Source organism: Argopecten irradians, chromosome 10, assembly GCF_041381155.1.
Source record: "Argopecten irradians isolate NY chromosome 10, Ai_NY, whole genome shotgun sequence".
Taxonomy (NCBI): domain Eukaryota; kingdom Metazoa; phylum Mollusca; class Bivalvia; order Pectinida; family Pectinidae; genus Argopecten; species Argopecten irradians.
The window spans coordinates 30,523,176-30,585,748 of record NC_091143.1 but is presented as its reverse complement, the minus strand read 5'-3'; the positions used below and the strand labels follow the sequence as shown (position 1 = coordinate 30,585,748).

Genomic DNA, 62,573 nt, shown 5'->3' with positions numbered 1-62,573 from the left:
ACAAGAAAAGATATACATAATATGTAAAGTTGTATTTGAGACAGAGAGAGAGGGAGACAGTGAGAGAAGAGCGAGAAAGAGAGAGGTGGGGGATGGAGAGAGCTATTTTATAACCAGTATGCTCCTCAAGGTGTTGGTTTCAACTTGTATTATACTATTATTTTAAAATCTAAAATCTACCCCTCCGATAAAGACGACAGAAGTTCTAAACCACTTTTCTTAACTTTCGACTTCTCAATGTTCATATCATCCTGTCTTCGGTTTGTCTTTCTCCTGGTCACTCTAGGCTTTCTTTGAATATTCGTTTCTCTTTTGTCGTCAGTATCGGAGGGTTATACAAATATAATTTAAGTGTAAATACAAAACCAGTAAGATGTTGGGAGTAAAGCATATATGGAAATATTTGATAATAATAGAAGGACGAAGTTAAAATCTATGAGTATCTTTGATATATTGCTGAGTGTGCATGAAGATTAATTCGTTTTCTTGTTTACTTAAGTTCATATTTCCAAAAAGTAATAAATTGACAGAGAGTGGAATAAATGAGTTTAGCTGTCAAAAAAAAAAAAAAAAAAAAAAAAAAAAGAAAGAAACATCGTTAAATTTGAAAGCTTCAATTTCGTCTGTGTATTGCTTATTTTCTATTTGTAAATATTTTGATTTATTTTTGTAACTTTTTTCCTGATAGATTTTTATCCAACAATACATTTCCTCATCCTTACTTACTCATCTCTTTATTGGTATAATTCATGAGATTGCGATAGTAAATGAAAATTAATTTACAATCCCTATATAAATATTTTTTCTCATCAGTCATTAACATCTCCATCATCATTCATCATCATTCATCATCATCATCATCATCGTCATCATCATCATCATCATCATCATCATCATCATCATCATTCATCATCATCATCATCATCATCATCATTATTCATCATCATCATCATCATCATCATCATCATCATCATCATCATCATCATCATCATCATCATCATCATCATTCATCATCAATCATCATCATCATCAATCATCATCATCATTATTCATCATCATCAATCATCATCACATCATCATCATCATCATCATCACCAATCATCATCATCATCATCATCATCATCAATCATCATCATCATCATCCTCGTGCGGTGTATATACTCAATTTTCATTCTCTTCTTCATGACTTTCCGTATTTACTTACAGTGACGTTGATCGAAATTATCAATGTCACTATAAAGAAAGTTTTTAAGACGATATTCTCATTTTGAAATATTTATTCCAAATATCGATATACCTACATAACTTCAAAGACCAAAGACCGTGATCGAAAAATATAAATATCGATATACCTACATAACTTCAAAGACCAAAGACCCTATGATCGAAAAATATAAATATCGATATACCTACATAACTTCAAAGACCAAAGACCCTATGATCGAAAAATATATATTGACGACAGGAAATGTTAGGTTATCTCACGTGAAGGTAATACCATGACGTAAACCTATTAAGTAACCAGGTTAGTTTAAAGTCAAGATTGACTGCTTTGTACCAGATGTCCCGGGCACCTAGCAGTACCGAAACCAAAAATCAATATTACAGGTATCGATTATGTTTTAATGACTTTTAAGTGCATAATGCATAGCCCCTGTGCACATAGGTTTGACTGCCAGTACATCCTATTTCAAGTCTAATCCCAGCATAGCACGGATATGCTATATTGTTGTAAAATGCCAGAGCTTGAATACAAAATCACAATTTTCTTCCAAAAAGTCTTTGAAATAACGTTTGATACTGTACTGATACAATACTGTAAACAATATTAGTTTCGTGGATAAAATATTTTCCGTCTTCGTCATTATGATTATATTGGCGAATACACAAATTCGCGATCATGGGTCCTTAATGACCATCGTGAATAATATATATACATTTAAACAATTAATCGCGAAACTTTGAATTCGCGGTCTAGCTATTTCGCGAAAACAATGAGGTTTACAGAATCTCAACAGAAAATGTGTTTCGCTTAAAGTAATGTCGGTTAGATGACATGACCAATTGTAGGACTTTTATTTAAGCATTGATGTCACTATTTTTAACTTCATCGGGATATGTTTGTAAACTGTGCGATTCCGTGTAGCGGATTCTCACAAAAGTTTGCAAACAAAAGTTATTTCATAACCCGATGAAGTTAAATGATAGTGACATCAATGCTTATATTTAATTTTTCAGACTACTTGATAACATAAGATACGCTTAAACGTACGATTCCATTGATTTTCCAATGGATTATTTTTTTCTAAATCAATACGCAACAACGACGTCTCTAATGTGACGTCATGATAACGTCGGATTTTTTCTTCATCATAGAATATGAAGAAAAATAATCTGCCAATCACAAGGTTGGATCTAGTATGAAAACAAATAAAATTAATTATTGATTAATAACCTAAGGATTTCTTATCCCACATCTGATTCAACACAACATACCAAACTATGATTATTCATTTACATGTATTCAAGATAGATCGATAGGTAGACAGACTATTGTGTTACTGGAAATTAAGACTGCATGAACTTAAAGAAGAAGTTTCCCACGACTAAAAGAGTAATTAAGTCGGGCTTTCTGATCGGGATCTCGAATTGAAGTAGATATTCATAAAACTTAGATGAGGTTTTGTCTGGTGCTTTTTCTTCGTCATGACTTATTTCACAGTTTATGGGCCTACTGGTATCATTTTACGATTCTGTTTTGTTGCTTATGACTTAAATCATCGTAAATAAAACCGATGGTTGTACGAGGTCACGGGTATTATTACCCCCCCCCCCCCCAAATCTAGACTTGTAGTATCGTGGGAATACTGCTGCGGATAGATACCTATTGGCCATCTTCTATCTATTTCTACAGCAACAATGTAGACACTTTCAAAATCTTAGGACCATTTATAATCTTTCCTGCTATTTTTACTCGGGCATCATCTGTTACCTGTATTGCCCAGGAAATACCATTTACATTATCTCACGAAAAGTCTGAAACTCGACATCCTTATAAGTTTAAAGCAATGTTTCTTTCTGTGGGATTCATTTTTGTGGCGATTCTAGAAGATCTTTTCATGTTCATTATCAATGTCGTTGTATCATAGGTATTTAGCAGGCTGGTGAGTCAAAGACTCATTATAATAGTATATTTACAGTTTGCACTGACATGGACTCAATAACCATGATTTCTAGTATTATCATTATCAGTGTATAATGATAACACAACACGCGCGGCGATTCTATTATTACGGGAATAGTACTAGTCGATGACGTAGCAACATGGGGTCATGACCCGACTGTTGGTGAGTTGGTGAGAACATTTGTTGACGATGACAGGAGAGAAAAACATATGGGTATTTCAATAAAAAACAAGAGATCCCAGAGGGATCTTGGCGCCCACCAAAGAATGATCTATGTCTGACAAACGAAAGAGGGATCTTTTCTCTGCTTTACAAACTTTCACTACATATTACTACATTTGGAAAAAGATCCTTTAAGTACTTTCTGAGATACATAACAGTAACAAACTTCAATTATCAAAATCCATGATGGCTACCTGTCGGCCATCTTTTTGACGATCAGTCCGAAAATACAATATGCACAACTAAGGTCCTAGTGGAACTTACATATAAAATTTTAAACATATCACTTCAGTACTTTCTGAGAAATAGTGGTAACAATCTTCAACTATCCAAATTCAAGATGGAAGCCTGTCGGCCATCTTGTTCATCGATCGGTACCAAAATGCAATATGCATAACCAGGGACCTAGGGGAACCTGCACATAAAATTTGAGACAACTCCCTTCAGTACTTTTTGAGAAATAGCAGTAACAAACTTCAATTGTCAAAATCCAAGATGGCGGCCTGTCGGCCATATTATTGAGCAAACAAAATGCAATATGCACAACTAGGGCCTTAGGGGAACCTACATGTGAAATTTGAGAAGAATCCCTTCAAGACTTTCTGAGAAATAGCGGTAACAATCTTTAACTATTAAAATCCAAGATGGCGGCCTGTCGGCCATCTTGTTGACCGATCGGTCTGAAAATACGATATGCACAACTAGACCCCTAGGGGAACCTGCACATGCAATTTGACACAGATCCCTTCAGTACTTTTTGAGAAATAGCGGTAACAAACTTTAATTGTCAAAATCCAATATGGCGTCCTGTCGGCCATCTTGTTCACCGATCGGTACCAAAATTCAATATGCATAACTAACTAGAGCCCTAAGGGAACCTACATGTGAAATTTGAAAAGAATCCCTTCAGCACTTTCTGAGAAATAGCGGTAACAAACTTTAACAATCAAAATCCAAGATGGCGGCCTGTCGGCCACCTTGTTCACCGATTGGTCCCAAAATGTAATATGCACAACTAGACCCCTAGGGGAACCTGCACATGCAATTTGACACAGATCCCTTCAGTACTTTTTGAGAAATAGCGGTAACAAACTTTAATTGTCAAAATCCAATATGGCGTCATGTCGTCCATCTTGTTCACCGATCGGTACCAAAATTCAATATGCATAATTAACTAGAGCCCTAAGGGAACCTACATGTGAAATTTGAAAAGAATCCCTTCAGCACTTTCTGAGAAATAGCGGTAACAAACTTTAACAATCAAAATCCAAGATGGCGGCCTGTCGGCCATCTTGTTCACCGATTGGTCCCAAAATGTAATATGCACAACTAGACCCCTAGGGGAACCTGCACATGCAATTTGACACAGATCTCTTTAGTACTTTTCGAGAAATAGCGGTAACAAACTTCAATTGTCAAAATCCAAGATGGCGGCCTTGTCGGCCATCTTGTTGACAGATTGGTCCCAAAATAAAATATGCACAACTAGACCCCTAGGGGAACCTACATGTGAAATTTGAAAAAAATCCCTTCGGCACTTTCTGAAAAATAGCGGTTACAAACTTTAACAATCAAAATCCAAGATGGCGGCCTGTCGGCCATCTTGTTGACTGATTAGTCCCAAAATACAATATGCACAACTAGACCCCTAGGGGAACCTACATGTGAAATTTTAAAAAGATCCCTTCAGTACTTTCTGAGAAATAGCGGTAACAAAAATTGTTAACGGACGGACGGAAGGATGGAAGGACGGACGGAAGGACGGAGGACGGACCACGGACAAAAAACTATTTGAATAGCCCACCATATCAGATGGTGGGCTAAAAATTGCATATGCCGCAAGAATAAATGATATTCATTTACGTGAAAAACTGTAAATATAAGGAATATATCTTTATTTTTGTTGATGTTATGAGGGTATAATGATAATGGAGCCCGTGTTAATTTTATGTAACCCAGCTTCGCCGGGGTTACATAATTTACATGTGCTCCATTATCATTATGAAATATATTCCTTAAATATTAGTCTATAGTGGGTCTTTGACTTATCAACGTGTTAAATATATATAGTTATACTTATCAAAAGGTAGCCTGGTTTATTGTGGAACTTTCCCATTCATATGAATACCGCATAAACGGTACTAATAAGCCCCTAGGATGTAGTTATCTTACGCAGGTGATGTCAAGATCCATATGCAGTACTAAACATCATTCTCAAGCAATACAATGGTTGAAAAATATTAGTTTTCAGCTAAAATAGAACAAATACTTAACTAAGTCACAGTGACTGTGAACTTCACAAACCCAATATGTACATGCAAAAACTTCAAAAAATATCATCTCTATTCTGATATTTAGTTAAACAGGACAATGAAAATGTGATCATTGAGTATTTATTGAAGAGTAACAAAAAAAAGAGGCGGTTTATTGACGGATTCAAGACTTCATAAAAAGGAAGGGGGTTTTTCAAACAGGAAACAACTTGCATTTTCAGCAACCAAAACAATGAAATACACAAACACAAGCTGAGAACTAGCTCTGTTTATTGGATGTGTATATGAGATGGAATATGAAAGCGTTACTGAACCAAGGTAGGAGGTGCTGGTCACAGACACGCCTGAGTGGACTCCTGAACGGGTTTATAGAGGGTGTGGAAGTATCCAGACCACACCCCTCCCTCACCACCTTCCGACCCAGATCGGCACTGTAGTGGCAGTAGTCGGTGAAGTATGTCGGCGTGCGGTCAGCCTGAAACAGGCAACATAGAAGCCAAATTATAAAAAATTGAAAATCCTCCACCCCTAAAATCTGAAATGGACTATTCAAGCCTTTGATCTAGAAGAACTTAAATATGTCTTCAGGGGTGAGTGGATTAAAGATGGTGCAGAAGACTTCGGCTAACTCGCTGTGTATTCTGTTGTCAGTTTTCTTTTAAATACAAGAACTGAATTAGAGTAGGACATTTTTGCATTACTAGCAATGTTCAATATCTTATTAAGGAATGACTCGCTACGCGTGCGATTGTGTACTCAGGTATACAAACAAGTATTAAAACAAGTAAAAAAGGTATGAAAATCGTAACCATCTCGGTCAATAAGAAAGGAGGCTGGCTACTTATTGACTTGCCTTCGTATCGGTACAGACACCACAACTCTTCGGAGTAATTAATTAAAAATACAGTAAACACATGAAAAAGCTCTTAAATACAACTGAACTCCAAGCACATAAAAGATAATAATGTAGAAAACATGTATATCTATTAACAAATGATCCTGTGTGTAACCTTCTATAAAAGTACCAAAAGCACCACACACTTTCAATTTACATCTTCATGCATCAATGCCGAAATAAGGTTTATGTAATGAAAGCAAAATTTCCCAGGGTAATAATAAAGGAATGGCTATAAAAATTTGGTAAAAGAACCACAGCCTCGTTTTCAAAGCACTTTAACGATAACCAGTCTCTAAATTCTGGAAAGCTATCCCAATTACCACACAGGGTGCTTGAAATTGAGAAAATTGACAAGAGGCGCTTCATGCGACTGAATTTAGACCTTTCAAATCAAAAGAAATAAAAAGAAACTACATGTATATGATATTCATATTTCCAATTTCCAAAATTGAATGGCAGCTCATGGGACCAAATTTACACATTTCAAAAAGAAACAAAAAATTGCTTTAAATTTGAATTCTAATTTTCAGTTTTGCATTTAATAAAATAAAAATTTCAATTGAAGGGAAGTGGACTTTATATCTGGAAAAGGAGATGGGAATATGTTTAGGGACTTCAGTACTTGTTTAAGTATGACAACTTTACTGAATCTAGAATGATGTTTTTATTGTAATAGGTTGTTTACTCGTTTAGGTATATGACATTTTGATGCTCACTCCCATTTACATACTAATTAACTAATAACAACTTTAAATGAGGCCTTCGGCACAGATCAAAGAATTTAATTGACATTTGGGTAACAGGCCATCATAAAATATATACATCGTGTGACTGAGGTAGGGTTCATTGAGTACAACATTAATACAATAGGTGTACCTACATAGGAATCCTCCCAGACATTACTATGTTGATACCGTGTAGGATTCTCTACATTTCAGACACTTGACGAGCCTCATGTTTGACAATGTTAAGAATCTTAATAATCTTACCCCTTGAATTGACAGTCTCATGGATATAGGATTGACAGAATTTCTGTTGTGTTACACTCTATTCACAGTCATGGTCATATACAGACAAACCAGGATCACGAAACAGACTTAAGTCTAAAACAATCTTAAATTTAGACTTAGCCAATCACAAATGACGTTACAAAACATTACGTCATATCTGATTGGCTAAGCTAAAACTTAATTCTAAGACTATTTCATGATCCTGGAGGTTTAGCCTAGAGTGCCTGGAGAGGAATCACCAATCTCTTATGGTATAAAACAGGCAACTACTCCATGTGAGCTGAGAATTCGCAACCTAAGTGGTGTAATGGTAAAACATTTACGGAACATCTTACTCTCTCAGCCACTGTAACTCTTAAAGTGAACGATTTTATTACCAGTCTCAACCTAAAGGGGTGATCGATTCTATTAGCCTCAACCCAAAGGGGGTGATCGATTCTATTAGCCTCAACCTAAAGAGGGTGATCGATTCTATTAGCCTCAACCCAAAGGGGGTGATCGATTCTATTAGCCTTAACCCAAAGGGGGTGATCGATTCTATTAGCCTCAACCCAAAGAGGGTAACGATTCTAATAGCTTCGACCTAAAACAAATTAAAAAAGTTATTAGCCTAAACTTAAAGGGGGTGAACGATTCTATAAGCTCAACCTAAAAGAGATTAAAAATGCTATTAGCATCAACCTAATAGGGATGAACGATTCTATAAGCTCAACCTAAAGGGGGTAAAAATTCGATTAGCCTCAATCTAAAGGGGATGAACGATTCTATGTCTCAACCTAAAAGAGATTAAAAATGCTATTAGCATCAACCTAATAGGGATGAACGATTCTATAAGCTCAACCTAAAGGGGGTAAAAATGCTATCAGCCTCAATCTAAAGGGGATGAAAGATTCTATTAACATCAAACTACACAGGGTGAACGACTCTATTAGCCTCAACCTAAAGTGGTTAAAATGCTATTAGCATCAACTGTACTAAAATGTGCGATTCTATTAGCCTCAACCTAAAGGGGTAAACAATTATATTTATAGATAAATGGGCATTTTTTTTATTAGTCTCAACACAAATGGTGTCTGCCCAAAGGGAGATGAAATATTCTATAGTCTCAACCCAAATGTGAGCTGAAAGATTCTATGTGTATTATTTTTGGCCCAAACGAGGTGAAAGATTCTATAAATCCCATTCAAAAAAGGATGAAAAATTTTATTAGCCATATAAGCTGAATTTTATAGTGCCTTCAATAAGAAGGGCATGCCATGTGCAATCAAGCATAATGTACAAATGTATTAGTGCTGCGTCAAAGGCAAAATTACCTTGTTGTAATCTGTTAAACTATTAATATTTCATAACGTTTCCAAACAAAGTACTCACTATATCTGCATGCTCATAAAAGACTTAAATAAATCATTCGAGTCATTGCTTTTACAAGTTTCTTTTTTACTTCAGAACAAAGCTATAAGGCATGAAACAACCAGGTTTTCTGCATGCTCATAAAAGACTTGAATAATTCATTCAAGTTATTGCATTTACAAAATTGTTTTTGACTTCAGAAGACAAAGCTATTAGACATGAAACAATAAGGTATATGTCTCAGTATAGACCCTCCCCGCCTTATACTGAAGAATTGAATGTAATATAATATGATTTATATGTACCGGTATACAGCAAAGCTTTCTAAGACGAATCTGCTTGAATTATCTTTATACAAAGTGATTTCATGATCCCATCAAGTAAATATTTGCTCTATAATAATTTTTCCAGACTTTGGCTCTGAAAGTGCTGGTTGTAGCCTTGTTTTAAGTGAAATGTGGGGCCACAAAAGAATATTTATAGTAAATCAAATAAGATCAAATAAGTATACTAAAACTGATTGTTAATAATGGGAAATCTGTCGAAGTAGACATTGTTGCTGACTTAGGAATTAGTGAGTAAGTTTAATAACTACACTGATTTGAGGTTCAATTAGCTTATGCCTTTAATCAACTTATTACTATATAATATAGTTTCACAATCTCTATAGGAAACAACCAACTAAATGCAAAAAGACCTTCGAAATGGCCCCTGTGTATACAAGATTGAGCCCAGGAAGGAAATTTAACCCGGCCGCTGATTGGCCCGCGGCTTATTATGAATTTCAAAAGTAAAAATGTTTTCTGATAGGTAATTATTCCTAGATAACCATGATATGAATTTGGAAATATAGATTGAGATTTAGGTTCAAAATATCAATTTTGATAATGAACAGGTAAAAACATTAGAATTTCAGGATTTTTTACTGCAAAATGCGCCTGATTTCAATATAGCTACCCTGGTTGGAGTTTGAGCAGAAGGACCCACACTTTTTGCTATCTAGTGTTATATGAGAACCTAGACTTTAATTATAGAACACAATAGCTAACTACATATGTAATATTCCTTTGTTTTAATAATACATCACAAAACTTTAACAAACTTTAACACTGTGGTCTATGTAAATTTAGTTCATTGTTCTCTATAGCAAATTTCTGCTATAACAAATAATTTCTCCTGGTCCCATGGGATTTGTTATAACAAAGTTTTACTGAAGAAACATATGTGCATTACACTAACAAGTACACCTTGAAAACATCACAATAAGAAGAGAAGCTCCTGCACCAGGTTCCAAATAGTATATTCTGGTTTTAACCTTAAAGGTAGCTAGGCGATCTTCAGGGCGCAGATAACATGGTGTACAAGTAGTAGAGAATGCTGAATAAAATATTGATATCTGGTTAGTGGAACCATATAAATTTTGAAACAGGTATTACTCAGATTGCATGAATTACTAAGAAACAGTCTTTGTGATCTCCAGCTACAGTAGCCTGGAGGTACAGGCACTGTATCATTTGTGAGATTAATAATAGGGGACCCATTAATGGAATATTTTATCAGGTTTTAATCAATATGTGAGCATGAACAGAAATGGTGAAATTCCCAATACCCAGAAGGATGCTCAGGATTAGGCTGCGTATATGAATCTAATTATTATTAGATACTGATAAACTCAATGAAGTTTGAATTATTAACGCTGACCAATTTTAATAAAGGATGCCCTTAGATATAATTATCCTATCGAATCTGGATTAATTTGGTCAATCATTTTAATTAAAAAAGATCAATCTTATTGCCAAATTTTATCATGATTAAAAGCTGCATCAGCTAAACTTTATCATGATTTTCATTTATCCAGTGGCAAGATTTTAAATTTTGTAACAAATAAAAAAGGGTGATAACTCTGTAATGTAGAAAGTCAGTCTAGTTTTGCAAACTTTATTAATAAAAGGTTGTGTGTACACAGAGTCTAGTTAAAAGGACTATATATGGTTTGGGCCCTTTTTGGCCCCCCAAATTCGTCAAATTTTCAAAACTGTTATTTGGTATTTAAATTGTTGTAGTTAACATATATAGTATATCTCTAATTTTGCAGCTTCAGTTGCCATGGTAACCACTCGAAATCTGCATAAATTAGGAAACTGGAAATTTTAACAATATTGGCCTTTTTTTTTTATAGGTTTTTGATATAGAAACCACAGAGTGCATCCTTGACCAAACTTTATATTTCTCCTAAAGATGTGTAGGAAGTGCAAACATATTCTCAGTAAATATTAAGTTAAAACTACATCTACAAAATTAGAAAACAGTCATAATAGTTGATGCAGGGATATACTAAATAACTAAAATACAACAAATTCATCACTAAATAACAGGTTTAAAAAATTTAATGGATTTGGGGACCAAAAAGTACCCAAACCATACAAGGTCGTTTATTTAGTTTCTATACAGGTTTCTTGTTCACAAGTTTAAAGTGGAACAAATATTTATCTAATCAAGAGCAAAAATGACATCCAAAGCAGTACTGATTTAAAACTTTGTAAAATATTTCATCAAAATGCATTAGGATTTCTCAAGTTTAATCATAGAATGTTTTTTGGTCCTGTGGCAATACTGTCTGTGAATTAAAAATCAAATCAATGTATTTTTCTGAACTCACTTAAAATCATATTCGTACGTTAAATAAAATTACCTGGCTATATTCCATACTTGGATTATTGTGTTCACAAGGTCCAATACAAATAAAGTATAAAGAGCAATAACTCTTTTAAAACATTACAATCAGTGATATTAGCCACATCTTAACCTGGTAAGCCTGGTGTAGACTCATGACTGACTCATGTAAGATCCTATGAGTAAACTTTTCCGAAGCAACTACAAGATAACTCTGTGAAGTAATGGGAAATAATCTAATGCTACGGTACCTTAAGCTTGAGAATGGTATCTTTCCATGATGGATAGGCTGCAAGTCCAGCATTAAAACCTGAAATTTGTAAAATCATATCGAATTCAACAAAGTGATTTTCTATTTGAGTCTTAAAATCAGATTAGAATTAAAAGACAAATTATATCAACTGGTACTGTCTGTAGCACATCAACACCAACAGAAATTTGGAGAAGGTTGAACATGAGAAAGTATTTTTTGTTGTTTTATCAATAGTTCCTTTTATATTGTAATTATGTCACATGTTCATTTTGATGCTCTTCTATCATACTGAAAAAAATGAAAACTAATAATTAGTTCTAAAAATAAAACAATTATCCAATTTTGATATTGTTTAGACTCCATAATTTATCACTTAGCAATAAACAAATTCTAGGGTTAATAAATCCTACTGTTAACCTAATCCTAGGTCAAAAATTGTTGATGTACCTAATTATGTTACGATAATCTCATAAAATTAAAACTTCAATGAAATAGTTTTTAAGCATTAAAATAGGTTCTAGGACCTAAAGGTTATGTCTTTATTCCAAATAATTGTGGTTTGACTTTACTTACCAACAACAAGGTCTGGTTGCCAGCGATGTGAGTAGTTGTGATACAGACGTCTGTAAACCTTGACCTTCACTCTTCCAATGACCTTCACACATCTGTCAACAACCTTACTGATATTCTTCCCAAACATGTTGATGACAAAGTCATGGCCAGGCAATAGATGGCTTAGTTCCTGAAAATCGCAAAATATTCACAGTTTTAAAAATCAGTATATACCACTATGCCCGCATGTGAAGAATATGTGTTTGTAAAAAAGACAATTTAAACTTGGCATCCACTCCTGTGTTTAGAGAACACCTGTGTTAAAGTTAAAGATGCTCCATCGCCGACAGAGCATAAACGATACCCATCATTTGAACAATAACTGATGTATGTGTACGAATGTCTAATTAGACAAAAATTCAAATAAAATGATTGATTTTGCTTGTGGCGAATGTACAATCACTACCTAATTCCACATAGGGCATAATGCCATAGAATTTTTTCGGGACACAATAAATTATTTTTAACACATATTTTTATCTTCAATTAAAATAAGTATAGCTCAAACTTTTCAATTGTGGTAATGGCGTAAAGTGAGTGACTTGTGCAATTAAAGAAAAATACTAAATCGTCTGCTTTTGGTTTTGAAAGAAAAAACACTGCCACTAGTTGACACAGCTGTTCAGACATATAAACATAGACCTCATCTGTCATGAGTCCTTATCAAGATCATCTACACTAAAAGACCATTTCTATTTTCAACAAACTGGTTTTAACAACTATTAATGCTAAATGTTTGAACACAAGTCATGTACATTGGACCCTCCATAATATGAACACATCTCCTGCCCAAACTGTCGGGATTATGAATTTTCTGGACTGCCCACATTTCTTCTATAAATAGTCAATAATTCTGTCATTTCTGTCTGGATTGGAAGTTTTCCTCCAATGAGAGTAGTTTGGTTAAACTTACCTGAAACACTGGATACAAGTCTACCTCTTGTTCCACTCCCAGAATGTCTAAAATGATAGGTCTGTCCTTAGTCATTTTACAACCATCTAAGACAGGAAAACAACACGAAAAGTTCAAAACTACAAATCTCCACTGGCATAAGATATATGAATATTCAATATATACGACACTTAGATAATAATATATAATTGATAAATATGTACACAAAACCACAAGCCTGCACTGGCATAAAGTGTAAGAATATTCAGTGAACATTTATCATTTAAATAAATCAATTCTTATCTGAAAATATAATACATTTGAAAACTATTGAAAACTCCTTTGTAGTCATTATTAACACATTATACAGATAGAAATACCATCTTTGAATATCTTAATTATTTTTTTTTTACATATATTCATGAAAAAACTTACAGAAAATATTTATAGAGTAATGCTTACAATCTTTGGAAAAGCAGTTTGTCAGAATAAAGTACAGAGTTAACGGCCACTGGAGAAGTGCTGCGACAGGAGAATCTGGACTAAGTCCTCGATATCTGTAGTAGGACACCCAATTATTGAGCGGCGCATTAGAACATGGATTTAAAAAGTTATTCTGTAGTTTGTCGATTTTGGGGCCAGAATGTTCAGTTTGATTTAACTCTGTAGCAGGATTCTGTGAACAGGTTTTATCATCGTCTCTAGACACTATATTCAATACTGTTGTTTGCTCCTCTATGAACCTCAATGGATTCTTATAATTCTTGAAGAAGCCAGAACCTAAAATGAAGTTATAGATCCATGAGCAAAATCCCCAAAAAAATATTGAAAAAGAAGAGAACAAATCTCTTTTAGAGTTTCTGCTGTTGAGAATATAATCCTAATGATATAACTTGTATATTCAATATCATGGCTATTATGAATTAAACAGAAAATCCTCAAGAACCATTTTCATGGTAACCTTGTTTCAGTGTTTAGGAATTGTACATTCTCAAATTAATAAAGTTAAGTACAATTAATTGTTTCCTCCACCAGAAAAATAAGTTACACATTGATCTAGCTAGAAATATTCTATATTTACACATTAATACAGTTATCTACTCTTGAGAGGAAGAATTGGTTGTTGCATCATTAATTTGGATGCAAAAATTATAGCATTATTGTAATAATCGATACATGTACCAAACCATGAGAGGACTTACACAGGCATTACTTGTTGTTCAATTTATTATTGAAATAAAATGTTATTAACAAGAGATCCCAGAGGGATCTTGGCGCCCACCAAAGAAAGATCTATGTCTGACAATGGAAAGAGGGATCTTTTCCCTGCTTTTCAAACTTTTTCAAACACATGACATATAAAATTTGAGACAGATCGCTATAGTACTTTCTAAGAAATAGTGGTAACAAACTTCAACAATGAAATCTAAGATGGCGGCCGGTTGGCCATCTTGTTTACCGATCAGTCCCGAAAGGCATTATGCATCAGTCCTAAAAGGTACTATGCACAACTAGGGTACAAGGGGAACCTACACATAAAATTTGAGAAAGATCCCTTCAGTACTTTCTGAGAAATAGCGGTAACAAACTTTAACAATCAAAATCCAATATGGCCGTCGGTCGGCCATCTTGTTTACCGATCGGGTCCCAATTAACAATATGCACAACTAGGGTCCTTGGGGAACCTTCATATGAAATTTGTAAACGATACCTTCAGTACTTTTTGAGAAATAGCGGTAACAAACTTTAACTATCAAAATCCAAGACATCTTGTTGACTGATCGGTTCCAAAATGCAATATGCACAACTAGGGCCCTAGGGGAACCTATATATGAAATTTGAGAAAGATCCCTTCAGTACTTTTTGAGTAATAGCGGTAACAAACTTTAACTGTCAAAATCCAAGATGGCCACCTGTCGGCCATCTTGTTCACCGATCGGTCCCAAAATGTAATATGCACAACTAGGGTCCTAGGGGAACCTGTATATGAAATTTGAGAAAGGTCCCTTCAGTACTTTTTGAGAAATAGCGGTAACAAACTTTAACTATCAAAATCCAAGATGGCCACCTGTCGGCCATCTTGTTGACCGATCGGTCCCAAAATGCAATATGCACAACAAGGGTCCTAGGGGAACCTACATATGAAATTTGAGAAAGATCCCTTCAGTACTTTCTGAGAAATAGCGGTAACAAACTTTAACTATCAAAATCCAAGATGGCCGCCTGTCGGCCATCTTGTTGACCGATCGGTCCCAAAATGCATTATGCACAACTAGGGCCCTAGGGGAATCTATATATGAAATTTGAGAAAGATCCCTGCAGTACTTTTTGAGAAATAGTGGTAACAAACTTTAACTATCAAAATCCAAGATGGCTGCCTGTCGGCCATCTTGTTGACCGATCAGTCCCAAAATGCAATATGCACAACTATGGCCCTAGGGGAACCTATATATGAAATTTGAGAAAGATCCCTGCAGTACTTTTTGAGAAATAGCGGTAACAAACTTTAACTATCAAAATCCAAGATGGCTGCCTGTCGGCCATCTTGTTGACCGATCAGTCCCAAAATGCAATATGCACAACTAGGGCCCTAGGGGAACCTATATATGAAATTTGAGAAAGATCCCTTCAGCACTTCTTGAGAAATAGCGGTAACAAACTTTAACTATCAAAATCCAAGATGGCCGCCTGTCGGCCATCTTGTTGACCGATCGGTCCCAAAATGCATTATGCACAACTAGAGTCCTAGGGAAACCTACATATGAGTTTGAGAAAGATCCCTTCAGCACTTTCTGAGAATTAGCGGTAACAAGAATTGTTAACGGACGGACGGAAGGACGGACAGACGGACCACGGACGAAAGGCGATTTGAATAGCCCACCATCTGATGATGGTGGGCTAAAAATACCAATACACAGGGGCAGATAACTCCCTAATAGTAATAGTCCTTTACCGTGTGCATTGGAGACTGACTGGCCTGAAGTAAGTGGACACACCCACTCCCACAAATCCTGTCCATATAACCCAAGATTCTGTAGGAACAATTCCAACTGTGGGACACCGAAGTCAGGATGAGTTGTCTCTAACAGAGAGAGAATTGAAAGATATAGAAGCCACAAGTTAAAACAACGTATTATACCCTGCACACAGCTGTTGCTATGACAGCAGAAACAGAATACATATCAAGGAAACAGTAATTTTGTGTTTTCGGATGTTGAGTAGAAGGGCTTTGAAGTTGAAGCCCGGAAAATAAAGGGAACAATAGTTTTGTGTGTTTTTTGACAAGATTTCCGTGGTAACAGAAAATATAGCAAAAATGAACTGATTCCTCGACAGCAAAACGCACAACTGGCACTAACCTTATATTATTATATGATGCAGATGTTTCATGCTTTTTCAGTCAACAGACGAAACTGTTTTCCCAAGGTGTTGGGACCAACCTGATGAACTGTTTTACCGCGGCCGGAGACCGAGGGAAATAGTTTATAGGGTTGGTCCAAACACCGAGAGGAAAGAGTTTTGACTGTTGACTGAAAAGGCATGAAACAACTGTTTTGTTACCTGAACCACAATCTTAAATATTACAGCTTAATTCTGGCGAGAAAGACTTTCGCAGAAAGAATACTGGTATTTTGGTTGATCTGGCACGCCAGTGTTTATGATGTCAACAATTAATTATGACGTCAACAATAAAGCACATGTAAAGGATCCGCACCAATCAACAGTCAAACTATTGACCGGTCAATAGTCAAAATTACTTTATTTATATTTATATAGAGAGTCAGGTAACAAACAGAAATATTTTTTTTGATGTGCATTGATTGACCAAACTACCATTCTTGACCTATACACAAGTTGTCACAAGAGACAGTAATTAATTATGAATGTAAAGCAGGGTTCACGCCAGCGGTCGCCAATGTCGCATTTTGCGAAAAAAATATTTCATTGGCGATAAAATTATGACTTTGGCGATTTTTTTGGCGACAGAAAAATCGCCCATTCAAAAATTGAAGCCATGTGTTCACCCATAATATCATAAGTTGTACAGGTAGAAATTGGTCTGATCCAGGTAAATTACAGTCCAGGTTGTTTATTAATTAGTGTCATGACTTGGTAGGCTAGCATGTAAGCTGTCAATTACCAGAGGCAGTGACCCATGTCGGTTTGTTTACACAACACTGTTACTCTACCGGTGATCGTCTAGCCGTTCACCTGGAAGCTTGTTACAGCTTGGTAAGCTTAGTTGACAATAAAATCATCACAAAGAACAAAACAAGGTGTGAAAATCATTGTCACATATATCAATCAAAACCATTTTACTTACTGTGCCTTTGAATGCAAAGCAGACAAGACCGACTGAGCACATGGCTCAGCCGCCATTTTGGTTTGTTTTGGGTAGAAGTCAACACTAATATCTAAACCGGAAGACAATAAATTCCGGATTTTCGTGCATATTTTTCAACATTAAACACAAAGATAATGAAAATTAACACATAGTTTTCTTTTCAAGTTCCAAACATCAACAAATTACGATTTTAAGAAATATGATTTATCCATTAAATAATACTAATAATATTAGGATTTAAAAAAAATCAACAATAATATTAGGATTTAAAAAAAAATCAACACATTTTTAATATATACAGCCAAAAAAAATCAGAATTATTTAAAATAAATCAAAATAATAAAATTTCGCTTTTAATGTTATAATTAATCACCTGTTTTACTTCTTTTGATTTCTTAGAGATATAATTATTTGGGGATTGATTTAAGAATATCTGTAATGTAGGTATGAAATTCAATAAATTAATGTTTATATTTTTTAAAGAAAAAAAAAAAGCTTAGAAAGATTTCTATTAAATGATACATCCTGAAAAATGAACCTTTCATTCATGTTTGTTTAATCAATACATTTCCATACTTATCGAAACGTAAACTAACATTTATTAGAAGGGAGATAATTATTCATTTCAACAATCAAATTTACATTTCTTTATTTGGCTCCAAAAAATCTTATTTGGCGAAAGAATTTTCACTTTGGCGAAAATTTTGGCGACAGAATTTCAAAAGCTGGTGTGAACCCTGTAAAGGGTGTAAAAAGTGTACCTTTTATAAAAGTAAATGGTAGATCTACAAGCTGCTCTTCCTCTTCCATATAAGCCTTAAGTCTGTGACACCAATTTGAGTGACTATATAAGGTTATTTCTCCTTCTCCCTTGCCCCAGTCTGTCTCACGGCAGGTCTCTGTACAATATAGCATGGCTCCACACCCAGTACTAGTTACAGACACAAGAATTTTATATTGGCTATTGGTTGACAGATTAAGTTAACAGACTCTTGTAAATGCAACAAAATAATTCAAAATATATTTTCATAAAAATTCTTGAAATTGTTCAAAAACATCTAATATCTAAGCCTTAAACTAACTTCCTATGGAATCTATGGTCTATTCAGATGGACATCAGAGATTTACGACAATTTTCATAATATGCAATAATGCGTTTGGAGATGATTGTCTGCAAAGCTCTGGCATCTATATAGATAATAGAATTCATATTAGGAAGATAGTTTAATGTTTATATTTCCATTAGTAACTGATTTTGGAGGTCTATACATTAAAATTGTCTATGTTAGACCAGAAAATTTATCAACATCAATATAGTCTCCATAAGATGGAACAGCCATTTTGACGGTGATTAGTTGATGTTGCAATGTCAACATTAGTGTCTGACGCCATAATGGCAACATTTTCGGTGTCAGTTATACCATCATAGACTCCACTTTGGCTTGGTTAGTTTATATACTTATAGAAGTTGCAAGTGACTATAAATATAACTACATATTATCAATATACTTCAAAGTAAAATAAAGTGCAAAATATGATGATTTAGAAAACAAAATTCATAGATGTTTACTATTGACTGCACCTTCAGATATCTCAAAACTGTGCACGATGCTTCATTGAACGGTGTGTTTAGAATTATCATGCTTTTACAGACATAGCTGAAGTTGTTTTCTACAGAATTAGTTAGCTAATTACTTGGTTTGATAATTTTTTTTTTTGCAATAATGACTCACCATGTGTTGAACATCTCCCTCTCAGCCCTGAATCGACAGACAGTACACTCCCTGAACCGTACAGGTTTGTTGTTACTAGCGTGAACAGAATTCTGACAGGATGTTGATGGGTTTGTAATACAGGTAATACCTAATTTATCAACATCCAACACACAGCTCCTGTCAACAGAAGGTAACTACACTATAAAACCATCACAAAATTTTCCAAATACACAATTATCACATTTAAAAGTAATAATTATTGATCAGATAAAGTATAATAGGTGAAATTTTTTTAACGTTATTTTATCCCAAGTCAGATTGATATCAATACATCAATGTTTTTCATAACAGGGTTTTAAGAAAACATAATAAGGAAAAATAGGTTGAGGCTTTTGCTGGAAATGGTCATAATTCACAAAGCTTTGATAAAAGGGAATATGGGGATTATCGATTGTAGAATATGCTAAAAGAAAGTATGGTTATATGAAAAAAAAAATACTGGTTGAAATCGTCCCAAATGCAGCTTCATCAGTAACTTATTCATCAACCTGTATTAGAGTTTTCAATAAAACAAAGCTTTATGACTTTGTTCATTACAATATGTCAGATTCTATAAAACTAGGGGGAGGTAATCCACTAACCCAGTAGTAATATTCAGGTGAGAAAACCTTTAGATCAGCTCAAGACAAGTTTACATTATCAGCAGTCAAAGAAGATGACAAAACTGTCCAGTAACTGTTCAAGTCAGTACACCTTATAACATAATTTCCCTTCAAAAACTTTGAAGCACTAGAGAAGGTATATCATAATATCTTACTAGGTCTCCCCATCTGCAAATTCTTCATAAATTCATAAACTACAAAAGCTACAAATGAATTACTCCAGCTTACAGCTATCAAGCATTACATTGAAGAGAGTGAATACAACTGGAGCTGTTCAGAAAATAATTTAAGATGCAGAAGGGGAGATAATCTGTGTTCCTTGTCATAAATGTATGTAAAATTAGGTATAGCAAAGAACTTCGATAGTGTAAGTCGTAGTTGAAAGCAATATTAGACAACAATTCTGTCATAGTTATAAGTTTGTAGTTTCAATGAACAATTCCAGTTAACATTCATATGATGATTTTAGGCCCAGAAATACATACTTGGCTAGGTCTTGGTCTCTGATACACAAATATCGAGGTCGGCGAGGCTTGTGTACTATAGGGTACAAACAGGCCGTACACAGGGCTAGATAGACTTGGTGTGATAAACTGTTGTCTGATGTGTCCCACACAGTAAAACTGACAACCAGGGAACGGCGGTCCTGTATCACTATCATCCTTGTTGTAGGATCTACGAATAAACCATCAACAAAGAGAATAAATTACAGCTATACCATGTTAATTAAAAAAATAAAAATGGTATTGCTAAATACTTAAAACTACATGTGCATTCATAATGTGTGACAATGATATTATAACTATTTTATTAAACAAAATATACTGAGAATAAACACAAGTTAAGAATCTCTGAAACAATTAAATGCTGCTCTGGCAGAATATACATGTATCAATTAAATGAAGAGCTGAAAGTTTATGAGAATTAACGTCTAGCCTTACCTTTCTGGTTTGAAACTCTACTTATTAACCAAACTGTATCCTCCACAGGTAATTTACATATTTCAAGTTGTCTTTCACTGGCAATCTGACATTGCTTTTTCATAGCCTTCAACGCCTCGGAAAATTCAGGGTCTCTCGTCTGTTTGATAAATTTTACTTTATCACAATCCTCACAGGAATTCATGATGAAATACAGGGCAGTAGCATACTCTCTCTTGAAATTTTCATTCTGCAAATAATTGATATCAAGATTTCTTATGTAATATTAAGTAAATTAAAGTATGTTTTTTTTATATTTATTTTATTTTCGAAGATTTTACATATACAGATACATGGTTATCTCACTCACACCATACACACCTTCTCACATCATATTCAGCATAATTTCAATATATTGCCATCTTTATGTATTATAAACATCCTCAAAAATTGACCATCACATTCACATCCCACAGGCTCATCAATGATCATCAATCATACTCACATCGTCATTAATTAAGCATACATGTACCAATATATTATTAACTCGTCCAAGATAATCATACGGATATAATATTATCATCACGAGTCATCAACCTTATAATATTTATAATCATCATATACACTTACATCATCATTCAATATGATATCAATAGGATTATCATCCTGGTCAACAAACACATCATCCTTCATCATAAAATCACTGTATCATTTCTGTACTTATCATCAACACAATTACATTATTCATCCTTATCATCTATCACCCTACAAGCATACTACCATAACATTACATTTCAACATGACTTCAATATATATTTTCATTATTAGCATGCCCTAATCATTACACTTTTTAAATGTGATAAAAAAACCACCAAACTAAGTCTCTGACACATCGAGATTTACTTACAAAACACTGGCAAGTGGACATACTTGACACACACACACACACACACACACATGTACAAAACACACACATATAAAAGACACACACAATGAGAGAGAGACAGGGGGGAGAGAGAGAGAGGGAGAGAGAGAGAGAGAAAGAAGGAAGAGGGGAGAGAGGTCAGACTTTCAGATATTATGGCTCATTACTTATATAATTATGCAAGTAGAAAAGCTTAACTGATATTAATGATGTATGTACATGTAATTTTAAATATGTGTATAGCATGACCGAGTTAATTTAGTCAAGTTCAACAAGTTTTATCCACTTTTTCCATTCGTTAACAAATTTTGCGTGAAAATACTCCCCTTTACAGTAAGCAATGTGTCTCTGTACTTTATAGTAATCTTGAATCAAATTAACCAAAACCATAACATTTAATGAACAATGTAAGCATCTGGTTCTATATATGTAGTGTTTAATAAGAAGAAGAATTTCATTGTCAATTCTGTTATACAGCCCTGTAGGTTCAAATAGCCCAAATATCATTGCTTGTAAATTAAAGTATGTTATCATCTTTATTAAAGAATATTGTGGGAAAAGAATTAAAGTTTGAAGAATTCAACTGCAAACATATAGGGGATTCAAGATCCCTCAACAATACGGGTGAAGTATAGTTTACCATTGCTGCAATATTGTAGCTCAAAAGACTTTTAGACAGATAATGGTGTCGTCTTAATAGCTACACTTGGTGCCTATTACTGCTAATTGGAGCAAAGAAATGTGTGTGCATACCATTATTAAAATGTCTGTATGAATTTTGTCTTACTGTTTAATGATATCACTTACCTACTTGGCAATAAAACTGAACTGTATAAAATGACAAATTCACTGCGAGAATTTTTTTTTTCACATATAAATATATAAAAATTATGTATTTGACGTCTTATGAGTGGTAAAGTAGATATGAAAAATGGTCGTTATGTTTCTTTTAAGCAAAAATAATGTATATGCTTAAAATAATTGGAAACCTACAAAAAAGTATTGAAAATTGTGCCCGAGTGATTGTCTGAGACAGTGCTCTACTACGACATATACGGATTAGGCCTATTTCGTACCTTGCAGGAAGGTATAGTAGGCCGAGTTATGTATATTCGTTCTAAGTTAACCACTGATTAGTCCCACCACCTGTGATTGTGACCTCCTATTTTGTTATTTTTTTGACTTCATAATCACCAGACGGTACATTGGACTAATCAAGGGTAAATTGTACTTTACAAAAGTCAGTAAAGATCCTGATCCCCTGTATTGACACCATTGTTTGTTTGGTTTATTTTTCTTATTTGTAGTATTACAGTTTCAAATCTAATATAAAATATCTAAAATAAATGTTTACCTAATAAAATTAAATTTAGTTACAAATGGGCATCATCATTCCATCATATAAAATGAAATATAGCCAGTAATCCATTAGCTATTTTACAGGCAGCCCGGTTCACATCTACTTTCACTTTGACCACATATACGTATACATGTATAATGACTTACATTTGATTTATTAAGTGTTTCCTTTACATTGAGTTCTGGACGAATCTGATAAAGTTCTCTCAAGGTAAGGCCATATCTTGGATCTTCCTCCACACGAGTCAAATCAATTAAACAGGAATTGAGAGACATTTTGTCAAGAACAGACGAATGTTGTCAGAGTGAAACCTCCCGCCATCAGTTGTATCGAATGCTCCTTTCAGGGGAGGTTACTCCGTTGTATTTAATATTATTTTCTCATAAAAGATCCATGGATTTTCATTTCAAAATGTTTTTTATTGACATAGATAATTTTTTTGATGTTACATAATCTTCACTGACACAATTTATGCGAAATTCGGTAAAAAGTACGGAAAACGATTTACGTTTAGAATATAGGCGGATCCGGAAATGGCATGGTAATATTAGAAACGAATTTGCCGGTAAAAAAATGTTATCCGTAAAAATGTGACAGCCAGAGGTGAACTAGCGGTATAAAAGAACAAGAGAAACGAAAAGATGGGGCTATTCATCAAATATTTCTTACTTCTAATATTTCTAGCATTTATGTACACATGTAGCTTGTTTATTTTTGCTAAGGGCTTCCTTTTGAAAAGAGTTGTTGTCGACCAGAACAGTTCTTGTGTTGTGGATTTTTCGTTATCCACAGACCATCATGGTCAACAGGGATGCTGGATGCACAGTCGGTACAACAAAGCCATAATAGTAGTTATAGATGCACTTAGATTTGACTTTATGAAATATGACAATACTTTAGAAAAGGATATTCCATATAAAAATAAACTGCCAATAATTAAAACATTATTGCAGAATAAACCAACCCAGTCTAAGTTGTACAAATTCATTGCCGACCCTCCAACAACGACATTCCAACGATTGAAAGGATTGACAACAGGAAGTCTGCCAACATTTGTTGATGCAGGAGCAAATTTTGCAAGTTCTGAGATCAAAGAAGATAATGTCATTGACCAGTTGGTAAAACAAGGAAAGGTCATCAAGTTTCTTGGAGACGATACATGGTTGAGTCTATTTCCTGGAAGATTCCAGAAAGCCTACCCGTTCCCTTCATTTAACGTGAAGGATCTCCATACAGTTGACGATGGCATCTTGAAGCACTTGTATGGCCAGTTGAACAAGAAGGACTGGACCGTAACAATCGCTCATTTTCTTGGAGTGGATCATTGTGGTCATCGCTATGGACCAGATCATCCAGCCATGGCAGACAAGTTGACACAGATGAATGGTGTCATTAGGTACAAATAAGTATTTATTTTCAAAGTAAATTGAAATGCCAAGTCTGGGGAGAATCTCAAGAGAATGAGATGTCATTAAATTGACCCTCGGAGGTATTATACTCAAATACTGAAATATCCTTAACCAATGTGTCATGTAATAAATAGATGAATATATAAAATAGAAACATGGTTGCAGCTTGTATTGCAGTGCAGCATAGTGATATATGGAAGACCATGCTGGAGTCATGCTGCAAGCCATGCTGTCCTTAAGCCTAGATTCAGCATGATGCCACCATGGTACTCTTACTATAGGTACTGTACTGATCATGCATGTTTCAACCATGCTGTCCTTTACACTGCAATTCTCATGTTTCAACCATGCTGTCATGCACCACTCACAGTATCTCAGAATCTTTTGGAATGGCTTTTTAGGTCACCTGAGACGAAGTCTCAAGTGACCTATTCTAATCGCCTTTTGTCCGTCGTCGTGCGTCGTGCGTCGTCCGTCGTGCGTCGTATGTCCGTAAACAATTTACATTTTCGACTTCTTCTCCAAAACTGCTGAAGCAATTTCAATGAAATTTTGCACAAACCTTCTAAGGCATAAGGCCAATCAAAATTGTGAATTATATGGTCCCCACCCCCCAGGGGGCTGTGGGAGGGGCCAAAAGGGGTAAAATTGAGTAAAATTTCAAAAATCTTCTTCTCTACTCACAGATGTGGTAGAATCAAATACTCTTCATAGATAGAAAGGTCTTAAGGTCCTTTACAAAAATTGTGAATTATATGACCCTGGGGTCTCTAGTTTCCCCCTGGGGAGGGGGTTAAGTTTACTATATTTTATATTGAGAAAACTCTTTTTTGCGCATTATTTGGTCATTTGTAATAGGAAATGAGTCAAATATTGTCAGAATTATCAGTATGAGATGGCCATTTAATCCTATTAACAAATTTTCTATGACTGACCCCCAGGGGCCTTAGGGGCGGGGTCAAAAGGGGTCAAATAGGCTAAAACTTCAAAAATCTTCTTCTGAAATTCTGGAAATGGTAGAAACAAATACTTTTCATAAATAGAAAGGTCTTAAGGTCCTTTACAAAAATTGTGAATTATATGACCCTGGGGTCTCACATTTCCCCCTGGGGAGGGGGTCAAGTTTACTATAGTTTATATAGGGAAAACACATTTATGAGCATTTTTTGCTCAATTTTCATTTGAAACGAGTCAAACTTGGTTAGAATTATTAGGCTGAGATAGCATTTTAATATCATATCCATATTGGTCCTGGCCGACCTCCTGGGGGCAGAGGGGCGGGGCCAAAAAAGGTCAAATAGGCTAAAACTTCAAAAATATTCTTTTAAAATTCTGGAAATGGTATAATCAAATACACTTTATAGATAAAAAGGTCTTAAAGTTTGTTTATAAAAATTGTAAATTATATGACCCTGGGATCTCCTGTTTCCCCTTGGGGAGGGGGTCAAGTTTACTATAGTTTATATAGGAAAAACACATTAATGAGCATTTTTTGCTGAATTTTCATAGGAAATGAGTCAAACTTGGTTAGAATTATTAGCCTGAGATAGCATTTTAATATCATATCCACATTGGTCCTGGCCGACCCCCTGGGGGTAGAGGGGCGGGGCTAAAAAAGGGTCAAATAGGCTAAAACTTCAAAAATCTTCTAAAATTCTGGATATACAGTGGAACTTCCCAAAACCAAACCTTCTCAAAACCGATCACCTCTAGAAACCGAACATGGATGTCATGTACGGAATTAATTCTTCTTTATTAATGGTATATAAAACTTCCCAAAACCGATCCCTCCCAATTTCGAATACCGGACCGATTTCGAGATCGAAATAGTCAAATGTAACTAAAATACACTTCTGAAAACCGGCCTTACCTGAGCGACACCGATAGATTGCATTGAGGTCTGATCAACCGACCGTGAAATACACACGTACCTGTACCATAGTTGTCGCATGCCATGTCCTGGGGCATGTATACAGATGTGAAGGTTATAGGTACACGGTAATTATACCCGAGATGGGGGTGTAATTATTTAATAATGTCTATTGTTTAGATATTTAACGAAGGTCTACCACGTGCACGCGGTTTGTTTACTGTGGGAAAACAAGCAGAGCTAGTAATAAAGAGAAAGTTTCGTATTCAAATCACACAGGTTTTTTATTTACTTATGTAGTCGTCGGATAACGTAAATTATCTGTATGAAGAAGCCGAAGCCATGTATTGTTTTAGAAAACGACTATGTCATATAATGACCGGCATCGACTGATCATCGTGTACTTAGACCATATAATTTGATTCTTGACGTAACCGGAAGCGATCGGCCGTATGTAAACTGTAGGTTAGTGCAGACGAGAACATCCCCAAGAACATTCACGCAACTAACTAACTAAACTACGTTTATAAGCGGTAACAAAGTCAAGATTGTTGTAATCCATTCCTTTTAAACGTATGATTCTCTCTTTTGTGGTAACATTTACATTAACAATTAATATCGGTCGGTTTTAACGAACACTAGCCATACATGCGGTACACTAGTTTAAAAACGACTTCCGATCGATTAAATTCGGATCGTAATGATCGGTATTCGGTTCACTTCTCCAAACCGAACCCTCTCTAAACCGACCGAAATTATATGCACAGATCATGATCGGTTTCGGGAGGTTCCACTGTAGTAGAATCAAATAATTATAGATGGAAAGGTCTTCAGGTGTTTTATAAAAACTGTGAATTATATGACCTTGGGGTCTTACGTTACCCCCTGGGGAGGGGTCAAGTTTACTTTAGTTTATAAGGAAAAACATATTTGTGAACATTATTTGCCCAATTTTCGTAGGAAATTAGTCAAACTTGATTAGAATTATTAGCCTAAGATATAGCATTTTAACATCCATATCCGTCCTCGATGACCCCCTGGGGGACCAGAGGGGCAGGACCAAACAGGGTCAAATTGATTAAAATTTCAAAAAATACCTCTAAGTTCACAGGTTTGATGGAAGCAAATACTCTTCATAGTCTAAAAAGGTCAAATTTATAAATCACTGACCAACTTCAAGGCCCAGCATATAGTGTTTATATGTCTTTAATTTGTTTTATTATTTGTTTCATTATATATTCTAACTCAGGTGACCGTTAAGGCCCATGGGCCTCTTGTATTCAGTACTGTTTATAGCAGAAATATTTAAGCATTATTCTCAATAAAGACAAAAAACCGACATTTTTCATGGACGCAAAGCGTGAAAAGAATGTCCATCCGTTTTTTCTCTATGACTTCATAACCCAAATAAATATTGAGAATAATGCTTATAATTTAATTCAGATAACTCACTCGGGTAATAATTAGGCATAAATTTCCATAAGTTTACTTTGCTTTACAATAAAACAAATTGAGTTGTGGCGCAGTGATAGCTTATCCAATAATTCAGTTTTGCCAATGACAGTGCCGCTTTTAAAAATCCCAGCAAAACTGTTTTTTTATGTATGACCTCATAATACATGACATACAATTCTTTCGGTCTATGGAACAATAAACTCTAAGATCTAACCTATTGAAATGAGTGTAACATATGAAATCAAATTATTAAAACACAAATGACTTCTCATTGTTTTCTGTCGGGTATTCAACTCATGATTTGGAATTTAAAAGAAAATGTTAACTTTAGTATTTTTCTATTCCTGAATGTTATATATTTTTCTTTTTTTGTTTATTTTAGCAACATTACGAGTCGTATGAAGGATGATACTATTCTGTTTGTGATGGGGGATCACGGTATGACATCCACCGGAGACCATGGGGGTGACAGTCATGATGAGCTGGAGGCCGGATTATTTATCTACAGTCCAGCACAAATTACCTCCCCTTCTACATCATCTAAGATGGTTAGTTTGTTTTCACTTCAATATTTTATGTTATAAATAATGCCATAAGTACATTTTGTCATAAGCAAATGGAAATCCACCCGTTCTCATCAAACAATGAAACCAAATTTAAAACACAACTTATGAAAAATTGTTTATTGTAAATAGAAATAATTAAAACTTCATTTGAGAAAAATAATTTATTATTTGACTATTTGGGACCAAAAAGTTAAGCAGGTGGTCTTTATGCAGTGGTGGTTGCTGTGGCAGTTTTTACAGTATATATACATAATATCTGGAATTCAGTCTTTTAGGTTTCATCTTTACAAGTGATACTGATTTTATTGTAGGATGTTCACGAGACAATAGCTCAGACCGATTTTGTACCCACACTAGCTCTTCTGATGGGAGTGCCAATTCCTTTCTCCAACTTGGGACAGATCATCACCGATCTCTTTAACCACTGTCCCTGGTGGGAAACAAGTACCAGTAAACTCAAACAGGTAAATCTTCAATCCCAGACATGCAGATACAGGAATAGCATATTGATGGTTTGTAATTTCAAATTTCTGGCTGAAGCAAATGAATACAAAATGTAACTCTCAAATACACAAATCCCACACAGGTAAGTTACACAAACCAAATGCAGGTAAACATATCTTACACAACTTTTTGTCCCACACAGATAAATGCACAGACCCAACATGTGTCTAACTGTTCAAGAATTTCATATACTAGGTAAAATACTGTTAAAAAAAAAATCACACACATATATCTGACAAACAAATTGTCTCAATGATTTAGAAAAAGTATACCATGTTCATGCATCTCCAAAATGCTTCAATATATTCTCAAGATAAAACATCCAATATCTCTGGAATATTATTGAAATCACTTCTTGATTTTCAAAATTTTCTGTTTGTAGGCATTCCATGCTGTAAAAGCCATGCGTCTGAATGCTATCCAGATAAGTTTGTATCTACAGGCCTACGCTCAGGTGTCTACAGACTTTCCTATCAAAAAGTACTATGAACTTGACAGTATGCTGACTAAAGCAGAACAGAACCTTCAGGCTTTAGTCACAGCCATGGTGAAATCGGGAGAGAACCAGCACATGGTCCGTCAGCTTGAGGAACTCCAACAGGTCTACAATTCCTACACGTCGCAGGTCAAGACAATATGTCAGGGAATCTGGGCAAAGTTTGACCTCGTTTCCATCACCATTGGAATTATGTCATTGATTGTGACTATCCTCATTAATCTTTATTTCGTCCAGCTGTCGTTTTGGAAGAAGTTTGAAGTGCCTAGTACTGTAATCGTGGTGATCCTATTCTGCTTGGTTTACATGGTGTACGCTGGATTTCACTGCTTCTTTGTGGGCGAAACTCTCAGCTCCTTCATGGTGTTTTTGTTAGGGATTATCAACATCGTCGTACTCATTATCGTTAATATTAAATTCTCACCGAAAACGCCAAAATTGATTTCGGATCTCATGGTTAATGAGAAGAAAGAGAAAACATTTCCATGGATGACATTTACATGTAATGCTATAGTGTGCTTGATATGTTTCTTATCATTTTTCAGTAACAGTTTTGTAGTCTATGAAGACACCATACTTCTTTTTCTTACACAAACATTAGTAGTGATAAACTCCATCAAAGTAATATCTCAAACTTTAAAGAAATATGACACGGGTCCAACAGATGCAAAACAAAAGCACAAAAAACAAAAACCTTTTGATATAATGTTGATACTTACTCATCCCTGTATGATAACTATCGCTATTACAGCTGTGATCTGTGTGTGCCTTCGACTGTCGATGAACTTTAAAGCTTGTCGAGAAGAACAACATACTTGTGAGTTATCCTTGTTTTTGCGTCCACTGTCCGGCCTCATTGACGATTTAGAACACCTGCGTAACTTACGATATTTTTTCAGTGTTGGATGTTTAGTTTTAACTGTTTTTCTCACAAGGAGGTTACTGTTCCGTTTTGGAAACCTGAACGGATTGTCCGGGAGTGTTGTGTGTGTAAGATACTTACTGCCTGTAAGTACATGTTGCTGTGGGCTACATTGGGCTCTCTATGCCCTACCTCAGAAAGTCCTGGATTCTCTGCCTGTCTGGCAGCAGACCTTCTTGCCTAAGTCTGTGCATATCCTCTCTGTAATATCGCTAGTCATAGTTTTCATCAAACCATTGACCATCCATCTAATTCGACGGAACAAAAACTCAATCATCGCAAACAAAGATGGAAACATCATTCCTCAGCTCTATAATAAAGTCAAACAGAATCTCCATCAGCAAGAGGAGCAGCCTCCGATGGTGTACGGCCTGGCCACGGTGTTCACTGCCTCCGTCATATGTCTGGCGGCCGTAGTTACCGTCCTACTGTCCATGTTGCTAGGTGACGGAGTGGCTCCCAGCATGTTCTTACTGACACTGACTATGTATTTCTCTTTGGAGTTGTATACAGCATATGTTATCACCGCTACAAGGGATGTTCAAGACGGTAATCTTTTAAAATTATATATTTTCTTTGATCAATTGATCAGTGATTGTCAAAACAGTAAATCTGACTTGTACTTTTATTTTGATACTGTTTCCTTTTCTATACTGCTCCTTTTAATACAAATAGTTTAAGAATTCTTTGGAGCATTTTTTTAGAATAATTAACGTTCATTTTTGTGTCGCCAGCGGCCTGCAACACAAAGGTATCACTATGTCGGTGTCGGATTCCGGTAAAAGGTTTCCGTGCTATTTATGGTCCGATTTAAACAAAATTTGGTTTATTGCTTGATACTGGTCAAAATCTGTTAATATTTACAAGAGTTACGGGACTATGAAATTGTCAAAACAGATAATTTCTTTGTTTATGTGCAATAACATTAATATATTTATCCAATTTTAACCAAACATGGTACATTGCTTGATATCAATGAGATCTCCTATGGGTTTCGATACTGGTCAAAATCCGTCAATATTTGCAAGAGTTACGGAACTTGATAACTTCACCTAATTATTAAAGGCCCACTACCTTTCCGGAGCAAAATTTAAAGGTTTCTTAAAAACATTAATAACAAAAGAAAATATATATCGATGGCTTAAGATGAGGTTACAACACCAAAAATATGCAAGATTTCCTGTCTAATGTACGATAACAGTGGAGATTAATTTCGCTGTTTTGTCATCTGGCGCAGTGATAGTCAACTACCACGCGGCATTTAGGACGACGGCGGGAAACATAAAACGACCCGCGTTATGAAAATTAACATTTTTTTTATTCTAATTAAATAGTTCTGAAGGCGATGATAAGTTTGCTTGTAAACGTATAGTTAATAACTTCTGCGACTCTACAAAATTATTGATCTCGTTTTACATTCCTATTTTAAAAATTAAAAGCCGTTTCGGAAAGGTAGTGGCCCTTTAACAATATTTTCTACTGTAAAAACTATTTTTTGTGATGTTTTTTAACTGCTGTGCAGGCGACATATCCACTTTCGTGGAATTCTTGTTAGGTACTTGCTGTAAAAACATTAAAGTGGATATTGTTTCCTTTTACATTTAAATGAAAATTAAACAAACATTACAGTAATTTTTTCTGATTTGATTATATAAATTAGTAAAGGTGTATCATAAAGAATTTAATGATGTAATGATTTCTTTTGAAACATAGACACATATAATTAGTTTTTTTTGTCTTTTTATTTTCAGCCACCTGGGATTTGATCAGTGCCGTTGTGTTCCATACCGTCCTCTCAAGTTTTTACTTCTACACAACTGGCCACCAGGCTACTGTCCCAGCCATCAGATTTGAGGCTGCCTTTGTCGGTTTCCATGGAGACTTCCAATACTACGCCCTTCCTGCTGCATTAATATATCTCAACACCTTTGCAGCTCATGTCCTACTCGGGGTCCTTGCACCACTTTGGGTGTTCTGGCCAATGGTCAAGAGTACCTTTACAGCCTTGATGACCAATACTGAAGTGGACAGGACATCTAAGGGAGATTTTGCATTGTTTGAAGATGAGGAGCTATTGAAGAAGAGGATGTTTCAGCTGTTTACCTGTCTTACACTTTTTAGTGGTATCAAGGTAGGTTTGGTTTGCCTAGTCTAATGTCCTGCTGTCATGGTCATTTTAAAGATGCGCTAGGTGTAGATGTTAGAGGAAAGCAGAAGTACCCAATAAAACCACTGATCTGGCAACTGTCACACTAGGTACAAGTCAAGATATTTTGTCTCCTTCTTTTAGAAGGTGATATTTGGGGGAAAAGTTCACTGTATGATCAGTTCAATTCATTGATTATATTAGGTCAGGTATCTATGTCATTGATCATTTGTTACCAGGTATATACATTGTGTACCTCAGGGTATAATTCAGCTATGGTTCATATGGTGTTGTACTAACCTGGTAGAATAAGTAATAACTGAGAGCGTATGGTAGCCAAAGGTCCTTATTTTAGATTCACCAGGTTGGTTAAACTCATTCTCTCAGGTTAGTTAAACACCATATTACTGACCAAATAAAAATATTTAATTTTAACAATCTTCTATTTTCTTTTTCAGGTACTGGGAGCAGTGTGTGCAGCAGGGATTCATCGCAGACATCTAATGGTGTGGAAGATCTTTGCTCCTCGTTTTGTGTTTGAGGCTGTATCGTGCTTCAGTGTGCTGGGAATGTGCCTATTGATGTTTCTATTTGTCGTCAGAATTAACCAAACTCTTGCTTCTTGGGTTAAAGTACTAGAGCCAAAACAGAACCAAGATTAGCCTTATCTACAACCAGGCTTCAAACCCAATAGTTTACACCAAATATGTGTTCATGTCACTTGCTATATATTGTACCTCGGTTAATATTGTAAGGTATTTTACTTGTCATTATTTTAAAAATCACAATTTGGTAAAAAATCATTTTATCAAATCCGTCTACTAAAAGCAGAAAATATATTTTTGAAATGTTTTCTATGAATATTTCTGGACACTAAGTTGGTGCAATATGACATAATCCTAGTAACTCATTTACAAAAATTGCTACTTTTTAAAATCACTCACTTAAAACCCAATACCTTTACTCGAACATGTGATGATTTCAGAAACACTCAAGTATGAGGGAAAATCTTGCATAGTGCATCAAGTTATTTGTTTTTGCCATGGTGATCGAGTGGTTAAAATGTCTATAAAATTTTACCCACACCTAGCCAAGGACGTATATGAGAAGGATAAGTCACACTGGGTTTTGGGGGAGTACAAGGCAGGAGCTTTTGTGTTTGTGCACTGACATTGACGTTGGGCGATGATTGATTTTCCTTTGATATCCGACGGTGCAGCCTTTGATGTAGCTTGGGGGTGCGAGGGTTACCATCTTACTTTCTGGACGGGCCGTCATTTCATGAGCTGTCGTATTTTTTTAACAAAAATTTAAGACATATCCTCTAGATCTTCCGTCCTTAAAACAAGTTATAAACGTTGTGAAATTTAATAAACTTTACATTGGTGTTTCGTTGACTCGATAAGACTAGTATTTGTTGAGAAAAATGGTTTTTATTCCTGGTTCATAGGCGTCTCATGTGATGTTTAGTAATGTAAAGAGAGTCCGAATCCTTCTCACTTAGCATTATAGTCCATGGATCTTTGGACCACAAGGTTTAAGTCATGGTGGGCAGGACTTATTGACACTTACAGTTGGTGCTTTTCCTCTAAGTACTCAGACTTTCATCTTTACTCACTTAAAACCCAATACCTTTACTCGAACATGTGATGATTTCAGAAACACTCAAGTATGAGGGAAAATCTTGCATAGTGCATCAAGTTATTTGTTTTTGCCATGGTGATCGAGTGGTTAAAATGTCTATAAAATTTTACCCACACCTAGCCAAGGACGTATATGAGAAGGATAAGTCACACTGGGTTTTGGGGGAGTACAAGGCAGGAGCTTTTGTGTTTGTGCACTGACATTGACGTTGGGCGATGATTGATTTTCCTTTGATATCCGACGGTGCAGCCTTTGATGTAGCTTGGGGGTGCGAGGGTTACCATCTTACTTTCTGGACGGGCCGTCATTTCATGAGCTGTCGTATTTTTTTAACAAAAATTTAAGACATATCCTCTAGATCTTCCGTCCTTAAAACAAGTTATAAACGTTGTGAAATTTAATAAACTTTACATTGGTGTTTCGTTGACTCGATAAGACTAGTATTTGTTGAGAAAAATGGTTTTTATTCCTGGTTCATAGGCGTCTCATGTGATGTTTAGTAATGTAAAGAGAGTCCGAATCCTTCTCACTTAGCATTATAGTCCATGGATCTTTGGACCACAAGGTTTAAGTCATGGTGGGCAGGACTTATTGACACTTACAGTTGGTGCTTTTCCTCTAAGTACTCAGACTTTCATCTGTCAAAGTCTGATAATCCTACAATGACCCTATAGCTGTTCACAAAAGAGGACAAACAGCAGTTAACCAATAGATTGGTTTATCACATCACCAAGTATCATTGTCTACGTACAAGTCATTCTTATGTTCTGTTAAGCTTTAAAACAATTTCATTTCTGTAAGATAAGTTTTCTTGTTGGAACTCAATTTGTTGCTAGTTTTGTATACCAATTCTCATCAAGTTATCATTAACATAGGAACAGACATTTCAAAGGGAGGTGATTATAATTTGCCAAAATTTTGTATTAAAATATTTTGATACCTTTAATGTGTGTTTGTGATGCATTCACCTAATCAATGAAGAAGCTTTTTCGTGTCCTTGTTATCTATTACAAATGATCTGTTGTCCAAGCTATTATCATCGTTTTCGTGTCATCTTTTCTAACATCCAAATATTGAAGGCCCAATATGCATATATTTATGGATTTTTTCATGATAATCGTATGACTATTGACTAATGTGTAAAATATTGACAGAAAATTCCAAAAGAACACAAAATAATTTAGATTAAACCTAATATAGGGTATACTTCATCCTCAATACTCCAGGGGTCACTTTCACTGATTGACATCATATCCACCATGGACTATCTCATAATAAATTTGCAGGCAGTTCAGGAGAAAAAAAACTGATCAATTACAGGCCAAAAGAGACTTCCTTTGAAGATAACGGAGAGAGAGACGCCCAATTTCAAAGCAACACTGTCAACCGCAGCGTACTGTTATAAAATTCCTTTGATATACATAAAAGTATTAAATAACATGAGTCTTCTGTTGCCTCTAGTTTTACTATGAGATAGTCCAGGATGGATATAGCATCGTTGATAGTAACCCCTGGAGTGTCGAAGATGGGTATACCTCAAATCATGCAAACAGTGCATTCTGATAAAGTGACGATCCTTTCAAAAAACAGATAATTAATGTCGCTCAGGTTAATCATCAGTTTTCGAGAACATTGTATCAAAATCAGTTCATTGTAACTTTTTCCAAGCAGCAGTTGCTGCTGAACAAGGCATCTTGGATATTGCCGATATAAGTTATAAACCCAAACAAGATGTAGGTATAGTCAGTCAGTTAAAGGTACATCAAAGGACTGAATTTCCCAATCTGTCCTGTTGCCTCTAATTTTACTATGAGATAGTCCCGAGGTGTAGAGATCAGAAGCCCTGGAATATCGAAGATGATGGTAAGTGTGTCTTCAAAAAGTTTAAAACATTTGATTGTTTTCAACCATAATATAATCACTAATGTATAATTGTATTTGACATAATAAGCGCCCCACCTGATAATTTAAGAGCTACTCTCTTTTTGAGGCCTCAACTTTACTTACATTGACATATATACAGCCTGAAACTATGGAAATCTGAAAGATTTATCTATTTGATTTCTTAATGGCTCATCTTTGCATTAATGTTGTGAAATATTAGCACAATTCTGATGCTATTAACTGTATGCGCCCTTCATATATTTTCTTAACTGCCCTGAGTACTTATTGGGTCAAATACAGCATATAATGATCACTAGAAATTTAATCTTGTACATTGAAAGGATTTTTTTTTGTCTTTGAGAAAAAATGTTAAAAAAGTTTTTGAATGCTTTATAGCTAATAGACTCTAAAAATTTACCAAACCATAAGACAAGAGTGATATTAACTGGTTTGATATAGAGTGCATCCTCGATATTCAAGAGGTTCCGATCACTTACGATCTCTACACCCCTGGACTATCTCATAGTTAAACTGGAGGCAACAGAACAGAACAGGTAATTTAGTCATTTGATGTAAATCAAAAGAACCGTATAACGGTACACTGTGGTCGACTGTGTGGCTTTGATGTTAGATGTCGCTCTCTCTGTAGTCTTCAAAGGAAATCTTTGCTAGCCTGTGACTGGTCAAATGTTTTCCGCTGAGCTGTCTTCAACTTCAATATGAGATAGTCCAGGGGTGTAGAGATCGTAAGTGATCGGAACCCCTGGAGTATCGAGAATGTATAGAGTGGTGTTATAATAATAAAAGCTGTTCACATAAAATAAGATGCAGCCATAAAGTACTGAAGAATGAAAAAGTTGTTCAAATACATTACCTTGACCTTCTTTCATGAGACAAATTAAAAATCAAAATTCTTAGTGTATCAATCATGGCATCTTTAATACACTGTTATGATTTAAATAAACATTGAAAACAATTCACAAAATACAGTTCCAGAGTTCAGAAACATTTAGCGGATTTATCTAAGGTGGTCTCTAATGTCCAATAGGTAGCAATTCCTTCTCTGACTGAATTCCATGATAAGTTGGTAACACAAATCTGCAAAACAGAAAAATTAAGTTGTTCATTTTGCATCAAAAGTACTAAGTGTGTACAAATACTCTTCTCATATAACCTAAAGCAGACTAATCTTAGATTATTTATAGCTACGTTTATTATGTCAATCAATAACCATTGCTGTAGTCAATGGTATCTAAGGAAGAGGAAAGTTAATATCAAAATTTATACTTTTTAAAAACCTATAGTTCAGAAAAGTATTGTCTTTCTATACATCTCTAGTTAGGCTCACACTCAGAGCATCCCCCAATAAACCAATGAATGTTTTTGACTCTTGGAGTGTAGATAACATAGCATCTAGTTTTGACCTCTCAGGAATGATAATTTGACTTTCAATATTTTAACTTAATTACAGTCAAGAATTAGGAAAACAATATTACAATGCAAGTATTGTTTCAGACCTTGCATTTAACATTCGAAGTCACTTTCATAAAATAGCAAGTGCTGTAAATTTGAATTCGCTAAAAATATCTTTATACTTATAATTAAATCTCCATATTCACATTTTAATTTTGTTATAAACAATATTATTTATTGTATAATATATCAACATTACTGTAAATGTGGAGAAATCTGCACTTGCTCTTTTTAACAAGTGGTGCCTCTTAATAGTTTCCATTAAAATCAATTTATACTTGCTAAAAGGAACAATTGCATATTTTCCCATTTGCTACTCTGGGACATCTTCTTGCAAATAGCAATTGCAAGTACAGAAGCCTGTGCTTTGCCAATAAGTTTCCTGTGACCATATAAGTTCCATAGACTTAGACAATGGACTTGATTTGACAACTACCTGGTAATGCTTTCATCTGTATCAGATATATCTATAAAATGAGTGCACAACTTTGCATGTAATGATAGATTAATTTTTAGCCAGAACTTTACATATATATTATATTCTTTATTTGAGTTAGCTCCCTTGCGGGTAGTTATCTAATGTGACTTCATTATTTTGTGAGTGCAATTCGCATCGTTTCCTCCGAGAATTATGATGTTACAATCGCAAACACATGTCGTAACAATCAATACATACATGTACACGCAACATATTTGCCATTTTCTTAAAATTCCTATAGGTGTAATTTCACATGTTTAAACTTTTAACCTCATGAAAGTCTATTTAGTAATCCCCTTATGAAGAAATTAATGATTGATATTAACATATTTTGACCTGTTCTTTCTGATGGTATAGTCATATTTTGGACATTTTACTTGCTAAAGTATGCCGCAAGTGCAGATATTAAACTCTGTATTATACAAATATAGAATAGTTTGCAATGACCAAAACATGTGTTTAAGTACTGATGGTTTAAATTACCTTGTTTAATCATCATACTACATCATTCACCCTTTTTAGGTAATTCATATGATTGTTTGATGTATGGGATACGGCCTAGGATTGGTTTGAAGTTACATAAGAATATCAGCATCGCCAATGCTGTACCTCCATATCTGATTGCCGATCCAGCACTGAAAGAGAAACAAAATATATATATCAATAATATTATAAAATAGATGTACTTGGTTTAACTTGCATACAGAACAACAGGGATCATTTTGTAGTCCCTATGTTTTGGAGGGGCCCTTTTGTCATATGGTTTGACCTCTATGTTTCAGTATTTCTTAATGGTCCCTTAAATAAGAATTGTGAAATTCTTGAAAATGACCCCCCCCTCTCCTCTGTCCTGTAACAAAACAGTACTGTATATGAAAACTACCTTGAATTTAATGAATTTATTATACATTTACATGATTAAGCAAGAACATAATGAGGAATAATAGAACAACCAGGAAGACAAAGACTGAAAAAATTAAACTCTAATCATATGAACTGAATTAGTTCTGTAACATATCCCTTCTTTTACATTTGGAAAAAAAAATCAACAGAGAAAAAATAAGTTGGAGTACCAGTTAATGGCAATACAAAATTCTATCATTCAAAAAAAAGTCATAAAATTATACATGATCATGTTTTCTTTGTATTGTAAGAAAGTTACAATTTCTAGTATTTCAATTTACCAGGTAGTTGCAATCTTTACTACAGTAGTCATATTAAAGCTGAATTATAGTTTTACCATAGGAAATTGACAGTCTGTCAATAATGTATAGTATAATACAAATAAATAATGTCAACTCTTTATACAATAATATATAAAATATCAAAGAAACACAATTTAATAAAGCATGACAATTTATTGACTCGTGCCCTATTCGGGCCTCGAACTCACAATCTACAGCACCCAATCGCTTAGCCAAACATACCGGCGCCTTCAAGAAATTGTGTTTCTTTGATATTTACTATTATATATATATATATATAATTATTATGTAACTTTTATATATATATATGTAGCAGGATTTGAGTGAAGCTCAGTAGGTAGAGCCTTCGACTTGTGTTTGAAGGTCCCGGGTTTCAATCCATTCCTGGCCTAGCCCCTACATTTTCTTAGATACTGTTACAAAATTGGCACCCAATTTAAATAACCATGATGGTGTACTACCTGTATAAGGGTCTCATATGTCTTCGAAGGCAAAGACTTTGAAAAAGGAAGGAGGAGTGTAGCAAGATTGGACTGGGTTGACCATCTGTGACAAGGTAGTTAATTAGTAATAGCTCAGTTGGTAGAGCATTCGGCAAGTATTTGGAGATCCCGGGTGCGAATCCCGGCCTGGCCTCTACATTTTCTCCTCTCCAGCTGTTACACAAATACATACTCTATATATTATCAAGGACTGGATGAGAAGGATAAGTCACTCAGGGTCTTGGATGAATATGTCGCAAGTGTTGTTGTGTTTGTGCACTGAACGTCACTATGGGCGACAACTTATTTTTCTTTGATGTCTGCTGGCGCAACCTTTGATGTAGCTTGCAGACCTGTGCAAGGGTTACGGTCTTACTTTCTGAAGCTGACCGTCATTGTATGAAATGTTGTAATTTTTTAATGGAAATTTTTGACATTTCAATAGACATTGTAAAATGTATTACGGTTTGCTTTGACTCTATAAGACATGTATCTACGGTTCCTAGGCGTCTTGCGTGGTGTTTAGTTGTTAATGTAAAGAGATAGTTACAAATCCTTCCCACTTATTAATCATTGATATTATTGACAGAACGTCAAGCTCCTGAGTCCTGTAGAATAACTGACTGTACATGTATATGGTTATCCTTGTCAAGAGGTCTGCAGCTGAAGTTATACCAAGTCAAGTTTATCATTCCACAATTAAATACTCAAATATATCACATTAGGCATACAATGTACATGTACTTAAAAATAATTCATCTGCACACACGGTTTTATTTGAAATAAATTACTTCAGAATTCTAGCCGATAGTTATAAAAACCGGTCTTATATTCAAGGCGTAGAATGACCTAGATCAAGGTCGGGAGTTTAAACTATCCCCGAATTCAGTGAAATATGAGTATATAGTATATCGAATTATGTGTTACCTGTGGCGCATCATGAATTGTCCTCGTTTGCTTGCAAAATATTCACCCATTGCTATAATTCGACCGAGCATGAACTTATTTCGTCCACTTGGGGTTGGCAATCGTGTTTGGGTCGACATCTTGCTTTTTTAAGCGCTAGTTCAACAGAGATTTTTACAGGTGCGTTCGGTTCACTACTACTCGCAGCTTATAATTACCTCCCTTGGTTTTAAAGACACAAGTCAACCTGCATAAAGTCATTTTCAGATTTAAGAATACCAAAACTTCCCAATTTCCAAATGAAGGTCCGTTTGAAATTGACTGACGCTTTCATTTTTGGGAAAAAATAGTTAAAATATCAGCCAAATTAATGCAGTATTTCATTTCTAAATTCTACCAAGTTTAATTCTTGTGTAGTAAGAACACATGTAATCTATTTAAATGTGTATTCAGACCTGTTGTCTCTATCGAACATTTTCCGTTTTCAAAAGTTTCTATAGGTCAGATTAAATGCCAATATATTTATTTCACTCATATATACCTAATGTACGTGAGTTACTGGTTTATCCTATGAAATGCACTCATACTGTGTCAGCTATTTTTATGCAGGTTTGAATGACTATAAAGAACACAAACAATAGGGTTTGTATTAAAGAAAACACAATTTTCCTGAACGGAGACTTGACATACAGGTGCGGTTTTCTTCGAACTTTTCTTCAAAATTGCAAGATACCATACAAACGCAATTGTTAAATTATAATAAAAACGTCGATGTATGAGTCTAGAGTAAATTACTCTATGTGGATATGAAGGATAGGGATATTCTACCATCGGGATCACAAAATGTTGTAAAAATGGTATGACCTCGAATACAATATCCACATTGCTCGTATACAGATATAAAAGAGTCTTATAATCTACACGCGTATTTCCAAAGATTACGTTTCACAAACCATTATGCCAAAGAGATCAATAAAGTGGCACAGTTAATTTCAACAGCGCAATTGAGGGCTATTTTTGTGCCATTTTGCTGAAACGGGGATGCTATCCCCTTATTGAGGGCACTTTGTATAGTTGTGTATAATGATTTTGAAAAGAAAAGAATACTCTTTCCAACGGTAAACGTTTTTATGCTAGAAATGTGATGTTTAGCCTCTTCTCTGGGAGCTTTCCACCACATATAGTAGGCCTTTACACGAATGAATATGCAATGTAGAATATGATTTTTAACCGTTTTTTATCTAGATTTCTAAAACGACCAAAACTGGTCACTCGGTCCATTTAACTATATAAACTGTAACTGTTTCTCATATCCATGTGGTCAAAAATAATGCTAGAGACTTTTATTTTTTGTTTCGGAAAGGTAGCCTAGTGGCCCTTTCATGAATATCATGAAGTTGATTATTTTTTACAATCAATGTGAAAGCATTTAAATTACCAATCTTCAAAAATGAATTGTCATAAGGACTATGACAGCTAACTGTGAACAGGACAATTCGTCAAGCTTTCCTATTATTGCTTCCTAATAAATAATGCTGTATGGTAGCCTTCTTAACTTTTTTGGAAGCTAATTAGTGTTGTGTTCTTATGAGAGTTACTTCCCTTCCATTGACTAAAGACGCGAGGCAAACTGGGACTGTCCTTTCCTGAAAACTAGTGAAAACGATTGTGTGCAAGTTGCTTTTCTGGGGTTGCCCTTTGAATATTTCCACAATTCATCATTGGAAAACATGTTGAGGGATATGTTAGATTCAATAAAGCCATTTTGATTATTTGGTTCGTTTAGCTTAAAGATGCTCCACCGCCGACAGAACATAAATGATATTCATCATTTGAACAATAATTGGTGTTTAATCATGTAAATATATGTCTAATTAATAAAAAAATAATAATTTTAAACAATTTATTTTGCCTTTGGTGCCTGCGCAATCAGTACTTCATTCCATATAGGATATAGTGTCATGGATTTTTTCCGGGATACAATTAATTGTTTTTTTTTTATATTTTTAACTTGAAGTAAAATTAGAAGCTCAAACTTTTCAATGGTGGTAATGGTGTAAATTAATTAATTTTTGTATCTGAAGTAAAAACTGAATCGTCTGCTCCTGATTTTGATAGTGAAAAAATACCATTTGTCAGCGGTGGGGCATCTTTAATGTCCTATTAAAAGCCAGGTTCAAGTAAGGACGTGTCACGTTTGGTAGTAGAGGAAAGAGAGAGTACCCGGATCAAATTACCAACCAACAGTTATATTTATTACCCGATAGCTGCCCCACATGGGATTCGAACTCGCGACTCAAGGTCTCGGTTTGTTTTGATTTTTCGGAACTAGAACGAATCTACGCACCCGGTCTACTAAAGACGACACAATTATCTGTCAAAAAGTCTTTTGAGCTACAATATTGCAGCTATAATGGAACATCTTCACCACTCGGCCACGACGGCCAAAAGGAATTTTTCTATATTAGATTGAAGACGAAACTCTCAGGGTTTACAAAGTAAACAACATTTGTAAACTCAAGTATTTAAAGTGAATAGTCGGGCAAAGAAAACCAGTCTAAATGCGTTCATTGGTCTTCCAAAAGTTCTCACATATTAATACGACGGCCAAGTTCTACTTACGTTTCCCAGTTCTGACCATTAAAGTAAAGGAAAGTTGAAAGCATTGAAAGCGAGGCTGCGTGTAAATGTAACCACGGACATAGTCAGCCGGGAGGACGTTTTAGGATTCCTATACTTTAAATTAATTTCTTCGTACGCAGACAGAGATTTTGGCGAGAGATTTTATTTTTCTATTTCATAAGGAATTATACTGGATACATTCACACCATTTTTACCGACTTTAGCCATCCTTGCCCGACTGTTCACTTAAAAAAAAAAAAAAAAAAAAAAAAAAAAAAAGTCTGTTTAGGGTTACCCGACCGACCCTAATTTTTGTTTCCACTTTTCTCCGAAATTGTTTTTAAAATGTCGGGATTTCGATCTCTGACTCCGGGTCATTTTAGAGTGAAAGACAAAAAAAAAATGCCAATGTAACCCTAAACATATTTATTGGCTTTATTTAGTTTTTAATTGTTGCTAATTCGAATCCCACATTTGATTGTTGCCAGATACTGATTGCAAATCGATGGTTTTTTTCTCATGGTATTCCGACTTTCCTCCACCATCTAAACATTAATATGGCACGTCCTTAAATGACCCTGGTCGTTAATACTTAACAGGAGGTTAAACTAATCAAACTAAAACTTTGCAACTGATTTTTAACCGTTTTTTTGTAAGTGCTGTCTGAACACAGGCTCATATCCATGTGGTCAAAAATAATGCTAGAGACTTTTATTTTTTGTTTCGGAAAGGTAGCCTAGTGGCCCTTTCATGAATATCATGAAGTTGATTATTTTTTACAATCAATGTGAAAGCATTTAAATTACCAATCTTCAAAAATGAATTGTCATAAGGACTATGACAGCTAACTGTGAACAGGACAATTCGTCAAGCTTTCCTATTATTGCTTCCTAATAAATAATGCTGTATGGTAGCCTTCTTAACTTTTTGGAAGCTAATTAGTGTTGTGTTCTTATGAGAGTTACTTCCCTTCCATTGACTAAAGACGCGAGGCAAACTGGGACTGTCCTTTCCTGAAAACTAGTGAAAACGATTGTGTGCAAGTTGCTTTTCTGGGGTTGCCCTTTGAATATTTCCACAATTCATCATTGGAAAACATGTTGAGGGATATGTTAGATTCAATAAAGCCATTTTGATTATTTGGTTCGTTTAGCTTAAAGATGCTCCACCGCCGACAGAACATAAATGATATTCATCATTTGAACAATAATTGGTGTTAAATCATGTAAATATATGTCTAATTAATAAAAAAAATAATTTTAAACAATTTATTTTGCCTTTGGTGCCTGCGCAATCAGTACTTCATTCCATATAGGATATAGTGTCATGGATTTTTTCCGGGATACAATTAATTATTTTTTTTAAAATATTTTTAACTTGAAGTAAAATTAGAAGCTCAAACTTTTCAATGGTGGTAATGGTGTAAATTAATTAACTTTTGTATCTGAAGAAAAAACCTAAATCGTCTGCTCCTGTTTTTGATAGTGAAAAAATACTATTTGTCAGCGGTGGGGCATCTTTAATGTCCTATTAAAAGCCAGGTTCATGTAAGGACGTGCCAGGTTTGGCGGTAGAGGAAAGAGAGAGTACCCGGATCAAATTACCAACCAACAGTTATTACCCGATAGCTGCCCCACATGGGATTCGAACTCGCGACTCAAGGTCTCGGTTTGTTTTGATTTTTCGGAACTAGAACGAATCTACGCACCCGGTCTACTAAAGACGACACAATTATCTGTCAAAAAGTCTTTTGAGCTACAATATTGCAGCTATAATGGAACATCTTCACCACTCGGCCACGACGGCCAAAAGGAATTTTTCTATGTTAGATTGAAGACGAAACTCTCAGGGTTTACAAAGTAAACAACATTTGTAAACTCAAGTATTTAAAGTGAATAGTCGGGCAAAGAAAACCAGTCTAAATGCGTTCATTGGTCTTCCAAAAGTTCTCACATATTAATACGACGGCCAAGTTCTACTTACGTTTCCCAGTTCTGACCATTAAAGTAAAGGAAAGTTGAAAGCATTGAAAGCGAGGCTGCGTGTAAATGTAACCACGGACATACAGCCGGGAGGACGTTTTAGGATTCCTATACTTTAAATTAATTTCTTCGTACGCAGACAGAGATTTTGGCGAGAGATTTTATTTTTCTATTTCATAAGGAATTATACTGGATACATTCACACCATTTTTACCGACTTTAGCCATCCTTGCCCGACTGTTCACTTAAAAAAAAAAAAAAAAAAAAAAAAAAAAAAGTCTGTTTAGGGTTACCCGACCGACCCTAATTTTTGTTTCCACTTTTCTCCGAAATTGTTTTTAAAATGTCGGGATTTCGATCTCTGACTCCGGGTCATTTTAGAGTGAAAGACAAAAAAAAAATGCCAATGTAACCCTAAACATATTTATTGGCTTTATTTAGTTTTTAATTGTTGCTAATTCGAATCCCACATTTGATTGTTGCCAGATACTGATTGCAAATCGATGGTTTTTTTCTCATGGTATTCCGACTTTCCTCCACCATCTAAACATTAATATGGCACGTCCTTAAATGACCCTGGTTGTTAATACTTAACAGGAGGTTAAAGTAATCAAACTAAAACATTAAATTGTAAGTGCTGTCTGAACACAGGCGTTTGTCTCTATAGACATTTCTCATCTCTCTATATATTAAATTGTAAGTGCTGTCTGAACACAGGCGTTTGTCTCTATAGACATTTTTCATCTCTCTATATATTTAATACTGTGACAGTATTACATACATGTATAGAGAGAAGAAAACTAGAAATATGTCTGTTAGGCATTAAGTGCTCGCTAACTACTTTCTAACCTTAATTTCCAGTATGAAATAATCTTCGGCAACATGTGTACGTAGCTCTTTCGCTCATAATCCTTGGGTCTATTGCAAGGAGATGGTTTAGGCCCATGGTGTATCGTAATACATACTTTTCTTTACTTCATTACATCTTAAGTCGTCCGCTAGAACACTGCCCAGTCTCTATGCACATGGTGACTTACCTGTAGCTGTGCCATGCTTGAACGTTTTCGAGGGTTCATTTGATCTAGAGCTGACACTCAAACTGATATTTTATAATGTGTTTTTTTATTCTGTTTCTTTTTCGCAAGCTGTGTAATTTTATGAATATTTATTCGAATTGCAGCAAAATACGGTCAGGATTTAGTAAGCGATAGTGCAACATACACTAAGGACCTAGGATGATGTGAAATAAGTGTGGCCGGTACTAAAAGTTATCCGTTTCGTCAGTTTCTTTTATTGGCTACATAAACCTGATTTGCATTGTATTGTTCCGAAGTTTCCAAAGTCGATCAGATGCTTATAATTACATGACCAATGCAAGACTTTGTATAATACGCCGCTTGAAGTTTACACAAAACAAATGCGTTTAGCACTTTTTAATATCACTGTTGTTAATTCATTGTAGATTATCGCCGACAAATATATCCTAGCAGGGGCGTAGGAAGCGGGGGGGGGGGGGGGGGGGGGGGGGGCAGGGGGGGGGGGGCAACTGCCCCCCCGTTCCCTAGGACGGGGGGGGGGCAAACATGTCTTTTTGCCCCCCCCCCCCCCATTTTCGCCGACTGAAATTTTCGACTGAAAAAAAAAAATGCTTATTTGAAAGAAAAAACGGTCCTCCTGCATATATTTCGAACTTCATTCTAGAAAATTTTCCGCTGCGCGGGCGCATTTCTTAAAACGTTCAAGCACATAATGTCAAACCTTAAATAGTAAAAATTCAATACACACAAACTAGACTAAAAATGTCCATCAAGGGATTCTATGTACTATTTAAAAAAATGTCTCTTAAAAGATCAATTTGTTTATATGTCTTAGCGAGACAATTAATTCATTTTTTATGTTACACAACAATGTGCCGATGGTGTGAAGCCGGTATAATCAGATCGAGTAGTGTTGCATAATGTTATGACGACACAATTTATCATTTCTAAATGCAGGTAGCTTTAAATCGAAAAAATTACCATGTTAAGAACGCTTTATAATCATTAAAATTTATCGTAAAACTCATCTCAGCCATTCTAAATCGTATTTTTTTTCCCGGGGGAGACCCCCGGCCCCCAAAACACCAAAATCTCGCGCTTTCGGGCGATCGCAAAATTATCAAAATACATAAAACTCATCCCGGGGGTCACCCTCAGACCCCTAATAAAACACCAAAATCTCGCACCTTCGACGCTGACACGCTAATTTGGCCAATTTGCGTATTCGTTAATTCCTTTTAGCGACTCCATTGTCTATAAATGTGTACAAGGATTAAATTTAGTGATATATGAAAAATGTATATAAAGCATACATGGTTGGGAGTTGAATTAATCAACAAAATATTGAGGATCTTTGCCCCCCCCCCCATGACGTTTCATCTTCCTACGCCACTGCCTAGTATATGTTTTTGAAAGGTCGGTGTCACTATATAACGGCGAAATCTATTAAACGGTATAAGTCACTGACTTCAGGTATCGCGTGCGCAGTTTGAATCTGCGCATATATATAGCGGTTGTACACAGTACACCCGACAAGGGAAATAATAGTGCGAGTACGCTCGCACTAATAATACAAATGCTTAATGTTGTCATTAGCCCTTGTACAATGATCATTGCTGACCCCACAAAAGGGACGTCACGATGATGACGTGAACTCATAAGCTAGAATACACGTACTTCTTTATATAAACTTTATTTTATACAAATAATTAACAACAAAATAACAAATAAAAAGAGAGATAAAAACAAAAAGACACAACCGACTGATTGACACTATGATAAAGCGTTAAGGAGACATGCTAGGAGAGAGGAGACTACGGTCGTTGTTAGGTGCAGACTGGTCACAATGGTTGCTAGGTAAATGAAAAATCCAGAGGACGATGATATGGTTCCGCTGTTTTCTGAGGTTAAGTATCCAATCGCTACGTTCTCTTCCTCCTCACCCGGAATATCCTCGTCTTCATACCCTACACCAAGATACAAATGATACGGTACTACTAGTACTGTATACATGTATTCGACTTTGTAGTTATAACTTACTTGAGGCACAGGCATTTGATACCTCTAGGCCTATACATGTATAATATAGATGCATGTGTTCGTATATCTATAGAGTCAGATGCCTGAGCTTGCGGAACAGTTATGCGATATAATAAATGCTTTACCCTTTATCAAGGAAAGCAATCATTGTTCATCATTCATATATTAACCATGCAATCGAAAGTTGAACAAATATTAAAATATCACGAATCATCATTTATGATACATTTTAATGTAGTATCATTTTTTCGGCCGGGTAGAATTGGTCCCTATGTGTCTAGTGGAGCACTGTCTTCACTCGGGCACAGTTTTCTATCTTTTGTCACTTTTTCACATAACTTACCGTTAACTAAAAGAATTTCGTTACTTCTCTTATGGCGTTCGATCATGCATAGATATGTCACCTGTCTCCTTTCGTCCATAATGAATGTTATAACTAACAATGTCCTCTTACTGTCACTTTCAGTTATAAGATACGTATGGGTAAATGTTTCACTGTTTACGTCACTTCCTTTAGTTCCACCATTTGTGGACTTGGCGTCAAATCCCACTTCACGTGACCTTCCATCATGAGTCGTCCATTTTGTACAAGGTAGGGCAATATCCAGGGACAGAACGATGCCTCTGAAATGGAAGAGAATTAAATTTTAAATATTGTACTTATGTGAAAAGTTTCACTTATATACATATATAATAGTCTGTCAGCAATACCATACACAACAAAATATTGAACGAGTGTGCAGTAATGTTTTGCCGATATAGCGATGCTTTGTGACAACTATGATTCATGCGCATTTTATAATGCCTTTCTTTACAAGACGATTAAACATAATTACTTTATGCTCCCAGGTTTAGCAGTGATAACATTTATATAGGATAATGTCTAACCAATATGTAACTCTTGTAAAGACGGTGCACATCATTTTAACTGTCCAAAAAGTACTTTTGAGCTACAATATGTGCTAGCTACTTGGAAACCAACTCATAGCATTGCACGACTTTCTAGCCGTTCTAACTTGTTTAAAATCCTACTAATTCAATTGGACAGTTGAGTAAATCAGCAGTTAGCTTTTTACCAATCCGCATTGTAACTAGCAGCTTAAATATAAAACACTGAAACAATAGAAATCGGCGGGTCATACCCCATGTTGGTTCCGATGATCACCTTTCTTGGTAAATCAAACATGTTGGAAATGTAACAACTAACCTTACCGTTTTTGACATAATGCCCATTTTGTCCGTGGAGGCTTCTCCAAAGGCGTTCGATCCACTACATATGTATGTCCCTGTCTCCTTTTTCTGATAATGAATGTATCCATAGCAACAGTGTCTCTTTCGTCACTGGTCGTTATTAATGACGTATGGTATATGTCACTGTTTACCTACATGCTTTCCTTTAGTCCACCACTTGATTTTGATTGGCTCAATCCCACTCACGTGACATTCCAACATCACTGATCGTCCATATGGCACAAGGTAGGAATATCCAGGGACAACGATTTTTTTTGGCACTGAAATAGAAGAGTGAGCATTAAGTTTTTATAAGTATACGTGTACTTATCCATAAAATGAAAACAGTAGGTAATCAATACTGATTTTCTCATTTATGGATCCTGTCTGCTTTTAATTTGCAAAGTTAAAGTTTATTAGCAAAATAACATGGACTGATAGTGTATTAAGTAAATATCTGATGTATTAAGATACCATAATTATATAATCTTAAAGTATTTGGCATGTGATCTTGTTGCCTTGTCAATAACTCATGGAATGTTTTTTGTAATACCTTTACCTTTGAAAAATCTGTGGCGATAATTCATTTATTTAGCAGATGGAATCACTTTAGACATGCAAACCAGGTTCTGTACAGGTTTGTAAGATGTATCCCAGATAGTGTTAAATGCACAATATATGCACTAACATATTTAGGGCTAGTATATTCTGATCAGCAAGAAAAATCCTGATGTACGTGCTTGGGCCAGTCATGCAATTACGTGCGTTTGCATACAGTACTTTGATAATCATGCGCGATTGTGATGCATTTTTGTACGCTACCTCTTTATCATTGTACATAAAGATAGAAATAAATTATGCAAAATATTACAGCAATTCAAGTTATCTTCATCGTGATTTTGGCTCTCATGTCACTTCTCGAATCAGGACCCAGTTTCATGAACATTCCTAAATTTAAAGAAATTCCTGAACTTGAAATTCCCCATAAGAAAGCATTGCAGGAGTTAACTTAAGAAACATCTGAAGTTAAGGAGTCTCCCTTAATATTTGTATTGATTTCCTTTGAAGAATTTGAAGTTAGGGAATTTTAGCACATACTGGATACAGCTATTATATCCGAGAGATATTCTTCCCCTCGCGTAAATTTCTACATTTGCAGTAACTGTTGTTGAGAATCCTTTACGATTATTTAATTAATGTTAGTACAACTTGTAATAAGATTCTCATCCCACAAAAGCTTTGTTCGGCTGGCTTTTGGTTGTTACTGGAAGGAGTAAGAAAAATGCCTTTTCTGAGACAATCCCTTTCATAGGATTAGTATGGAGGAATGTTATCCTCCCTGAAGTAAGGGTAACATTTAATTCCATACCACTACTGGCTCTAAAAATATGTTTGAGATTATACAATTCTCTTAACAGGTGTTCTGTATACGCCGACAGGGATATAAGTCTATCTATATGAAACACAGTGTGATATAGGCTACTGATAGTAACAACTGTATACGTAGCTATGTGGATCATAAGCTTTCATTAGATATAGACCAGATACGTTTTTAAAATCCTGACCAGAAACCTTTGAAGAGTACCGAGATCACATCCCTAATCGTTGCCAAGTCAACAAGCAATGGATTTCTAGCAGAATAGTACATCCAATATGAGTACTAATGAAACTCCAGGAAATTCATTCACTTAAAATTCTCTCAAGAAAACTATCTAGAAAGAAAATATTTAAATATGGAATATTCCTAAAATCCAAAAAAAATGTTATATATGGATGATCCTAAACTTTGTACATGTTTCTCTATTGAGAATTGAAAGAGAAGACATTTCCGTGGTTTGAAGAATCATTAAGACGAAGCTGGGCCCGTTTTCAATATCATCAAACTAGATCATCCTATCAGCATGGTATGAAATTGTTTTCCCATCACATAACGGAATCTAAGGGCTAGAAAAAATACATTATGAAGGAGGAAGTAAGTCGGTCTTTGTGATTCAATATCTTCATCTTTGCAGTCTGTGGCAGTCTCCCAGATTAAAAGGTCAAGGTCGTTTCTGACCTATTGAGAAAGCTAGCTGTTGCTGTCTCACAGAGAGTGTAGACTAATGAAATTTACCGGCATGCTGAAGCTGTTTGTCTAGTAATGGACTACCTGACTCACCAAACCACCATTCCAGAAAGTGCCTGACCTAGGATACAACGACCAAGGCGGTGATCTACTGTAATACATTAAGTACATAGAGGCTAAATAGACATGTCTAATACAACAAGAAAAAAGCATTGAGGACCTGTATGATTATCTAAATGTTTCAATTATAACTGAGAAATAAATACAAATGAATATATATTATGAATATTTTACAATGTGGCGAGAATGTTTGCGTTCTATTTCTCTAGAAAGTTTACCCAAAATTGCTGTCATCCTTTTCATGGATATAGGTGAAGTTTATGTTGTTACCCGAATCGGCCTTCCTAAATTCGGCCTTCCTTAATATCTGTAATTTCATCTTATTCTTTAGTAGGATTTTGCAGTTATCATAATTCGAAGCCCGAGAAGGTAAGTACAGCCACACTTATTCATGCGTTGCTATGGCAACAGAAGATGAACCATCTGGCGAGAATATGCAATTATGCCAAAACACTAAGCAAATGACATCACGTCTCTCTAACTCCTCGAGTTCCGTGCCAAGTTCTGACAGGTAATTGTGATGTATCCAATGTAATGTGTTAATGGTGACAAATGTTCGGGAAATGAAACAAGACACCGCATCGACACCTCTAATTATCTGTCCCCGTTACTCCGCCATAACGGAATTCAAATTACCCTAACTACCAAGTACATCGGCGGCTAATGATCGCATTTCAACAGGCGACAACCGGGAAAGGTCACATTTAATGCTTAAGTATAGTTTACACCGCAAGTCCGGAATTTATCTTGTAAAGTCATCATGTCCTATTTGTTAGGGAATAGTTTGGCTTCTCTCACAGCTGTGTCTGAAAATGTCGAAGTCTATGAAGATACAGTTTGTTTTGCCATGGTCAATTGAGGACGGCCTCGCGTGTATGCAAAGTGTCGCAATGTGTGCATTTATGTCTGTATATTTTTGGGAGGCTGCGGTATACTCATGTTGTTGTCTCCTGAATGTCTGTCTGTATATTTTATTATTTTGGGAGGCAATGGTATATCCATGTTGTTACCTTGCAATACCGATAGTGGAACTTTTATAGTCCTATCTCACTACAGCATGCCACCGAAGACAACGAACAAGCACATTCAAAAAGAGTCAAAATACTCTACAAATGTTAATGCCGCGTCAATGAATGCTATTTTACCAGTTTTTTTATATCTAGACATTTAAAATATCTAAAAGGGGTCTATGGTTACTCTAGTGGATGCAACAACTGCAGCGAATTCTCATATCCCTATGTCTTGGGTGAAAGATTTGACTGTTCCCTTATATAAAAACCAATGAAACAATTCTACATCGTCGCCTATATTCTAGACCCTCAATGTGTCCTATATACACTAAGCTAGTCCCAAAACAGAGAGACCGTCTCTGAAAATACAAACCCCAACCGGAAAACATTAAAAAATCATTAAGATATGTTTCTTTTGAGCATACAAAGCTTTAGGAGTTAATGAACCGGACATTTGTTTCAAGTACTGAGTTTCTCCGTTCCTGGATTCAAACAAAATGGTGAAATAGGAAACGCGACCTTATATATGAACGGCCTTTCAACACAGATACCTTACGATTCCGAGTGTATATTTCAAGTCTTAGATGTTACAGATAATGCTAAAAACAGGTGAATGGTATCTAGAGTTACCAGATGGTTCACACATTTCATGAATGATTTGTCTAAGCCTTGAATCTTGTAAAAACTCTGGTACCAATCGGTCTGTCCTGCTAAAACAACAAAGACGACACCATTTCAAGATAACCTAAAATCAATACCAATCCTAAATTAACAAATTAGAAATGGAGTTATTATGACATCTGGTGTTGCGTGTGAGGGGTATCACGTGACTACATTCGTATTAAGTGTGATTCACAAAGCATGAATAATTAATTCCAGATTATATAACTGGCCACGGTCGATTGAAGATCTACTAATGAAGCCTTCATTAACAGCAGGTTTTGGACCTATAGCTCTCGGGCACACAACTACAGCATCCTGTATTCGTTGGGTATTGTCTCTAAAGTACGGGAGTAACAGGATATTCCCAAGATGACAAATATAGATTATAGTAGTAGCTGTAGTACTATAGGATAATTAATGGTACAGATTGGGATGAGGAACTAGAGACTTGGTTTTCACTGGAGACTTGGTACAATTCCTGAACCAAATGGAATGGTCATATTTACAAAAAAAATGTAGTACATTGGATTAGAATTTGAAAAAAAATCCGTGAATTCCCGTAGGAAAGCAGCCATATATTTACATCCACAATATTTCAGGGGTTACTATTACTGTCTTTATATTACGATAGTGAAAGTAAACCCTGGAATACCGAGGATATATACTTAGCTCATATAACGTACTGTTAACCAATATTTCTTCGATATTTTAAGGTTGACGGTGAGAAAAGCTCGTTTCACATTAGAGCGTGATACTAAGTCACCGCGTAAAAAAACAATGGTCTACAGTAAGAGGCGAAATGCGTATCCCTGACGAACACCTAACGAGAACTAAAGTCTTGATCGAAAATTGAGCCAAAGCAGTAATATAATTCACCAGACATTATAAAGTGATGACTTTGTATAGTGGACTTGTAGACCTTAAATGACCATGGTTGATGGATGGACCATTATTAAGAATCGCTAGAATCATTCGCGTCAACAACCCAACCCCCCTATACCTTCATGTTCGCTACACGTTTATATGTGTGGTGCGTTTAAGATTTATAAACTGTGATCCTCGTACATAAACTTAGTCTACTTTGTGTATTTTAGACACTTTTATGACTTTATTGTCAGTCCAGGACCAAACACCACTGCCCAGTAGTAAAAATTCTGTCGCTCGTATAGTATAGTAATAATAAAACACGACACACATCTGACAAATCTGTCACAACCGCTACTATACCGTACATTATTCACATATACATGCACGAGATTGCTCTTGCATGTCGTAGTAAAATGATACCAATAGAAGCATCAAACAGACCGTGAAATTGTGGGGACGTTTAAACCGTAAATGGAACAGATTGACAAAAGGGATGTTGCGTGATGTCCGACCTTTAAACAGGAACGGTAATTATAGCAGGGTCATCTTTGACCCCAGAATCGTGTCGAGTCGTAATTAAAATGGTCGCCCATTGTCCAGAACATGCTTATTCTGACACCTGGGTTGTCCTTAAGGGGACATCGAAACTTTTTGTCCTGTGTATGTCTGATATATAGAAAGCCATTTTTAAACCTGTATCTCAACAAAAAACAAACCAACAAAAACCACACACACTTACATGTAATTTACTCTGAAGTGGTTTAGAAGTATTTGGTATGGTGTTATATGGACACATGTCTGAATGAATCATTTCAAATTCATTCTCTTCAGGAAATATTTACCGAAACCCCATTTATTCTAGATATAAATTGAAAACATGTGCTAGAGTTTCTGAATAAAAGTATTTCCAGAGCAAAAAGGTGCCGAACCAGTGGAATCCATTTTTTGTAAGTTCCACGATGTTTCTTAAAGCACAAACACATGCAGGAACTATACACAAGTCGATAGCTCATAGCTAGCATCTCTCACGTACAATAAATATTGTCATTGTTCGTGTCATAATGGTAATTGCAGCATAAAGGATGCCGTACCAACTAGGGACGCATCCAACAAAACATGAAAAGAAAAGGAACAAAAAATTTAGCAAGCAATGCGTAACCTTGCGTCAATCCAATTTCAGAATTCGAAAAAGTCGCTATTCTAAATAAGAATACAAACAATAAATTCGCTTTGCTATCGAAAAATGCAAAAAAAAAAAATCCCTGTTGGCTCGTCAAGATAAAAGGCTTTACAAACATACATGTCCTTGACACGGACATATTGACAGTCAGTGATGGAAATCAGTTGATACTTTGTTTACCTACATCGTTAGTACAATTCACGAACCCCCATTCCAGCTATCGTTTTGACTGGGTATTGTTATATCATGAATGCAGAGGTACAATTCTGAGGTGGTACGGGTTTTACAAGCTCTCCGATTAGATACACATTGACAATATGGGTTTTAAGGGCCTTACTGACCCCGCTGGTTGATAAAAGGGGCCGATATCCTAAGCCAAGGGGATTTACATCTCAGTTATGAACTAACATGAGTCACCTTAACCCGCTCTACCGTTTTGAATAGAATGAACATTTAACCAGATTTAGAAGTTAAAACGAAAGTCTAAATACATAACAATGCCTGGTACATTAATATGGTAAAGATATGGGGACTGTGACAATACCATTTAATCTGTTTAACTATATTTGAATAATAAAATCACTTTGCTCGTGGCTCTATACGAGAATATTGACCGCGATACTATCGATATGGTGATTTTATAGAGCACAACACGGCATCAATTTAGCAGTACATTACTGTGGCTCCCAAGAACAGCTTTCCTATTACTATTATCGATCTGTTTTTGTTATTCTCCTGTTCTGTTGTACGTATAAAAAACATCCATTAAAATCCTATATGTTTCTATGTGTTAAAACATTTCTAGTAAAACATATACGTTACCATTTGGTGAAACGTCCCTTGATACAGCAGACGGTACGATATAGATGATTTGGGCGATGATGAGAGAGACGAGTCCTCGGATGAGCATATTGATGGGTGATGGCGAGTGTCTAAACCTCCAGGATAAAAACAATATCCTCTACATATCAATGGCTACAGAATCTCTATCGTTTCCGGTGTTGTGTTGTCGACATGTTAGTTCCGTACCAGCTCCATTTGGTTTGTGTACTGTTTTAGTGGTACAGTTGTGTGTATTATAAACAAACCGCACGACACACATGCACGTTTTACAGGCGGTACTCTAGCTACTATGCATGACTGAGTGACGTGTGAGCTTGACTAGGCGTCGCGCTCTGCTGCTAGTCTCGCTCTCGCAAGGCCTAAGTTATAGTGCAGCATTCAACTGGAATAATTACGATTTACGACTTTATGACAATTTCGTTGTGAAATCAGTACACAGACTGTGCAACATAATATTTCCTATTCTATAAAACGTTAACTGACATGCACCGGTATATTGCCTGAGATTAGATTTTATTCTTATGTAGAAATTTATAAGTAAATGGAAAGGCAATTTAACAACTTTCGTACGACCTTCAAAAAGTTCAAGGTCATTCACCTCCAAGTGACCTTCAATATTCAAGGTCATTAATTTATTTTACAAGAATTCACCAGCGGGGTTACTTCCAAGGTCCACGTATCATAGCTACATACACTATACATATCTATTTATTTGTTGACTGGATAACATCCTCGATACTCCAGGGGTTCCGATCACTTACGATCTCTACATCCCTGGACTATCTCATAGTAAAACTGGAGGAGACAACAGAACAGAACATGTATTTGAGTCCTTTGATGTACATCAAAAGAGCCGTATAACGGACACTGTGATTGACTGTATGGTTTTGAAGTTGGGCGTCGCTCTCTCTCTGTAATCTTCAAAGACAAATTGTGCAGGCCTGTGATTAGTTCAGATTTATTCGCCTTCAGTTTAAAGGGACAATTCACTCACGCTAATTCTTTTACATAACCAAGAAGCAAAATATGGTATAAATGTATTGTTCTACATTTCTTATGAAACATATAACATAAGATATTGACAAATTCCACGTCATTGTTTAGTATTTTAATTGATACCGTTGTAATTACAAATCGTTGATCAATACGATTAAGCAGGTACAATATGTACGCTGTACCAATATCCGAGCCAAAGTCACGCACGTTAAACAAATGAACTAAATAACCACTGTCGAAGTGATATAATGATTTTTTAGGTAAGACAATTCACCTAATAAGGTAAACACACTTCTGTCAGAGCGATTTGAGCTGTTCTAGACAAAAGTAGCATTACTCTACGAGCAAGGGACTGGGTTCGGCAAACAAGATATTCGACCACAATGTGTAATGGCGGACAGCGAGTGAGTTTGAACTTTTCACACGCATTTCACCACCATGGGATTTTCTGACATATCACAGTAAAACCGACTGATCTAATTTCCATTAGAACTGGGGGTTTTCCGATATATATACAAATTTTAATGTTCTCGTAGAATGAATTGTCCCTTTAACTATGAGATAGTCCAGGAGTGTAGAGATTGTAAGTGATCGGAACCCCTGGAGTATCGAGGATGGTTGGATACTGGTAGTTTCTCTTACAGCAAAGGCCGTTTTAGGACGGTCTCTCTGTATGCGATAATTGTGTGTGTGAAATTAATGTTATGTCAACTTCGCTAGCCAAGGGTATCCCCTACGATACTCTTCCTGAAACGGTATCGTAGACTTCTGAATACCATTGGCAAGCGATGTTGCTTTTAATGAACAGCACATCCCATCACAGGGGCCCGTAACCCGTTTATATTATAATATATATCAACGTACCCAGTGACTGAAAATATATATTATAATATAAACATTAGTTACGGGCCTCTGTGATCCCATCCGGTCGTTTATGAACGAAAGTCTGCTGCTGACCGTTATCACAAGCCTGGGATTATTGTTCGGCGCACGAGACACTGATAATGGAACCATAATGTTCATCATACATGGTTTCTGATTTTAACCTTTTGTATTATGGTCATGGTGTATCTTTTACAGTCCCATAATTTTGCATTTTGGTGTCATACAGAACCACAGGACCTGGCATGATTCTTTTAAACTAACAGTATACATATAAATATATATATATGTATATATCATAGTATCCTTGATAATATAATAATATATCCCAATTGGTTAAAAAAATTCGTGCCAGGTCCCTGTGTACAGAACGGCGGGTTGTCGCCTTTCTATGTCTACATGGAAATGCGAAAAAGCGTCGTTTTACACCATCCAAATATTTAATGTTTTCATGCAGTTTTGTCGATTTTTTTTCATTTTTTTTGTCAATGCCAAAACGTCAAATGTTGCCTATCGAAAGTCAAGAACAAGATGTGAAGCAAGAAGTAAGTTTCAACCTCTAAGTGTATCACAATCCGGACGGCTGTATTATACTGACAACTACCATATAGTAACCTCGCAGTGTACGACACTGATAATAACCTCTGTAATACCAAGGATGTCTTCACAGGGACGAACGCTTAACATATTATCAAAATTTGGCAAGATACAAGGGAGTTGGTTTTTAGGAGTTCCTAAATTAATCGTCTTTTATAAAGAAATTAGATATAATTAGCACCAGTATTTGTGTAGTAGTAGTTAGTCTACAAGAGTTACTCCCCCTCTTTCACTCCAAAGCACTGCATAGATACCAAAACTGTCACTGTAGGATGATGGGACTGTTTTTTTTCTATTATAGATCTAGATCTATAGTCAAACTGTAAAGGACACCACTTTATGAAGGACACGTGATTATAAAGGACAGACACAACAACCATATCCACGTACAGACGCACGCATTTTGTTTAAAAAAAATATTATAATATATATATCTTGGTAATATTCTCTGATCATCAAAACTCCATAAATGGGAATGCAAGTGGAGTCGCAAAAATTCATTAACTTGCCGTTAATACTACGCTCATTATCATCTTCTGATACAAAATTTGAAATAAATAAAATGTTATTTTTCATAACGTGGGTCGTCTTACGTTTCCGCCGTCGTTCTAAATACTGCGCGGTAGTCCGACAAAACAGCGAAATTAATCTCCACAGTTATCATATATTACGCAGGAAATCTTGCATATAATCTTGCTCTATAAAGGACATATGTCTGAAAAGGATATTTTTATGTCCCTTTTGTGTCCATATAGACCGGTTTGGATCATATTAGATTCACTCTTATTTTTTTATTGCCGTCTTGATTACCAACGATGGCGGTAAGTCCGTAACGTGTAGATCACAATAGACATGCATTTGTTTTACAAAAAAATAATCTCACAGCTGTCTTGTTAATTATAATTGGCCAACGGATAAATAGCGAAATGCTGTGCTATAGAACAAAAAGGGTTGCTTCCTTTTAAACGTTCGTAAAATTATCAGAACTTTTGTCAGGTGCCTGCACATCTTATGTAATACCAAGTGTATGTTTACGTCAATGGATGTTATACCAGGTGTGTGTACGTCCGATGTTATACCAGGTGTGTGTACGTCCGATGTTATACCAGGTGTGTGTACGTCCGATGTTACACCACGTGTATGTACGTCCAGGGATGTTATACCAGGTGTGTGTACGTCCGATGTTATACCAGGTGTGTGTACGTCCGATGTTATACCAGGTGTATGTACGTCCAGGGATGTTATACCAGGTGTGTGTACGTCCGATGTTATACCAGGTGTGTGTACGTCTGATATTATACCAGGTTTATGTACGTCCGATGTTATACCAGGTGTGTGTACGTCCTATGTTATACCAGGTGTATATACGTCCAGGGATGTTATACCAGGTGTGTGCACGTCCGATGTTATACCAGGTGTGTGTACGTCCAATGGTATACCAGGTGTATGTACGTCCAGGGATGTTATATCAGGTGTGTGTACGTCCGCTGTTATACCAGGTGTGTGTACGTCCGATGTTATACCAGGTGTGTGTACGTCCGATGTTACACCACGTGTATGTACGTCCAGGGATGTTATACCAGGTGTGTGTACGTCCGATGTTATACCAGGTGTGTGTACGTCCGATGTTATACCAGGTGTATGTACGTCCAGGGATGTTATACCAGGTGTGTGTACGTCCGATACTATACCAGGTGTGTGTACGTCCGATGCTATACCAGGTGTATGTACGTCCAGGGATGTTATACCAGGTGTGTGTACGTCCAGGGATGTTATACCAGGTGTATGTACGTCCAGGGATGTTATACCAGGTGTATGTACGTCCAGGGATGTTATACCAGGTGTGTGTACGTCCGATGTTATACCAGATGTATGTACGTCCGATGTTATACCAGGTGTATGTACGTCCATGGATGTTATACAAGGTTTGTGTACGTCCGATGTTATACCAGGTGTGTGTACGTCAGATGTTATACCAGGTGTATGTACGTCCATGGATGTTATACCAGGTGTGTGTACGTCCGATGTTATACCAGGTGTGTGTACGTCCGATGTTATACCAGGTGTGTGTACGTCCGATGTTATATTAGGTGTGTGTACGTCCGATGTTATATCAGGCATGTGTACGTCCGATGTTTTACCATGTGTGTGTACGTCCGATGTTATATTAGGTGTGTGTACGTCCGATGTTATATCAGGCATGTGTACGTCCGATGTTATACATGTACCAGGTGTATGTACGTCCGATGTTATACCTAGTGTATGTATGTCAAGGGATGTTATACCAGGTGTATGTACGTCCGATGTTATACCTTGTGTATGTATGTAAAGGGATGTTATACCAGGTGTGTGTACGTCCGATGTTATACCAGATGTGTATGTTCGTCCGATGTTATACCAGGTGTGTGTACGTCCGATGTTAAACCATCAATAGGTGTGTCTACGTCCGATGTTATACCAGGTGTGTGCATGTCCGATGTTATACCAGGTTTGTGTACGTCCGATGTTATACCAGGTGTGTGTTTGTCTGATGTTATACAGTTATACCAGGTGTGTGTACGTCCATTATTATACCAGATTTGTTTACGTCCGATGTTATACCATGAAAAGGTGTGTGTACGTCCAATGTTATACCAGGTGTGAGTATGTCCGATGTTAAAACAGATGTATATGTACGTCCGATATCATACCAGATGTTTATGTACGTCCGATGTTATACCAGGTGTATGTTTGCCCGATGTTATACCAGGTGTGTGTTTGTCTGATATTATACAGTTATACCAAATGTGTTTACGTCCGATGTTATACCATGTAAAGGTGTGTGTACGTCCGATGTTATACCAGGTGTGTGTATGTCCGATGTTATACCATGCAAAGTTGTGTGTACGTCCGATGTTATACCAGGTGTGTGTATGTCCGATGTTATACCAGGTGTGTGTACGTCCGATGTTATACCAGGTGTGTGTTTGTCCGATGTTATACCAGATGTGTTTATGTCCGATGTTATACCAGGTGTGTGTACGTCCGATGTTATACTTAGATATGTGCATGTCCGATGTTATACCAGGTGTATGTACGTCCAGGGATGTTATACCAGGTGTGTGTACGTCCGATACTATACCAGGTGTATGTACGTCCAGGGATGTTATACCAGGTGTGTGTACGTCCAGGGATGTTATACCAGGTGTATGTACGTCCAGGGATGTTATACCAGGTGTATGTACGTCCAGGAATGTTATACCAGGTGTGTGTACGTCCAATGATGTTATACCAGGTGTATGTACGTCCAGGGATGTTATACCAGGTGTATGTACGTCCAGGGATGTTATACCAGGTGTGTGTACGTCCGATGTTATACCAGGTGTATGTACGTCCGATGTTATACCAGGTGTATGTACGTCCATGGATGTTATACAAGGTTTGTGTACGTCCGATGTTATACCAGGTGTGTGTACGTCAGATGTTATACCAGGTGTATGTACGTCCAGGGATGTTATACCAGGTGTGTGTACGTCCGATGTTATACCAGGTGTGTGTACGTCCGATGTTATACCAGGTGTGTGTACGTCCGATGTTATATTAGGTGTGTGTACGTCCGATGTTATATCAGGCATGTGTATGTCCGATGTTTTACCATGTGTGTGTACGTCCGATGTTTTACCATGTGTGTGTACGTCCGATGTTATATCAGGCATGTGTACGTC

At 35.9% G+C, this 62,573-nt stretch overlaps 2 protein-coding genes, 1 long non-coding RNA gene and 1 pseudogene across 4 annotated transcripts; 1 reads left to right on the top strand and 3 right to left on the bottom strand.

Annotated features, from left to right (window-relative positions):
- Positions 1–5,782: 5,782 nt before the first annotated feature.
- On the bottom strand, positions 5,783–23,637 carry LOC138333633 (zinc finger MYND domain-containing protein 15-like). 2 transcript variants are annotated; one of them, XM_069282131.1, is made up of 11 exons: positions 23,442–23,637; positions 21,032–21,260; positions 20,576–20,765; positions 19,447–19,605; positions 18,475–18,644; positions 16,322–16,450; positions 13,831–14,148; positions 13,390–13,436; positions 12,438–12,606; positions 11,863–11,921; positions 5,783–6,155 (listed from the first exon to the last, which is right to left on the bottom strand). In XM_069282131.1, exons 1-11 carry the CDS (start codon positions 23,568–23,570, stop codon positions 5,940–5,942), a joined length of 1,815 nt encoding a protein of 604 aa, XP_069138232.1. In that variant the 5' UTR covers positions 23,571–23,637; the 3' UTR covers positions 5,783–5,939. The 2 variants fall into 2 exon arrangements, with proteins under 2 accessions (XP_069138232.1, XP_069138231.1); XM_069282130.1 differs by having other exon boundaries at positions 13,390–13,475; positions 23,442–23,634.
- A 204-nt stretch (positions 23,638–23,841) lies between these two features.
- On the top strand, positions 23,842–35,278 carry LOC138333632 (GPI ethanolamine phosphate transferase 3-like). The gene is made up of 6 exons (XM_069282129.1): positions 23,842–24,691; positions 28,412–28,577; positions 28,907–29,059; positions 29,482–31,066; positions 32,269–32,648; positions 33,122–35,278. The coding sequence occupies exons 1-6, from the start codon at positions 23,937–23,939 to the stop codon at positions 33,323–33,325; spliced, it is 3,243 nt and encodes a 1,080-aa protein (XP_069138230.1). The 5' UTR covers positions 23,842–23,936; the 3' UTR covers positions 33,326–35,278.
- Positions 35,279–37,111: 1,833 nt separating this feature from the next.
- LOC138333631 (uncharacterized) lies at positions 37,112–40,916 on the bottom strand. Its single transcript, XR_011210006.1, has 3 exons — positions 40,757–40,916; positions 38,626–38,777; positions 37,112–37,289 (listed from the first exon to the last, which is right to left on the bottom strand). It is a non-coding gene; the product is annotated as an uncharacterized lncRNA (long non-coding RNA).
- A 7,137-nt stretch (positions 40,917–48,053) lies between these two features.
- LOC138332651 (uncharacterized) lies at positions 48,054–56,739 on the bottom strand (annotated as a pseudogene).
- Between the last annotated feature and the right edge of the window lie 5,834 nt (positions 56,740–62,573).

Excerpts from the sequence above, each read along its gene's own strand:
- LOC138333633 (XM_069282130.1), bottom strand. The coding sequence starts at position 23,570 with ATGTCTCTCAATTCCTGTTTAATTGATTTGACTCGTGTGGAGGAAGAT. Across the intron at positions 21,261-23,441 it reads AAACACTTAATAAATCAAAT|AATGAAAATTTCAAGAGAGA; the intron begins GTAAGTCATTAT and ends AATTATTTGCAG. Across the intron at positions 6,156-11,862 it reads ATACCATTCTCAAGCTTAAG|GCTGACCGCACGCCGACATA; the intron begins GTACCGTAGCAT and ends TGCCTGTTTCAG.
- LOC138333632 (XM_069282129.1), top strand. The coding sequence starts at position 23,937 with ATGGGGCTATTCATCAAATATTTCTTACTTCTAATATTTCTAGCATTT. Across the intron at positions 31,067-32,268 it reads TACAAGGGATGTTCAAGACG|CCACCTGGGATTTGATCAGT; the intron begins GTAATCTTTTAA and ends TTTTATTTTCAG. Across the intron at positions 32,649-33,121 it reads CACTTTTTAGTGGTATCAAG|GTACTGGGAGCAGTGTGTGC; the intron begins GTAGGTTTGGTT and ends TTTCTTTTTCAG.